We start from the raw sequence: 72,089 nt of genomic DNA on the forward strand, positions 1-72,089 counted from the left end.
GTCGATGAAAAGATTCAAAAACAGTCGACAAGACGCACAAAAACTCAGAGGTCTACGGAAAGATCTGGAAACAAAGCCACGCATCGCCATGACGTCATCAATGCGTGTGACGTGTTACGGCGTGATGACGTATAGGCAGCAAGAAGCATTCTCCGAGGCCCAGGTAGTGTGAGTACAAACGGGCCTGGAGGGGGGGACAAGGACCCTAAAGCACGGGACGGAGGCACAGTGGGAGTTCACCCTGAGAGAGCTCTGGGACAGAAAGTCGAGGTAGAGATGACTTTTTCCCAGATCGTAAAAAAAATACGTGTTTCTTATAGAAAGTTACCGACTTCTGCTTTAAATAGTAGATTCATAAAAAGTGCTCGGTAAAAACAACAAATGGACATTGTTTGGTGAAAGATGAAACACACACACACACACGCACACACGCACGCACACACACACACACACATTAAATGAACATGTATACTCATGGAGGCAAGCCCAAACAGTCAAACTCACGCATGCACACACCTGTACACAGCTGCATTTCTACCTTCACCCCAATTAGACGTACTCGCTGCATCTTTGCCTCAACATGTGGTCAGTGTGCCCGTGAATGTTCGACCTCCTCGTTATCTGAAAGTGCTTTGGGGATGTGGTCAGTTTGACAGTTTTCTCCTCAGAAACAATCTGATGTCTGCGTTTGAAGCCACCTGCCAAAAGAGATCCTCTGACAGGACGTTAAAGCGCCTTGGCTTGGACATCCTAAACTTCCCTCGGGGTGTCGGAAAGTTCACTGAACCATTCTCAGTTGTGTTTGACAAACACGTCACTGAGCCTGAGGTGAGGCTGGTGTTTGCATGCTCAGGCAAATGCTACGTGGCTACTAACCAAAGAGTCCATAAAATATACGTTTTTCAATGTATTCATGGGTAAAAAACAGAACAACGGTTGGTAAATGTTACACCAAAGCTCAATAAACTCACCTTTGTTGCAAATACTATTGGTGTAAGTGGACAGGTGTGTGTTTCATCTAATAGGTACCAAGAAATAGGCTTTCAGGCACAGATACTTGTTGGTCATGGAGCGTCATGTACTGTAGCTACACGCTATGCCCACATCTTTACTCCACTCTGCTACAACACACACGCCTCATTGCGCGTCCACAGCTCCTCCCTGGGGGGTCACAGTGGCAAGGAGGGAGGGATTTCACGCTTGACCTTCCCCTCACAGCTCTGCGAGCCCCTTCACTCCCGCCTTGATTCTCTTGACCTACTTGGTCATCCCGGAGCAAGCCACTTATAATACCTACATCTTACCCAGCATCACGCTCTCTCTCTCTCTCTCTCTCTCTCTCTCTTATACACACACACACACACACATCTGTCTCACACATCTGTCTGTTGGTTTCTCCCTCTGCAGGGATCTGTAACGTCGACCTCCCTCTGTGACTGATGAAAAAAGTTTAGAGATGAGGGTTTAATCCCTTTGTGCCAAATTTTTTTTTTTGACCGCACACTGTATTCTGGGAAATGCATTGCCCTCGCTCTCCAATCCTTTTGTTTTGTTTGTTTTTTTAATCCAAATCTCTTGGGATCTCTCGTGTTTTCACATGTGCAGGGCCGCGACGCTCACATCATCTTATATGGAGATGACTTTCGACCACTAAATGCTGAATTTCATCCCTCACAAACTCAATTTGTTAAAGTAGAAATCATGAAAAAGTGCAGCCGTGTGCTGTGCAGACTCCACTGTTCGGTCTGTCTTTGTGCCGAGCTCTGGGGATTCCCCTCCGCTTCCTTTCTCACCCTCCCTCGCCCCTCTTCACCCCCCCCAGAGGCGGTGGATGGAGCGTCTGCAGCACTCAGCGGCATCCAGAGCCCCTCTTCTCTTCCCCCCAGCGAGCACCACTTAAGGCCTCCTGTCTCACACTGCGGCCCCGCCGGTAGTTGTGAACCATTTTCTACTCAGATGAGCGCAAACAAAGACATGCATGTGCGGGAGCGGGGAAAGAGGGGAGGCGGAGGAGGAGGAGGAGGAGGGGGCTGTCGGTGTGTTTGGTAAACAGCAAGAAAGCCGAAGGGAGCGGCTACACGGGAGGAGAGGAAGAGGGGAAGGGGAAGTGGAGGAGAAGGAACACAAGGAGGAGGACAGGGGGGAATCGTACACTGAGGTATGACTGAGTCGGAAGCCGGTAAAGAGTTGAGTAAAGGAAATTGCAGGGGCTTCCATGTCACAGACCGCAGTCGGTCTCATCACAAAGGCGGGGGACGACACACCTGGCGCTAAACAAACACATATGCATACACAGATACGCAGCTGGAGCTGTACGTACATCAGTGGCACGCATGCATCCTCCTGCACAAAAACATGTAAACCATCAGATACTAGAAAGTGCGATCAGATGGGAACAACAACCAGAACGCACTCGTTCTTTCACACACACTCCGCATTCAAACAGGCATCGCTCCAGACACTACAAACAGAGAAAGTGTGCGCACCCTTTGATGACACTGTGAGCTCTTCACTGTCACCCTGAGCCGTGTCCTATTCTGAGGATATGAGGCTCGAGAACCCAAAGATGACAAAGTCCTCATATCAAAGCCCACACACTCCTAATTGACCCGGCGCTCCCCCCCTGACCCCGTTGTTTTATTTGAGCCCTAATAACTCTCCTCATTAAATCCCCTTCCTATTATTTTTCGCCCTGCACTCCCCTGTAAAAGGCCTGGGTTTCAAAGTGCTAATAAAATAAACTGAAGGGGGCCCATTTCTTTATTTGTATGTGTGTGAAGAGTGTGTGGGAGAAGGAGGCATGGAAAGGAGGGGCGAGCTGGAGGGACAGAGGTTTTAGGTTCAGAGGGGGGTAAAAGAAACAGAGGTCAATGGAAACAAAGGAGTGCGAGACCTCAGGGTCAAGCTGCCTGGTGTCCACAGTCACCAGGCTGGCGTTGTTGCAGGGCGAATGGCCCCGCTTGTATAATCGCCGGGGTACGTTTTGTCCACGAGTGTAGGATAGAATATATCATGGCGCTGCTGACAGATGAACAATAGATCACGTTTTGTGGAAGTCCGAGTGGAGCCTTTCGCAGCTCCTTTGAGTTGGCCGGTACATCTGGAAGAGCCAAGATTAACCCCGCGTTTACTGGCCTCGCGTATGGCTGACCCCTATGACCCAAACTGCTGCTTCAACAATATCGCTTATGGGTTAATATAGGAGTCAAAGACACCCTATGGATGTGGCACCAGTGAATCATCCTCTTAGAAGCGGATAGAATCGATACAAAGGGGCTTCGTGTTGTTGGAAGATTACAGCAGCTGTTGGGACGGAAAGCGAAACACGACTCAACAACAAAAGTCTACAGCCACAGCGGCTCTGTGAGGCTGTACTTTAGCATGCTAACATGCTCACAATCACAATGCTAACCATCTTACTGCAATATGTTAACATGCTAACATGCTCACAATCACAATGCTAACATGCCGATGAGTATGATATTGACCATGTTTAGCATCTTACTGCGATATGTTAACATGCTAACATTTGCTAATTAGCACTGAGCACCACCCAGCACTTTGGCTTGGTACCAAACTTTTAGACTTTTAAGAACTAACTGCCTCATCGAGAAAGAAATATTTTATAATCAAAGTTCAACATGTCACAACAGTAAGGACTGTGTTACGGATCGGCCGCGGGTATAATCTGGCCACACTTCCCCGCTAAAAGTTAAACTATCCCCAACTTTGAGTGTGGTTGCACTTCGCTGCAGACCGTGGCAAGCCGAGCTTGGAGCAGCCGCAGCACGTTTTCATAGACATTACGCAGCAGCTTGACGCAATTCTGTGCCGTTCGGCGTGTTTTTGCTGTTACTCGCAACAGCGTCAGTGAGCCAATAAGAATGCAGCGTGCTTTTACCAAGATCTAATAATGCCGGTGATTGGCCGTCTAACATTACACATCACACAGGCGTGCAGGAAAAATACCAGAGACGGGGCTCATGCGTGTGTTGTTGGATTTTCAGAGGCTTGACTCTGAGTGTGCGTTACATAGGTAAAAACAAAGACTTGTACTGTAATGTGCAATGTTGTAAATCTTTTTGTTAAAATGGATTTTAGTGAATCAGGGCCGTCGGAGGCTCAGTGGTTAGAGCAGGCGCCCCATGTGATGAGGCTGAAGATCCCCGAGGCAGCAGCCGTGGGTTCGACTCCGACCTGCAGCACTTTTTCTGCATGCCTATGACATAAAGGCTTGAAAAACTGCCAAAAATTAATCTTTAAATGAATAGATTTTAGGAAATAGGTTTTGAAAATGGAAGTGTTTGAATGATAGCCAGCCCTACTAATCACGAACTGCAGCTGAAGCTGGTGGGAATGACACTTTTTGGTATTCATTCATAAAGCAATGTTATTAGAATTCCTCCTGAGGGGAGGACGAACGTCTCAAATTTCATGTAAATCCATCCAACAGTTGTCGATACGTCGCGCTCAAGACCACAAATGCCGAACGTCACGGCGGAGCTCGAGGAAAAGTCGGGATCACCAAAGTCACCGGGATAAAACCCTCTGGGAACCATGAATGTCCAAACCAACTTTCAAAGCCATCCATCAGATAGTTAAAAATACTTCAGTCTGGATCAAAGCGGTGGATGAACGGACATTGAGCCACGCCGCTAGCATCTCAGAGCTAACACGAACATTTACCGTCTGTCATCTAACACTGAGGTTCAGCAGGTTCAGCAGGTGCAGAGCGACGCCACTGCCCACATGAGAAAACCTGGTGCTAATCAATTCTTCTTTTTTTATGATATTTGAAGCTGAGCCATAAATGTGCTCAATCTCTGTTAACTCTCCCTTTGGTTTTATGACGATAAACATGTCGAGGTGCAGGTTTACGAGTGTGGCCGGGTCCACTATTAAAGCAGCTATGTGAATATCATATGCTTCGTGACTCTGCTGCGTGTCCCTGTGTGCCGGCTGTCATTCAAATACCGCAAAATATTTCTAAACACCGGTGTTTGAATAACTTACAACCTTTTGACTAAAAACATCAGCACTGAGTGATACCCAGGGGGAGAAGCAATAACATAATACGGTGATATGATAATGGCTTCAGGCTGTGCATGAGATATAAACATGATCATGTAGGGTGTTGAGTACTCCGGGGGGGTTAAGTGAATGTAATCCTCATTCAGACACAGCGCTTAAGGAGGAGGGAAAGTCATGTGTCAGGGTTCAGCCATGAGCAACTGGGAAGAGGGAAGATTTGGGGCAATCGTCGCACACAGAGAGGACTGTTTAAAATGTCGAATGAAAGATGATAACAGGTCGAGAGAAGTTTATGGAGGAGAAAGCCGCTTAAGGCGAAGGGTAACCGGCCCAAAGTGTGCAAACTGGGTCACGGCTCGCACAGAAAAACGACGTGATTGACAGCGAGTGGAGACGGAGGGGGGTGTAATAGGAATGAGGCACAGGTTCAAAGCTAGCGAGCAGGAGTGGGAAGATCACAGAGGTTGAACAAAAAGGTTGAGAGAGGGTGCAGAGGGAGCCTCTGAGAAGGCCTTGAAAGAGCCTTATCTGTGACCCATCTGTCTTGACATGCACACTCCTCTGGTTAGTGCCCTGGAGGGGAGGGAAGGGAAGGGAAGGGGAGCCGCATGCGTGTCAGTAACTGAGTGTGCAGGGCTCAGGGCTAAGGCCTTGGCCTGTGCACTCTGGCCCCGAAAACCAGCCCGACCAGCCCTCTGCTTTAACCCCCCCCCCGGGAGAAACCTCTCATGACTTACTGCTGCGATCATGTGATTGACCGAGCTCCACAAGAGGAACAAAACAACGCATTAACCAAAAAAACAGGGCTGTCACACATCAGCGGAGTTACAGGCGCTACTTCATTTGACAATTCACTTTTCATTTTGGCCGTCAGCTGATTTGTCACACGTTCTTCCGCGGTGTCTCTCTTGTGTTCGGTCACTCAGGGAGGACGCAGGCGCACCAGACCTCATGTGACCGGGTGTGTGTTCACGGAGCCATTTTGTTATCGATCTACAAACTAACTAAATAAATCACGTCCATCAAGCTTTGAAATACCAACACACGATTGTTTCCTATTTTTCCTCCATAACCAAACCGCTACTAGTTTGACTTTCTCTTTTTCGGATCATCTGAAACACTGTCACTAATCACACAGAACTATAACATATAGAACATGCTCTACGTTTACCAAACACTCTGTCACTGCTAATCACACAGAACTATAACATATAGAACATGCTCTACGTTTACCAAACACTCTGTCACTGCTAATCACACAGAACTATAACATATAGAACATGCTCTACGTTTACCAAACACTCTGTCACTGCTAATCACACAGAACTATAACATATAGAACATGCTCTACGTTTACCAAACACTCTGTCACTAAGCACACAGAACTATAACATATAGAACATGCTCTACGTTTACCAAACACTCTGTCACTGATCACACAGAATTATAACATATAGAACATGCTCTACGTTTACCAAACACTCTGTCACTGATCACACAGAACTATAACATATAGAACATGCTCTACGTTTACCAAACACTCCGTCACTGATCACACAGAACTATAACATATAGAACATGCTCTACGTTTACCAAACACGCTGTCACTGCTAATCTCTTACTCCACTGAACTCTTCTTCCTCGCTGTCACTTCTGAACAACTCCGCCAACTCCAAAGGTGGACAATGCGCCGCTTAGCTCAAGCATTAGCAGCTAGCATTAGCAGCTAGCATCTTTTTTTTCACAACGAACATCTGCCATGACCCGCCCCCCCCGGATTGTGATTGGTTGACGTGTGTGTGTGTGTGTGTGTGTGTGTGTGTGTGTGTGTGTGTGTGTGTGTGTGTGTGTGTGTGTGTGTGTGTGTGTGTGTGTGTGTGTGTGTGTGTGTGTGTGTGACGAAGGCTGATATACGCCTAGTCTCTTACGTGACTGAGATAAATAACGGCCCGGGCTATTATTTGATATTTTACGGTAATGTGTTAATAATTTCATACAAAAGTCGCTCCAGAGTAGAAGTCGCACCCCCGCGGCCAAACTATGACAAAAACTGCGACTTATAATCCGAAAAATACAGAACTTTGACTTGATCCTACCTTATTTCTTGACATATTGACTCTCAGCAGAGTGGTTAGACTAAGGGAAAGTAAAGATACTAAATAAATATGTTGTGTTTATATACATGTGAAACCTAAAGACTGTCGATCAGATAGTGGTGTTACGTCATGCTTCACATACAGATGTTAAATCTGAATTTAGAGCCACTTTAAAACGTCATTTTGACTTTTTAGTTCATAGTAAAGGAAGTATTTTAATGCCTCAACGCGGTGCAGAGGTCTACCTGTGATCCTGTATCTTATTTCCTGACCGTTCACGATCATCGGGACATGTACGGCTGGTTTTCCTGCTTTTATACACGTCGCTAAATAAACACTTAAATAAACGGGGGTCAGTTTGCGCGGCCCCTGGTAGTTCCCACCCTTACTGTCCACAGCAAACATCCGTCGGTCCAAGTTGTTCTACATCTCATCCAACCTCCTAAGATGTTGGACTTCACTCGCATGTAGAGCGCACCTGGGAGATTTAGCGTAATGAATACCTGATGTGGTGGAGCAGTTAATGCCGCCTATAAAATAACTCCCTTCCTCCTTCCTGTGGGCCCTGGCTGTTGTTTATCAAACGAGGTAACGTCCTGTCATGTGACCCCTCCTCCCTCCCAGAAACCCACCTGTGTGGACTTTTCTCTTAATCCCTCTCCAGCTCCCCCCGTTTCTTTTTTTTTTTTGTGCTGTGCGCTTTGCATACTTAGACTACTGAGTGTAACTAATTCTCCCACACAAGGATATTGTCTTCTCCCTATCTCTGCCTTTGTCCTCCCCTTTCAAGCCGGCTATTCACTGATTTCATTAGTTGGCGGTGTGTGGTGTGTGAGAGAGAGTTGGCTAAGCTGGGGGGTGGGGGTTCCCAATTAAAAGGCCTTAATAGCCTATTACCATCACCTTAAGTTCAACTCTGTTTTTTCTTTTTTTACAACATGAAACCAGCTAAAGATGAATCACCTGACCAGCGTGGGAGCTTTTAAAATCCACTCTTTGATTAATTAACTGTATTTAGGACTTGTGATTGTGAGCCGCCGATTTTGATTTGACTACAAAAGTGAGAAATGTGCTTTTCCGGTATTACAGCGACAACGTTGTGCTACTTTTTTAAGACGGTTTCCTTAATGAGAACTCATTCCTTCCATGCAGTGACATGAGGTTTAGCATTAAAGACAATAAAGGTAACGACTGTTGTTCCTAGAGGGGGTTTAGATGAAATGTGTTTAACAGACTGCTGTTCCTGCACACATGCTGCACAGATCCTGCAGCTGACCAGGGGGCCTGAGGATGAGGCCGGTCCCCTGGGATGACCAAACCACCCTTTCTCAGACACCCATTTGTCGTCCCTCCCTCCCTCTCTCTCTCTCTCTCTCTCTCTCTCTCCCGATGGATGACCCTGCAACCAGCAGGGGTCAGCTGCGCAGAAGGAGCCCCCCCGCACCCCTGCCCCGGGTCCGGAGCCGCGGCGTAAATCAGCGGCTGTTCATCGCGGGAACCCTGCCCTGCCCGAGGTCTCAGCCCAGCCTGGCACCATCTGTCCCGGGGCTCTGACGCAGACGCAGCGCTGCCAAGGTGGGTTCCCACTGACCCGCTGCACCCTCCGGGCCACATGGGCCAGACCTGGGCCCGGAGACGGATCCATCACCACGGAGTCTCAGAGAACATCTAGTGTACATGGACTCTGGATGAGCTGATACAGTGGACGCAAAATTGAAGTAAAGGTGGACACAGAAAAGCTGGTGAATAGAAATAATGCCAATAGATTATTTATGATATTTAATTTAGAGCTAATTTAACTGAAGGGACACAATAAAGTGCTGTACTTCCATTTCATGCTACTCCACTATACTTTAAAGGGGAATATTGCAATTTTTACGCCACTATATTAATCTGACAGATAACTTTCTTAATGTTTTATGTAAAAAACATATGATACGCTTATAAAATACAATACATACGTGGTTTTTGACACAAATCAGTGTCCAGTCGTGGGTCCCCTTTCACATTTCAGATGTCTGAGCTGTTAGCAGTTACACCAGAGAGGGATTTTCTCTCTAAACGTCTCAGATTGTTTTAAATAACTTTGAATTTTACAATATTTAACCATGTCTCTATGTCTGGAGCACTGTTGCCACTGTTATGTTGATGTCTTCTTGTTTGTTTGTGTCATTAATGTCATTTATGTCGTCTATGTGTGTGTGTGTAAGCAGCCTACTCTTTTTACCTGCAACCAAATAGGGCACAATAAAAGTTACCTCACCTTATATTCCATAAAAAAGCAACAATTTAACTTCCCTCTCCTCCATGACCCGACGTCATCAACAACAGTGAAATGCTGATTACACATCGATGCATCAGTCTCTGTCAAATCGTTCCCTCCGAGGTGACTGCTGTTACTTTAGTTTCTGCTAATGCTACGTACACGCAGGGGTTTGAATGCACTTCTGCTTGTTATGGAGTATTTCTACATTGTTGCGTTGGTGCTTTTACTTAAGTGAGGACCTGAGTTCTTCTTCCACCTCTGGTAAGACTAAAATAATTAACATTTTAAGCCGACTGCATTTATAAACGTGCCATCCTATTATGGAAAGCACTTCTTAGTTTAATAATGTACACACGTGTATCAGCTTCTATACGTATTAACTTTAATTCAGCTTTTTTAACTGGATGGATTTAATTAGAAACGCATTCATGCATTCAAGTGCTACCCTGCTAATGAAACTACCCCTTTTTATGATCATTATTATTCTGATAAATCTGAGCGATAACGTCTTAATAGACCCTGGCATGGTGCAAACCGACTTCAGCTGCACAGGGAAGCAATAACAAAGGGTTATTAAAGACCACTAGAATAATGATGTACTGTGACTGGACAGAAGTACTGCTGAAGTGGAAGATCACGCGTGTGAAAAGCTCCTCACGTGGAAAACACAACGGTTCGTGTGAAAGGGCCGATGTGGCGTCTTAATCTTAAACATATTTCGTTAATAAGAGTTTTCTTAGAGATGCTAAATTAAAAACAAACTCATGATGAGGCCTTAGTTACTCTCACATTGCTGCTATCCTCGACAAAAGTAGGAAATAACCTTATACGCATTAGTTTAAATGAAGGCAAAATCACCTGTGTTAGAATACAGTTAAAGAAAAGTGCACTTGTAATTCCCCCTCTGGCCCAAACAGTCACAGTCCAATAATGAAGGTGCACTGGCCGACCTGTTTTTGTGCTGCGTAGCTGCCACGGTCAATAGGTGATGTACTACTCACACATGTAAAACAGCCCGGGACAAGTCTCTGCACTCCACCTCATCACCCTTGACGACTTGACGTCTTTCCCCTCTCCATCATAACAGCACCTGGAATTGTGACACGTAAATCTTATCGGCAGAGACAGTCTGCGGGTCCCCGGGCAGTGCGGCCCGGCTTATTGCTTTCTCCCACAGCCCCGACCTTGCTGCTCGCCCCCTTAGGCCCGGCTCTAATGGGCGAGCAGGGGTCGTAAAGTGGTTGTGTTACTGTTTTCCTTTTTCCAAACCAGTGACACCAGTTGTTCACCCTCTTCACCGGGGCCTTTTGTGAGGCCTGACAGGCTGTCAATTCCAGGCGGAGGATGATTGCAGAAGACGACACGCATTACCTTGAGGTGACACCGCATTCCACCGAAGGCTCGTCTTTATGAGCCAACAATGACTTTGAGTAGTGTTTGCAGCAAAGCAGGAAAAGTTCTCGTAGGCGCTGGTGTGTGTGTGTGTGTGTGTGTGCTCGGTGCAGTCTCATTCTTGCTTAAAAAACGGAGTCATCTCGCAGAGTAATGATAACTGGGGTAAAAGATCGTTGTTTGTTTAGACTCCCACCGGCGATTTTTGACATGCATTTGTTGCCTTATCACTGTCACGGGCTCGAGGAGGGATTTTTGGCCGTCATCGGGGTCGAGGGTAGGACAAGAAGACCTTCACGGTGACAGCTACAACCCTGGGACCAAAATAGACGCCCACCCACCCACCCACACACACACACACACATACATACATACATGTATGCATGCAAACACAGTGAAGAGTGTGTCATTCTGAAATCCCCGCAAACTACTGAACATTTTGTACTTTTGTCCTCTCGTTTGTTCGGCCAATTACAGGAAAGCTAATACAATAATTAGCCAATAAATCTAATTTAGCAGTCATTTATGATTCATAGGATAACTGTATCAATGACTTCTGTCCCCCTTCATTTAAGACACTTTGTTTGTGTCGTTTGCTTTTATGCGTTTTAACTAAAACAGCTGATATTAGATTTTGATTTTAGGATTATTGGGTGGTTCAGTGTCTCACACATTAGTGCTGGGCTGACTTTTGTTCTCTCTACATTGTTTTTTTAGTGAGACTACACAAACAATCACGGGGAGAAAAAGAAAACTGAGTGGAAAATTTGACTTTTCGGTGAATAATGAAGGCATGTTGTGTTTACCAGCCTGTTCACACAGTTTGTCATATTGTTTGTGCGCACACTGCCCTCCTGTGTTGAGCTGCCGGTACTGAAATGATGATCCAAGCACAAGAATAACATGTCAACTACACGAGTCACTGTCAAACATCACTTAATTGGTGTTTGCTGAACTAGAGCCACTACTATCTTACTAGAAAAGATCATTTTTCAATTTACATTTATTTCATAACACTGTTATATATGTTTTTATATTAGCAATGAAATCACTGAGGACTTTTACTGATATAGATAATCCTCCTATAAATACAATTTGCACATGTTCTGTCTCTGAGCACTGATCCGCTTTTATATTTTTAATGTGTTTTATTTTGATTTATCGTGTTAAGTTGTGTGTTGTTTTGGTTTTAAATGTGAAACTTGTGTGTGTTTACGCTGCTGTCTTGGCCGGGACTCTATGGAAAATAGATTTTAAATCCCAATGGGAATATTCCTACAGGTTAAATAAAGGGTATTTATTCATCCATCTTTAACCTCTTGTCCCTGTCGGGGTCGTGGGGGGCTGGAGCCGATCCCAGCTGACATCGGGCGTGAGGCGGGGTCCACCCTGGACAGGACGCCAGTCTATCACAGGACACATAGAGACAAACAGAGACAGACAACCATTCACACCTACGGGTGATTTAGAGTCATCAATGAACCGAACACCTGCACGTCTTTGGACTGTGGGAGGAAACCGGAGAACCCGGAGAAAACCCACGCAGACACGGGGACAACATGCAAACTCCACACAGAAGGGCCCCAGCAGGGATTCGAACCAGGAACCCTCTGGCAGTGAGGCGACAGTGCTAACCACCACTCCACTGTACCGCCTAATTTCATTTTTCATTACCCGTTTTTTTATAAAGGGTAATGAAAAATGAGATTAGCCTATGAAATTGCCTCTGTATTGTCCTAAATCAACTGCCCAATGTGAAGGGACGAGCTATTATAACATTTGTTTGATTGCCCAAAATGCACCTTTAAACACAATGCTGATTTAAAGTACACAGTTCATGTTTTAATGTGATAGAATAACCATAGACACGCATTTTTGTATTGAAATCTGAAGCAGAATCCTGAGTGCTATTAATAAAATGGCCTCTTCTACAGCATCCACCTGCCTTCTGCACGGTTCAGTCCAACAGCGTCACAGTCCGACCCTTCACTCCCGCCCCCCGGCCTTCAGCTTCTCCTCCACTGTGTGATCTCCCTTCGAGCCTCCCATGCACGGGGGACTCTTAGCCAGGGAGGGGTTATTTCCCCACTGCTCAGGAGTCTTTGCCTGGATAGCCAGCGCATGAACGCAGCTACTTAACTCCACCTTCAAAGCCTCGTTCACCAGACGGTGGCGCTTTATCAGCGGCAGACCCTCGAACTGGGAGCTGACGACCAGAACACGGAAGTGGGATTCAGAGCCGGGGGGCACGGCGTGCATGTGGCTTTCATTGTGGACCTCCAAGTGGTCCGGCTTGAGCGTGTCAGTCAGTTTGGTTCTGATAGACCTCTCAACGGGCCGGCTCTGGTCTGGGTCCATGTGCGGTCTGAAGTTGGCCAGAGGCCGTCTCAAGGCAAGACTGGAAGAGATGGGACGGACGCAGCGGGAGACCGTAGGCAGCATCAGAGGCTGTGGCAGGAGACCACCTAAGAAAGCCAGATGGGTATAAATGCAGATGGCGTATTTAAGTGATAGGAAAGATATTCATCGTCTTGTAGGCATCTGGATTTAATAACAAGCTCTGAGATGTATTTACACGTCACACTGGTATCAGCCTGGGACATGGTACGGGTAGATAGTCAGAGTTGAAGTATTGGGAGCAGATTCAGGAAAGGAAAAGCTGGATCAGTACATCTTTAATCTTAAATCACCTACTGTACAAATGCACTGTCTGTCCAATAACACCAAGGAGAGGAGTCAGAGATGCTGAGTAATGTCCGCCAGTATTAAAAAACAACTTCCTGTTATCTTTGAGCCTCACCTGAGTGCTAATCACACGATGTTGTGCTAAGGTCGCCTACATTTGGAAACACCCCCCGTCAGTATAATTGTAACATCACTGAATTGACCTAGAGAACAACACCTTAATGTTTAAGTGCTTATTTTATTTCAACATGCTGCTAAACTACACGCTGCGTATTGTTGTATATAGTACTAACCTATGTTTAACCACAATGTCTGTTGCACTCTGTCACATTTAGTTCATTGCTTGGTTTATTTTATGTTATTATGTTTATATTTATTGGATATATGTTAGCTTATTGTTACGCTGATCCTTACCCATCTTTGTATTGAAACTGTTACACAATAATAATAATAAATAAAGCTTCTTGAATCTTAACATATCATAGGTAGAATTTATGGCAGAGCTGTTTTAGGCATGAATTGAACAGGTAAACTTCATTAAGCTACAGCATACAATACTAAGATATTACAATTATTAACATTCATATGTATTTATCATTTGTTAATAAACATACATTAAGGAGGCACATTGAATCCTTCATCTGTGCATGGCTACTTTGCCTGTAAGGTTGTGTAAATGTTTTTATTTATTCACACATTTCTCTTTGCTTATAATGTAGCATTCATGTTTATCATACTTTTGAAAATAAAAAAACGTTGTAAGGATTATAAAAACAATGTAGCGGAGCACACCCGGATACATGCAGCCATAATTCTGACTTATAAGGCTGTAACATTGATTTGTAACAGCGTTAATGTCTTCACAGTGTCGGTTTCGCTGTTAGCTGAGGAACGTTAGCTCAACATTTAAGCTAACCGGAAGCTAACTCCCGGCTTGTTTGTTAGCATTAGCCGTTAGCTCTCGTAATAATAAAATAATAATAATAGTTTATGTAAGAACAGTAAGATGTTGTAACGGCTCCATATTAAATAATACACCCGTTTATTAACACACTAAAGTTTATCACAGAGGCGGCGCGTAAAGTGGATTCAGTGAACTACTCACCTCTGCTAAAGTCAGTTGCCTGGTACCGATACGCAACTTACCGGAAGTGCTAGAACGCACTCTGGGGGTTGTAGTTTTTTAACGCGTTGTAGTCCGGTAGCCTCAACTGCAGGATTTTAACCATTTACAGAGTTTGTTATATATTAAATATGGAATATTATCTGTTATATATTAAATATGAAATATTATCTGTTATAAATTTAATATGAAATATGTTATATATTAAATATGAAATATTATCTGTTATCTATTATACAAGGAAGCACGTTTCCTCCGGTGTGATGAAAACAAATACATGTGTGTTTCATTTTAATGAGTTAGAATCTGAAAATAAAGATTTAGTGTCTCAGTATCTTCAGGAAGTGTTATTATTTTAAAATACTGTACTAAGTCCTTATTTTGAATCATTTATTTTGAGATATTAACTCACTATAATGATACTTTCTCATTATTTTGAGACACTTATTAGGTAGGAATATTTAGTCAATATTTTGAGATACTACATCATCATAATGATACTTTCTAATTATTTTAAAATACTTTCTCATGATTTTCAGATACTAAATCATTATTTTAAGATTCTTTCTCATTACTTTGAGATACTAACTCATTAAAATGAGACCTAACTATTTTGAGATACTTTCTCATGATTTTGAAATACTAAGTCATCATTTTTAGATACTAATTCATTATAATGAGACTTTCTAATTATTTTAAGATACTAAATCATTATTTTTAAAAACTATCCCAATATTTTGAGATACTAAGTCATTGTTTTAAAATGCTTTCTCATGATTTTGAGACACTAAGTCATTATTTCTAAACACTTAAATCCCAACTCATTATAAAGACTCACAGGATCTTTATTTTCCTCACGCTGGCAGAAATGGGCTTCAGTAAAATAATGAGACTTTCTAATAATTGTGAAATACTAAATCATTATTTTAAGATTATTTCTCATTATTTTCAAATACATTCTCATTATTTTGAGATACTAAATTATTAATTTGAGATACTAAATCCTTATAAAGATACTTTCTAACTATTTTAAAATACTTTCTCATTATTAAGAAATACTTTTTTCATGATTTTGAGATACTAATTCATTATAATGAGACTTTCTAATAATTGTGAGATACTAAATCATTATTTTATGATTATTTCTCATTATTTTGAGATACTAAATCATTATAATGATACGTTCTCATTACTTAAAGGTACCAAGTCGTGATTTTGAGATACAAACTCATTATTTTTAAAAACTTTCCCAATATTTTGAGATACCGAATCATTAATTTAAGGTACTTTCTAATTATTTAGAAATACTAAATCATTATTTTTAGATACTAAATAATTAATTTGCAATACTAACTCATTATTTCTAAACACTTTCTCATTATTTTGAGACACTAAGTCATTATTTTTAAACACTTTCTCTTTATTTTCAGATGCTAACTCATTGAAAAGACTCACAGGATCTTTATTTTCCTCACGCTGGCAGAAATGGGCTTCAGTAAAATAATGAGACTTTCTAATAATTGTGAAATACTAAATCATTATTTTAAGATTTCTCATTATTTTCAAACACATTCTCATTAATTTCAGATACTTTCTAACTATTTTTAAATACTAAATCATTATTTAAAAATACTTTTGTCATTATTTTGAGATGCTTATTCATTATAATGAGACTTTTTGATAATTGTGAGATACTAAATCATTATTTTAAGATGATTTCTCATGATTTTGAGATGCTAATTCATTATAATGAGACTTTTTGATAATTGTGAGATACTAAATCATTATTTTAAGATTAATTCTTATTATTTTAAGATACTAAATCATTATTTTAAGATTTCTCATTATTTTGTGATACTGAATCATTACTTTGAGATGCTAACTCATTATTTCTAAACACTTACTTATTAGTTTGAAATACTAAATCCTTATTAAGATACTTTCTAATTATTTTTAAACACTTTCTCATTATTTTAAGATACTAAATCATTATTTTTAAACACTTTCTCATTATTTTAAGATACTAAATCATTATTTTTAAACACTTTCTCATCATTTGAGATACTTTCTAATTATTTTCATATGCTAACTCACTATAAATACGTACAGGATCTTGTTTTTCCTCACGCTGGCAGAAATGGGCTTCAGTAAAACACACAAACCAACATTTACTGACATAAAGAAATAAAGTAAAGAATGACTTTTCATACTTTTTGTTTATTTCATGGTTCTTTGTTGTCCACTGTGATTCCGGAGGGTCGGCTGCACGGCGTCGTGCAAACCCGCTCCAAAACCAACAAGGAGAAAAAATAAGAAAAGAATCTCACACACCTTTTGAACAGAAGTGATGCCGTCACATTTACGCTAACTATGACTCATAACCGCGTTTTAACATTGATGTATTTACTTATATTTCATTCTCATTTACAAAATACACAAAATCAAAGACAACACACAGCATTGTTCATTTACACTTTGTTTTTTTTAGACCTTTTTTTTATATTCATGGTTCCACGAACAGTTTCTACACTCACAGATAATCGGCTACGGTTGCTACGGCACGGCACGATGACAAAGGTGATAAAGTCTTTGTTACATTTAATTAATGGCAATGCAATCTTATTGACAGAAGCCTCGAGACTTAGGGTTGTTTCCGAGAGCACGCGATTGTTAGCTGTGTCATTATTAAGCCAACACTCAGCGTTTTAGTGGACGAGGCCAGCGTGTCGTCACGTGCTCCGGATCCACGAGAGAATAAGAGACGAATACCCCAAAACACTTATTGCTTTGTTAACTTTTTGCACTCACGATTGACTGTTGCTCGGGCAACGAGTTGATTATACAAAAAAACCCCTGTAAAATAAGCTAAGATATGCATCTACGAGAAACGTCTTTAACTGGGACGGAGCCTGGACTGAGTCACTGAGGCGGCGTTATCGCTTTAAACGGCGCTCCGTGTTGAACAAACACACCTTGACATCGCTGTTCTTAAATTTCATGGGTGATACAGGACGACACACAGGAGATAGGACCGCTGACGCTGTTATATTTGTACAGTTAATGTGCATTTATATACTAACAATGTGCTTTTTAAAGGGGGAATGTTGTTTTCTGACTTGGTGGCCATTTTGGCTCGTGACGCCGCCATTTTGTCTTGCAAAACAAAAGCGCCTGGACTTGAAAAGACTCTCAGGTGAGTCGTGAAACGTCTTCATTATCATAATAAGTCCAGTTGTTCATATTTTACACGATCGATGGCTGGAAACGTACAAAGACTCTCTGCAATACAGTTCCAGGGGGTCAAAAGGTTTGAAGAGCTATCTTATTAGTTCTATTATAAGTACTTTTATTTACATATATTCATATCTATAACGGAGAACGGACGGTGTAATGTGTAAACTCAGGCCATAGAAAATATTTGGCAATAATTGATGAGAGGTGGTGGTCATGGCACGCTCATAGGTAACGGGTCGGATGTCAAATTTGGGTCGGTGTGAGAGCGAGGGAGCGAACGTGAGGGGCAGGTCATCGACGCTCGCAGCACCTATGTTCACAACTGCACTCGCGTTCCACAATCTTGTCATTACGGTAACTTTTGGTCTTTGTGCTCGTGCTAAACGCTCGCCTCGTTCTTCGCTAAGTCTCTGGCGAGGCTGCATGCGATTGTGCATGTACGACAGCGTACATTTAGTGCATTTAACGCGTTGTCTGTTTGTTTAACCGTCTTGCGTCTACGTATGGCTGCTATCCTACAAAATGGCAGTTTGGAAGAAAGGTTTTTTTTGTTGTTGTTGTTAATCTGACGTGTTAATGATTGATTTTCTTTACCCGTGCAATTGTGAACATACCGGCCGTGCGTTCTAGATCCGGAGAATGTGGCGATGATATTTCGCCAACACTCTGTGTGCTGTCACCAACATGGGGTATATGACAATCAGCCCTTGGCAGTGAGTCATCTACGGTGAATCAAAGCTACATCTGTATAATAACCTATACCCACATTAGCAGAATGATCATTTTCAGCCGCAATTCATCCTCAATGTTCAACATGTGATGCGTCCCAAAGGAAAAATAAGAATAAAACAGAACAACTCTGTTAAACGCTGCTCTTTTCTTTGCTTTCTTTACTTTATGGGTGTCACAGTGATCCAGTAAAGCTCCGCTGTGGCTGCAGGTTTTCATTCAAACCAATCAAAAACACACCTGGTCGAACAAATCAACTGTGTGAAGACAGTTCAGGTGATGGAGTAAGTCAAGTCAGGTGTGTTCTTGCTTGGTTGGAATGAAAACCTGCAGCCACAGCGGAGCTTTACTGGATCACTGTGACACCCATAGGTGCTTTATTTTAATAATGCTAGCATCTAATCCTTCATCCGGTCTCGATCCGAGGGCAAAAGACGTGTTAATTCCAGTGTATCATCACACCAAGTCCAGTTATCTGCACAGCTCGACCCAAAACCGTTCACAAATCCGAGCGTTTGCCAAATATGAAATGGTAAAAGACATTTAACCAGCGCGTTCTAGCCTTCTGGATCCTCTGAGGCCAATCTGTGAGATGTTTGCAGAGTAAACTCAAATCAAGGGAAAGCATCTTTCAGTCATTATGCAACAAACAGCTGGAATCAACTTCCTGAAGATGTGAGTCTTTCACCCACTCTGACCACTTTTACAACTACACTGAACACTTTTATGTTCACCTCAGCTTTCTGCTAAATTTCTGCACTTTTAACGTCCGCACTGTTTTTATTATTGTCCTTGTTTTTATCCTCTTTGTCTTTCTGTAATGCATTTAAATCCATGACATGTTGCTGTGACGCGCTTTGAGTCTGCTTGTGTATGAAAAGTGCGTTACAAATAAAGTTGCCTTGCCTTAAAAAATCAATTAAAATCTCAATATTGCACGAGAGGGTTCAATATTGCACTAAGACGCACGCTCACGTTAACAGAAACATTCAGTTCACACCAATGATTAGATTATAGTTTCTCCGTCGTCCCGCGCACGCCTGCACTAAAAACCATCAAAACTAAAGGGGAAGTGGAACTTTTTTTTGTCCTCCCTCGTGATTACCTGCTCTTCTTCCACACGCACACACACACACACACACACACACGTGCATGATTGAAGGTAATAAAGGACTATTCTCACGTGTGCTTTAAGAAGAGTTTGGTGCAGTTCATCAATGGTTACGGTGTCACAGAATAAAAGCACTGTGCTGTCTTTTGCAGGAAGAATAAAATATCAGGGTGACGTAAGCCGGCGATGCGACCTTTCCCCTAACGCTGTTTAAATGTTGGACTCTCTATAGATTCATAGATTAACGTACACACTCTGTGACATGCATAACACCATCCAAAACGTATATTATAAGAGACAAACATGGAAACTGGAAGAGAAGGGGAGGTACTAAAAAGGCCTTTCTTACAAAGGGACACACGGTGTGATTGCGTGACTCTCTGGAGGGGGCGAATGATTGTGCTTTAAACGTCCACTCTAACAAACAGCTTTGTCGTTGTGATGCAATCACGACAGCACGCACTTTTCACTTCCGCGTGGGAAACGTATTTTGTTAAACTGATTTGAAGGAATGAATGAATGAATGAATGAATGATTGGAAACGATGTTCTTTAAAGGGAGAAGGGGCTCGATTGATCTTCCGACAATAACCAAAGGAAACCTGGAATGTCCTATAATCTATAAAATGGCAGTAAGTCTGTACACCGACACAAGACCTCAGGAGACGAAGGGTGTTTGTGAGAAAGCCACGGGAGCTGCGTCTTGGTTTTAACCCACGCGACGTCAAAAATGCTTCAAATCAAGGCATTAAAATATATCGCATTTTTGATTCTTTGTCCAAAAAACGGCAAATTACTCAACTTAACTGGGTAGGTGAGTTGACTTTGCTCATAAGAATGGAGGTGACTACAGAGAGCTCTGCAGCGATGACTAGTGGTCATGTCTATGAGCCTGTTTGCGCGGCTCATTATCAAGAACCCCCCGTCCCCTGACCTCCAACCCCGGGTGCATGTACGTATAAACGTGGAATCTAAGTGAACTATAACGTCATGCTCTCACTCAACATTTGAATATTAGTTTTGCCTCCAATCATCAGCTCCATGTTTATTCAGGCGTTCACTAAACCCGTCAAATCATCCCCAGCCCCAAATATTTACAGCGCGCGTGTGTGTGTCGCTCTTCTGCGTGGTGTTACGTGTACAAACTTTACTCTATCGTTATGAGGGAGGGGTCAGAGAGAAGGATTTGGAGGGATCTTGAGTTGTGCATTCACAGTGGGGTGAATGCTCTTCTGCCCCCCCTCACCCCCTCCCAGAAAGTTGCTGGTGCCGCATACTACTGCAGCACCTGACCCCGCGTCTCTGGTAGTTTGAGGGCCAGAAAGCTGCCCGCCGCCAGCGCCCCCGAAGCGAAGAGGATGGGCACGGCCTTGGTGATACCGACGAAGGAGGTAAAGATGCTTATACCCAAGACAGCCGCTAATTTGCAGAGGGCGTTGAGGAAGCCGAACGCCGTGGTCCTGAGGAAAGAGAGAGAGGAAAGAATAAGAGCACAGTCGGGTTATTGTCTGTTTCTTTAACCCTCCTGTTGCCCTCAAATTTGACTAACACCATTTATTCTTGGGGTTAATTTGACCGTAGCAGTTTAAACATCTGTAAAATGATCATAATCAATGTGTGACTCAAGTGAAGTCGGGTACTTTATGTTTTTATTTAACAGAATGAAAAATATCACTGATGTTAAACTGCATGGAGGGATTTCTGTGTGTGTGTTTTAAAGTAAGTCTGTTATTTTAATGCTAGTTTGTGTTATTTGTAACATCTGGAATGAAAGTAACGCCCGTTATCAAGGACAGCAGCATGAATTTGACCTCATATAATATTTGAATTGTAAAATAGACAATAATAATAATAATGATTAAATCATCCAGATTATCAAACTGACCCAAAGGAACACCGATGAGACAAGTACAAATATATATAATCATGAGAACTTTAGGTTTTTTATGAGTTGTCCCCATAAAATGAGGAAAACTCATAAATATAAAGCAAAAAAACACAAAAAAAGACGTCGTTATTTAGAGATGTTAAACATTAAATGGGGTCAAATTGACCCTTAGGAGAACAGGAGGGTTAAGATAACGTATTTAAAGAGCAACAGAAGATTCATCTTTAACTCTGTTTCCCAGATAAAGCCGTTTTCTGTCAGCAGTCAAAATGAGTGTCTGCGTTCACACTTCATTTATTGTAAAGGCTGCAGGGACGCTATGTAATCACAAGGTGGAGCCACATCTCCTAAAAAGGACAAACCAAAACTCTGCTCTGACTCTGGACGCAGACGGGCGACCACAACACATGCATGTCCTTGCTTTGATAACATTTATTTATTATGTTTCACAAAAACTCCTATGTTATCTCACGTTAGGTTGCATTTCGCTGAATGAATCCAAGCAGAATTTGCCGACTCAGCTTTTTAAAGGGGGGCTCTGAGGCCTACTGAGGCCATTAGATGGCAATGAGACAGCTCAGCACTTTACGTCACATGATCTCAACCTACCATCACTGTCATCCCCCCCTGTGAGCCAACCAATCATTTTAGGGCAACGCTTACGAGGTCATTTGACTTCACGGTGATGTCATGGAGATGTCAGGACACGCCTACCTTATGTCAGAAGGGTAGAGCTCGACGGTCAGCACGTCCAGCGCGTTCCAGGAGGCGATGCTGATTCCTCCAAACAGGCAGAGCAGAGCGATCATGGCCGACTCGCTGTTGCCGAAGGACAGGAAGAAACAGCTGACGCAAGAGATCACACTGGAGCCCGCTGGAGGGAGACAAAGAGGGGGGAAACGAGATTGGTGGGGGGGAAAGAGTGACGTGTGAAGAGAAGACAATCCTACGTCATCTGGAACTCACTATTAGCCTGTGATCTGGGATGTTAGACCACACAGCACATGACAGAAAAGGGGAATAAACAGGGTCCCATCAATGCTCTGTCCAGATCATTTAGCCCACGTGCAGACCCAAACAAAAACATGGGAATTTATAGTGAAATATATATTTTCGGAGGGTTTAACCCTGGATCGTTGGACCCAGAGCCCTGGGGGTTGTAAGGTAGAAGAGTTTGTGTTTCTCAACGTCTATAACGCTCAATTTTCCACTGATGTAAACTCAACTCCCACTCTTTCTCCACTAATCTTCTTTGACTACACACGGTGCTGAGTAACGCGGCCTTGCGCTCATATTACCTAGCATCCTGAGCCGTCCGATCTTGTCCATGAGCAGCGCGGAGACAATGTTGCCCGGCAACACGGCCAAGGTGCCCAGGAAACTGACGAAGTAGACCATGTAGGCATTGTTCTCGTCGCTGACGTCACTGAGCAGGCAGCCTTCTTTGTTGTGCAGGAACGTACTGTTCATTAGCTTACAGTTGACCAGCCTGTACTTGAAGAGGTCTGGGGAGAGGGGGGGGGGGTAGAGGAGGGCGAGAGAGGAGAGAGAAAGGGAGCGGAGGTGAGGGGGGTCATTAGTAAACTTTCTGACAGGATGGTGGAGAAAAGATGGCAACAGTGATGATAAAATGTTGTTAATGTTGGATTTTTGTAACTGTAATCCTGCAGAAATGAAAGTTAGATTAAAAACATGAAATCGCGGGTACAAGCGTCTGAAATGTGTTTCCTCAGGAGGGGGGCTGGAGTCTCCCTTAGAGAGAGGGGGAGAAGTTCAGCATCCGTGAGGAACTCGGAGTAGAGCCGCTGCTCCTTTGCGTTGAAAGGAGCCAGTTGAGGTGGTTCAGGATCATCTGGTAAGGATGAACCCTGGGCGCCTCCCTAGGGAGGTGTTCCAGGCACGTCCAGCTGGGAGGAGGCCTCGGGGAAGACCCAGGACCAGGTGGAGAGATTAGATCTCCACACTGGCCTGGGAACGCCTCAGGATCCCCCAGTTAGAGCTGGTTAATGTGGCCCGGGAAAGGGATGTTTGGGGTCCCCTGCTAAAGCTGCTGCCCCCGAGACCCGACCCCGGATAAGAGGCTGAAGATGAGATGAGATGAGATTTATTTATAATTGAGAGTACTAGAGAGAGCCGAACCACTGAGAGTAAATCTGAGATAAACTCTGTTGATTCAGTTGATTGGTGCTAAAATCAGTTAATATTCAACTGTGGAAATGTAGCTGCAATTTCTGCCGAGAGCCTGTCAAACAAAGCTTGAATCCTCTTTTGTGCTCTGAGATAAAAACACACACAGCTGCAATTCAATACCAAAAAAGGTGCAGTTCTGGCTTGTGCCGTATAAAGAACGGGCTGCGGCGGCTCCAGTATCCTGCTCTAATTTCCTTTGCTGAGTTTCATTACTCAGACAGCGCAGGCCGCCAGCACGGCTGTCAGCATGCTGGTACAGCAACCTGGGCTCACTGTAACGTCTGATGTGGAGGGACACACTCGTCCTGGGGGGAGTGATGGAGCACAGGTTCTGACGGGTTAATCACGGGTGAAATGCAGCGATAAAGTCTCAGACCAGACATCGTCTATAGTTGGTAGACCCTGGAAATAACAGCCACATGTTTTTCGGTTGTTCATTAATTATTCATTCATCTTCAGCCTCTTGTCCCTGTCGGGGTTGTGGGGGGCTGGAGCCGATCCCAGCTGACATCGGGCGTGAGGCGGGGTCCACCCTGGACAGGACGCCAGTCTATCACAGGACACATAGAGACGACCAGAGACAGACAACCATTCACACCTACGGGTGATTTAGAGTCATCAATGAACCGAACACCTGCACGTCTTTGGACTGTGGGAGGAAACCGGAGAACCCGGAGAGAACCCACGCAGACACGGGGAGAACATGCAAACTCCAGCTGGGTTTCGAACCCTCTCGCTGTGAGGCAGCAGTGCTAACCACCACACCACCGTGTTTTGTGTTATTTTTAGATGCCAGTGAGGGGCAGTTTTGCACTCATCCCTCTTTGTTTCATACATCACGTCATTACACCTTTAAAATCAAAGTTGTGTTCGATCCAGCGCTGTGAAGCCGATAAATATGTAATAGTTACACCAGATGACAGAACACCACATGTAGGTCATACAGTTTAGAGTCAGGCTGAATCAGCACCATGGACACTGTCCACCAGGGGCGTGAACTGAAATCCCACAGTTTTACATGTGCACTTTCTACTGTAAATATGATGAAAGGCCACCTACATGGGCATCTCTGCAGACAGTTTGCAGGATGAAACGTATTTCAAAGGCCAGGAAAGAACCAATACCCTGCACAGTAGCGCTGTTTGCACCTCCCAGATCATCTCCCACTGAGAGAGAGAGAGATCGTTTTGAGAAGTCCATTTTTTAATCACTGTGATTTCAACACTTTCGCATAAAACGACACTAGGAGCAAACTGATCAAAGGCTCATTTTTGTGAATTCTCAATGGTAAGTTTGTATGTATTTTAATCTCTATTGTGACAAAAAATGACAGTAAAAATGTTACTTTTCATGTCTTTATGTTGTTGTTGTTGTTGTGGAAGCAATTAGTTTAGACAGTGACAAAACAACAGAAATGTAATAAAATAAAACAGTAAATAGTGAAATAAACAAACCTGTTGGCAGAAAAAGAACTTAAAAATTAAATCATATGATGCATTTAAAATGTCAACAGATTCCTTTAAAGGTATTTAATGATATAAAAAGTATTTTCCAGTGTAAAATCAAAGCTCAATCTTCTTGGATGTATTTTAATCTCTATTATGAAAATTTACAGTGAAAAGGTTTGACTTTGTCTTTTTGTTGCTGTTGTTTTTGTTGTTGTGGGTTTTTTGACGGTTACCAAACAACAGAAATGTAGGTAATAAAACATAAAGTAGTAAAATAAACAATGAAATCATTAGATGCATTTAAAAGGTCTCAACAGATTCCTTTAAAGGTATTTAATGATACAAAAAATATTTTCCAGTGTAAAATCAAAGCTCAATACAATCGTCTTGTATGTATTTTAATCTCTATTATGAAAATTTACAGTGAAAATGTTTGACTTTTTCACGTCTTGTTGTTATTGTTGTGGAAGCAATTTGTTTGTTTGACAGTGACAAAACAACAGAAATATAATAAATAAAATAGTAAATAGTGAAATAAACAAATCTGTCGGCAGAAAAAGAACTTAAAAATGAAATCATATAATGCATTTTAAATATCTCAACACATTTCTTGCAGCCCCACAGGTATTTAATGATATAAAAAGTATTTTCCAGTTTAAAATCAAAGCTCAATATAATCTCATTGTATGTATTTTAATCTCTATTATGAGAATTATATTGACAGCGAAAAGGTTTGACTTTTTGATGTGTTGTTGTTGTAAAAGCAATTTGTTTGTTTGACAGTGACAAAACAACAGAAATGTAATAAAATAAAACAGAAAGTAGTAAAATAAACAATGAAATCATTTGATGTATTTAAAATGTCTCAACAGATTCCTTTAAAGGTATTTAATGATATAAAAAGTATTTTTCAGTGTAGATTTAAAGCTCAAAATAATCGTCTTGTATGTATTTTAATCTCTATTATGAAAATTTACAGCAAAAAGGTTTGACTTTGTCTTTTTGTTGCTGTTGTTTTTGTTGTTGTGGGTTTTTTGACGGTTATAAAACAACAGAAATGTAATAAAATAAAACAGAAAGTAGTAAAATAAACAATGAAATCATTAGATGTATTTAAAACGTCTCAACAGATTCCTTCAAAGGTATTTAATGATATAAAAAGTATTTTCCAGTGTAGAATTAAAGCTCAATATAATCGTCTTGTATGTATTTTAATCTCTATTATGAGAATTTACAGTGAAAAGGTTTGACTTTTTCATGTCTTGTTGTTGTGGAAGCAATGAGTTTGTTTGACAGTGACAAAACAACAGAAATGTAATAAATAAAATAGTAAATAGTGAAATAAACAAATCTGTCGGCAGGGAAAGAACTTAAAAATGAAATCATTTGATGCGTTTTAAATATCTCAACACATTTCTTGCAGCCTATAGGTATTTAATGATAGAAAAAATATTTTCCAGTGTAAAATCAAAGCTCAATATAATCTCATTGTATGCATTTTAATCTCTATTATGAAAATTATATTGACAGCGAAAAGGTTTGACTTTTTGATGTGTTGTTGTTGTAAAAGCAATTTGTTTGTTTGACTGTCACAAAACAACAGAAATGTAATAAAATAAAACAGAAAGTAGTAAAATAAACAAATCTGTCGGCAGGGAAAGAACAATGAAATCAAATATAATGCATTTAAAATGTCTCAACCGATTCCTTCAAAGGTATTTAATGATATAAAAAATATTTTTCAGTGTAGAATCAAAGCTCAATATAATCGTCTTGTATGTATTTTAATCTCTATTATGACAATTTACAGTGAAAAGGTTTGACTTTGTCTTTTTGTTGCTGTTGTTTTTGTTGTTGTGGGTTTTTTGACGGTTATAAAACAACAGAAATGTAATAAAATAAAACAGAAAGTAGTAAAATAAACAGTGAAATCATTAGATGCATTTAAAATGTCTCAACAGATTCCTTCAAAGGTATTTAATGATATAAAAAGTATTTTCCAGTGAAGAATTAAAGCTCCATATAATCTTCTTGTATGTATTTTAATCTCTATTATGAGAATTTACAGCGAAAAGGTTTGACTTTGTCGATGTGTTGTTGTTGACGATTACCAAACAACAGAAATGAAGGTAATAAAACAGAAAGTAGTAAAATAAACAATGAAATCATACGATGCATTTAAAATGTCTCAACAGATTCCTTTAAACCCCACAGGTGTTTTATTATATTAAAAATATTTTCCAATGTAAAATCAAAGCTCAAAATAATCGTCTTGTATGTATTTTAATCTCTATTATGAAAATTTACAGCGAAAAGGTTTGACTTTGTCTTTTTGTTGTTGTTGTAAAAGCAATTTGTTTGTTTGACTGTCACAAAACAACAGAAATGTAATAAAATAAAACAGAAAGTAGTCAAAATAAACAAATCTGTCGGCAGGGAAAGAACAATGAAATCATTAGATGCATTTAAAAGGTCTCAACCAATTCCTTTAAAGGTATTTAATGATATAAAACATATTTTCCAATGTAGAATCAAAGCTCAATACAATCTTCCAAGAGTCAGTGTACGGCAGCACAGGTGATGATGAACACACCTTTTCCAATTAACGACATATTGCAATAATACTAAACTAAACTATAAGCTGATAAGTTGTGAAGAAGAAGCATTCAGACAGACCAACAACTGCATTCATCAGCGATGCCACACTGTGATAATGAAAGTACACTGTGGCAGCTATCAGACGGTGACGCTCTCCCACAGATATGAAGCATTAGCAGCAAACGCGTGTTTAATACCCGGTCACAGCAGGAACTCCTGTCTGCGGCCGATAGCAGCTGTGAGGGATTGCTCGTCATGTTTTCAAGACTGCAAACAACGAACAAAGCGAGCGGAAGGTCCTGTGTGTGTGTGTGTGTGCGTGTGTGTGTGTGTGTGTGTGTGTGTGGACACAGCTGCTGGACCTATAGTGTCTCTTTTCTAAAGTGTACAAAGATACGTCGGTGACATCTTTTGTTGTCATTTCGGTGGAGGAAAAATCAATGGTATAGTTTTGAGAAGAGTGACGCGTCTGCAATCACAAAGCCGGGTTGGATTCAGCCGGGGTTGCTAGGAGATGTTGCCGCTCGGCAACGCTGCATTTGGTGTAGCGCCAGTCACCCCGCGGAGAGAGAGAAGCAACATAATTGAGCCATTTTGACAAGCAGTGAAAGCTGGTTTCTGCAGCTCTCAGCAGAAGGAGAAATACCGTGTCGGCTCAAACACAATATTGCAAGATACAAAAAGATGGTCAGGACTTTTGTTTTGGTAACACTGGTAACTTACCCAGACAGGTGCAACACACGGACATTGTCTTAATGGAAGAAAAGACCATCCATCGTGGTATTAGAGGAGAACAATGGCAGCAAACACAAAGGAGTGAAACCGTGCCCACAGCTCTGCTTAAAAGAGCGTTTGTTTGTTTTGAAAGCATTAAAAATAGGATGGAGAGAATAAGGACAAAGAGAGAGGGAACGACAGGAGCACAGTGACAGCGTTGGCTCGTTTACCAGCAGGAGTCTAGTGGAGGTGCAATGCCCAGTTTACGCCGCATTTAGGTGTCAGAAGTAGAGTTAATTCACTATTTTAAGGGGTTTATACGTTTTACAAACTGGTGTAAGTTGTAAAAACAGGCAATATACATCAACCCTCGGCCAGGCTTCTGTCTTCCTCTGTTTGTTCTCATCTCATCTCATCTTCAGCCTCTTATCCGGGGTCAGGTCGCGGGCGCAGCAGCTTTAGCAGGGGACCCCAAACTTCCCTTTCCCGGGCCACATTAACCAGCTCTAACTGGGGGATCCTGAGGCGTTCCCAGGCCAGTGTGGAGATCTAATCTCTCCACCTGGTCCTGGGTCTTCCCCGAGGCCTCCTCCCAGCTGGACGTGCCTGGAACACCTCCCTAGGGAGGCGCCCAGGGTTCATCCTTACCAGATGATCCTGAACCACCTCAACTGGCTCCTTTCAACGCAAAGCTGTTTTCTTATTGGTTTCTTTTTCTGCACTACTCCTCGTCCCCACAGCACACTCATCCATGCATCACAGACACTACTCATGTCTGTCTTTTTTGTTTTTTGATACATATTAAATTGTGTTTAACGCTCAAACCTGTGTGTGTCTCATCTGGCTGAAAGACACATTTCCTCTTGGGGACAATCAGAAAGTTTACGTTCTACAGGAATTTACATATTCTTGTTTCATTTGATTGATGAAATTAGCATTTTTAAGTTGCAACTCGTCCTTGTTTGAGCTATGTCGTAACAATAGAAACAGACATTTAACTGTTGCTGAGGTCATTTAACCAGTTTAAAAGAAAACATGGCGCTCAGCCGTGCACGGACTGTAGAAATAGATCTGTTGCTATGCTCATTATAATTACCTTGTTACCTATTGGTGTTCACAGTATCAGTGTGTGTGTAAAGGTGTGTGTGTGTATCCTACCTGTGTTGTAGAAGAGGGTGGCGATGAAGGTGCAGTTCTTGAAGAAAGTGTTGCTGGAGGTGATGTCCTCAAAGTAACACTCCTCAAACAGCGAGTCCTCAAACACCATAGACCTCATTCTCAGGTTCATAAACCTGCGAGCCATTGCACATAGAGACGATTGAGTCAAGACACGGAGGCAAAAAGACGAGGAGGAGGTGAAGCGTGGGAGAGGGGAGGGGAGGGAGACGAAAGGAAGATGCAAAATGACCGTTTGAATTTTAACAACTCAAATCAAAAGCAGAGTTCAGGTTGAAAAGGCAACGTCAAAGGAAACGGCTGCACAGCTTTCATCCGTTAAAAGCAGAACTCTGGTCCTCTGTTCACTACACCGCAGTGTTTACACGTTATGAATAAATGTATCCGCCAAGTATTGGAGATAAAACATACAATAAAGGCACCTGACACCATGTAACCACAGACCAACACTGAGGATGGGGATGCGGCCGACTCACTTGTCGTTGAAGTACTTCCCCTGGCGGTGGATCTGGTTCTCCAGGGTGAAGTTAAAGGTGACGTGTTCCACTTTCTCCTTGGAGAAAACTTTAGTGCGCGAGGAATAGTCCTGCTTCTGCAAGTACTTGATCATGTCGGGGAACCACACTGTCAGACCGTAGTAGCTGGATGAGGAAGAGGAGGAGGAGAGAGGGGAAGTGAGAGCGATGCCGTCACAACAGTATCAGACCCACAGAGAAAAGATGACGCCTCTATCGTTAACGTGTGCATGAATATCCTGTTAGCACACCAGGAATTCAAGGTAACTCTGCACTCTGGATTACAATGTCAGATGAAGCCAGCATGTGAATGTGTGTAACGTATTTCAATCTTTTGTGCTTCTGCTTCTCTGTTGACTTGTTTTCTTCTGACCTATAAACAGAGTCATCCTTGTGTATCAGCAGTATTGACACGACCTCGCCGTGTGATTTGGGGGCATGTGATAATGTTGGACAAACATTAACACAGTACAGCTGAGATTAACTCTAGCCAGCAGCAAATACATGTTACTGACTCTGTAGTGTGTACTGTAAGTCTGAGTAAGAGCCGGAAAAACCTGCCGTACTGCACCATTCTGTAACCTCCTCTTACCTGAAGGACATAGAGAACCACACGGCCATCATCATGTAGGTGGTGCGGCGGTACTCAGGGGAGAAAATGGTCTGGAAGTTACTCCACACCTGAAGGAACAAACACACATGTCATTCATCCATCATTCATCTTCATGTCCCTGGGCTGGAGCCGATCCCAGCTGACATCTTGCGTGAGGCGAGGTCCACCCTTGACAGGACGCCAGTCTATCACAGGGCACATAGAGACGAACAGAGACAGACAACCATTCACACCTACGGGTGATTTAGAGTCATCAATGAACCGAACACCTGCACGTCTTTGGACTGTGGGAGGAAACCGGAGAACCCGGAGAAAACCCACGCAGACACGGGGACAACATGCTAACTCCACACAGAAGGGCCCCAGCCGGGATTCAAACCAGGAACCACCTCGCTGTGAGGCGACAGTGCTAACCACCCCACCACTGTGTCAGTAAAATAAAAAAACAAACGGTCACCTGATGGAAGAGTGTGGTGAGCTTTATCTTCCATTTCTGATGCCAGGCGGCGCCGTCGCCCAGGTTCACCAGGTCGTCCATCTGCTTTACTGTTTTGATGGTGGTCACCTGGAAGCACAGTCATTCAATATTTAGACTTCATTAATGAGTGATGATCGCTGAATGTGTACAAAAATATGTTTCTGCATCTGTTATCAACCCTAAACTCGTGAATTGTGCCATTTTTCATCCCCCTTTTATTTGGAAACCTTTGCTTTTTTTGAAATATCCCAGATGCTCGGTAGAATTAACATTCTTTCCAGACTATTATTCATCCGTATCATTTAAAATTAATGCATCTATCTCAGCAAATCTGTGCAGCAGATGGCAAACGAGCTCTCCCATGAAGGCACACAACCCCTGAGACCATGAAAAGGCTCCATGCTCACTTTCTAATCCCATAATGAGAAGCACCTGATCCGTCTCAGCATTAACACTGAGATGTATTAAACAGGGCCCGTTAAGATACGTAACTTTACTTGTTAATGTAGTAAGAAAAGCCTATAAAGTCTTTTTGGCACCATATTTATTCTAGTACTACTCCTACTAATTAAAAGCAAATTTAAAATATACAAATGTATTCATCAGCATGATGAAACTACGCAAAATGTAGCTCAGTCCATAGGTGACTCGGCTGGGAACCGGAGGTTTGCTGGTTTGAGTCCCTGTAAAAGGAGTGTGGACTGGTGGCTGGAGAGGTGCCAGTTCATCTCCTGGGCACTGCATACATTACAATAGCTATTGTTATAGTAACTGTTACTCGCTGGCTGCTTGCATCTCTGGAAGTGTGTCAGTCTCTCTGTCTTTTGTCCGTCTTTTCTCTCTCTCTCTCTCCTTCTCTTCCTCTCTCCGGTGCAGACAGATGTGCGTCCTCCACAGAGCTGGGTCTGTCTGACGTTCCTGTCTGTTATAGGGAAGGTTTTCAACGCCACCGTACTCTACGGGGGAATTGCTGGGTCTATGCCTACTCTGTAAAGTGTCCTGAGATAACTTTTGCTATGATTTGGCACTATAAATAAAATTGAATTGAATTGAATTGAATCGAATTGCTGAGGGGCTGTTGCGCAAGGCACCGAACCCCCAACTGGCAGCCCCCTCGCTCTGACATCTCTCCATTAATTGCATGTATATAGATACTGTTTGTGCATGTGTGTGTGTGTATTTCAGGCCTGTGTGTGTGTAACGTGAATAATAATAATCAAGATTGTAATTATAAGATAACTGTGGGATTAATAAAGTAATTCTTCTTCTTAAGCAATACCAGTAGTTTAAAGAAAATCTGTTCTAACGTCATTAATATGCAAATGGATGCAGCACAGAAGTGCAGTGTTGTCTCCTGCAGACACACGTGTGCACGGTGCGTCTCACATTCAGACAAACGCGTAAAACATGAGATCTCCGAGCGTGACTCACGGAGAAGACCCTCTCTGGGTAACCCTTGGCCCTCATGTTGGTGTCGTGGACCTGCTTCAGGATCATCCACGCCTCGTCGTGTTTCCCGTTCTGCAGGAGAGGAAGCAACAAGCAGGTGTACATCACAGTCAGTACTCGTGTTGTAATGTAGAAACCCTTTAAATTAAACGGCTGCAGGGGGGATAACAGTCACACTTTAATGTCCTCCACCCTTTGTTTCCCCGATGCGTTCTCCCTATGGAGTCACACAGGTGCCATACGAGGTAGGGTCTATACTGTTAACTCCTGTAATGGCTCAATTGGTCTGAGCTTTAAGCGGAAATGTTTCGTTTTTTTACGTTTTTATCTGGAATTCATCCAAATCCTGGTCCCCCAGTTACACGTAGCACGCCATCACACATCAAGCATGTGTCTGGTCTGTATATCATACATGTAAATGCTCGCAGTCTGCCTCCTAACCTGAAAATGGATTTACGGAAAATTTGGGTTGAGTCGACCGGTGCAGGTGTAATTGTCATTTCTGAGACCTGGATCTCTGTGCTGTGTCTCCTGTGTTGTGTCTCCTGTGTTGTGTCTCATGTGTTGTGTCTCCTGTGTTGTCTCTCCTGTGTGCTGTGTCTCCTGTGTTGTGTCTCCTGTGCTGTGTCTCCTGTGTTGTGTCTCCTGTGCTGTGTCTCCTGTGTTGTGTCTCCTGTGTTGTGTCTCCTGTGTTGTGTCTCCTGTGTGCTGTGTCTCCTGTGTTGTGTCTCCTGTGCTGTGTCTCCTGTGTTGTGTCTCCTGTGCTGTGTCTCCTGTGTTGTGTCTCCTGTGTTGTGTCTCCTGTGTTGTCTCTCCTGTGCTGTGTCTCCTGTGTTGTGTCTCCTGTGCTGTGTCTCCTGTGTTGTGTCTCCTGTGTTGTGTCTCCTGTGTTGTGTCTCCTGTGTTGTGTCTCCTGCGTTGTCTCTCCTGCGTTGTCTCTCCTGCGTTGTGTCTCCTGTGTTGTGTCTCTCCTGTGTTGTGTCTCTCCTGTGTTGTGTCTCTCCTGTGTTGTGTCTCCTGTGTTGTGTCTCCTGTGTTGTGTCTACTGTGTTGTGGCTCTCATGTGTTGTGTCTCCTGTGTTGTGTCTCCTGTGTTGTGTCTCCTGTGTTGTGTCTCCTGTGCTGTGTCTCCTGTGTTGTCTCTCCTGTGTTGTGTCTCCTGTGTTGTCTCTCCTGTGTTGTCTCTCCTGTGTTGTGTCTCCTGTGTTGTGTGTCTCCTGTGTTGTGTGTCTCCTGTGTTGTCTCTCCTGTGTTGTGTCTCCTGTGTTGTGTCTCCTGTGCTGTGTCTCCTGTGCTGTGTCTCCTGTGCTGTGTCTCCTGTGTTGTGTCTCCTGTGTTGTCTCTCCTGTGTTGTGTCTCCTGTGTTGTGTCTCCTGTGTTGTGTCTCCTGTGTTGTCTCTCCTGTGTTGTGTCTCCTGTGTTGTCTCTCCTGTGTTGTGTCTCCTGTGTTGTGTCTCCTGTGTCGTGTCTCCTGTGCCGTGTCTCCTGTGTTGTGTCTCCTGTGTTGTCTCTCCTGTGTTGTGTCTCCTGTGTCGTGTCTCCTGTGTCGTGTCTCCTGTGCTGTGTCTCATGTGTTGTGTCTCCTGTGTTGTGTCTCCTGTGTTGTGTCTCCTGTGTTGTCTCTCCTGTGTTGTCTCTCCTGTGTTGTGTCTCCTGTGTTGTGTCTCCTGTGTTGTGTTTCCTGTGTTGTGTCTCCCTGTGTTGTCTCTCCTGTGTTGTGTCTCCTGTGTTGTGTCTCCTGTGTTGTGTCTCCTGTGCTGTCTCTCCTGTGTTGTCTCTCCTGTGTTGTGTCTCCTGTGTCGTCTCTCCTGTGTCGTGTCTCCTGTGTTGTGTCTCCTGTGTTGTGTCTCATGTGTTGTCTCTCCTGTGTTGTCTCTCCTGTGTTGTGTCTCCTGTGTTGTGTCTCCTGTGTTGTCTCTCCTGTGTTGTCTCTCCTGTGTTGTGTCTCCTGTGTTGTCTCTCCTGTGTTGTCTCTCCTGTGTTGTGTCTCCTGTGTTGTCTCTCCTGTGTTGTGTCTCCTGTGCTGTGTCTCCTGTGTTGTCTCTCCTGTGTTGTGTCCCATGTGTTGTGTCTCCTGTGTTGTGTCTCCTGTGTTGTGTCTCTCCTGTGTTGTGTCTCCTGTGTTGTCTCTCCTGTGTTGTGTCTCCTGTGTTGTCTCTCCTGTGTTGTGTCTCCTGTGTCGTGTCTCCTGTGTTGTGTCTCCTGTGTTGTGTCTCCTGTGTTGTGTCTCCTGTGTTGTGTCTTCTGTGTTGCGTCTCTGTGTTGTGTCTCCTGTGTTGTCTCTCCTGTGTCGTGTCTCCTGTGTCGTGTCTCCTGTGTCGTGTCTCCTGTGTTGTCTCTCCTGTGTTGTCTCTCCTGTGTCGTGTCTCCTGTGTCGTGTCTCCTGTGTTGTGTCTCCTGTGTTGTCTCTCCTGTGTTGTGTCTCCTGTGTTGTGTCTCCTGTGTTGTCTCTCCTGTGTTGTGTCTCTCCTGTGTTGTCTCTCCTGTGTTGTGTCTCCTGTGTTGTGTCTCTCCTGTGTTGTGTCTCTCCTGTGTTGTGTCTCCTGTGTTGTCTCTCCTGTGTTGTGTCTCCTGTGTTGTGTCTCCTGTGTTGTGTCTCCTGTGTTGTGTCTCCTGTGTTGTCTCTCCTGTGTTGTGTCTCCTGTGTTGTTTCTCCTGTGTTGTGTCTCCTGTGTTGTGTGTCTCCTGTGTTGTGTCTCCTGTGTTGTCTCTCCTGTGTTGTCTCTCCTGTGTTGTCTCTCCTGTGTTGTCTCTCCTGTGTTGTGTGTCATGTGTTGTGTCTCCTGTGTTGTGTCTCTCATGTGTTGTGTCTCCTGTGTTGTCTCTCCTGTGTTGTCTCTCCTGTGTTGTCTCTCCTGTGTTGTGTGTCATGTGTTGTCTCTCCTGTGTTGTCTCTCCTGTGTTGTCTCTCCTGTGTTGTGTCTCCTGTGTTGTGTCTCCTGTATGTTCAGTTAGTCTAGACAGATTTTTCCCTTTTTGGACAAACCTGAGGATTTTATGTAGAAATGTTTGCTTCGTTGCACATATTGTACATGTTGTGTTGAACTGTCATGGCTGTAAATATGAAGTTAGGGTTAGCTTAACCTGGAAACAGGCTAAGAGCAAACACGGCTCTGAACAAAAGCCTCCCGGCACCTCTACAGTTCGCTAATTAACACGTTATATCTTGTTTATTCAATCTGCACTAAAACCGAAGTGTGTGAATTACCCGCTGTGGTGGTGCGGGGAGTTATGACCTGGAGTCTCGACTGGTTGCCTGGTAACCTCGCAGTTTAAATGAACCATAAAGTGATTTTTTTACACTTCAATTAAACTATGGATTGAACAAATCAGACACTGTCATTAGTCAAATCTATAAATGTGGGTAGGTGGGTTTTGTAACCTTTGGACAGAGCCGGGCTGTTTCCATCCGTTCAAATGTTAAAAATGTGCCTGTTCATTTATCAATTTGCAGTTTTTTCCATGTCCATCTCCAGTGTTTCCTTTATCTCTGCGACCAGCTGCAGCTTCATTTACTTAAAGGATTCACTGATGCCTTCGGGTGTATCAAAGGAAGTGTGGGCGTGCGTTTGTGACAGCGGGGGACTTGAAACATCAAAGTTGGATGGAAATGAAAAACCGTGTAGACACGAGTGTGAAAATAACTACTGGAGTATGCGACAATAACTCATTTGCTGTGGCTGCGGCAGCTAAAAGTGGCTTAGTGGCACATAAACTACTACTGAGCTACTGTAAGACGAGGATGCACTCCTGACATCCACATGCTGTATACTACTATCAATCATTTTACACCTTACATATATGAACCATCTCCAAACTCTTGTGCTTTATCTCCAACGTTCCTGTTCTTGTATTCAAAATGTAGTCAGCAGAACGTATGGTACCTGCTGTTTCGCCTGCTGCAGGATGTAAATATGTATTTATTCAAAGTATTCTGAAAAGTGTGTAAACAGCACTTTGTCTGCAGCTCAGCATCTTCCCCTTTGTTCAAGGGCTGTTAATGCATTCGAGAAATCAAAATGTATTCAAATGATATCTCCATAAGGTCAGGGTGCGGCGGGTGTCGACAGGCTGACCTCCAGGAAGAAGCGCGGGCTCTCGGGCATGGTGGTGAGGGCAGAGATGGCCGCCACAGAGGGGAAGGCGCACACCAGCACGAAGACACGCCAGCTGTGGAACTGGTAGGCAGAGCCCATCTGGAAACTCCAGCCTTAATGAGAAGAAAGAGAGAAAAGGGGGGTCAGAAGCAGCTGCGAGTCCTGCGCATGAAGCTTTCTCTATGGATACTGTGATGCTCCGGCCGCATGCATTTCTTTAAAAGTGCAGTAATTGAAAACATGCATTGCAGTGATTCGTCATCTGACATCCATTTTGGTTCGCAGAGTTGCTCTTACACCACTTTTTTACTTTTGTGAATGTACTTAGTGATTTCCCATCTCATCTCATCTCATCTTCAGCCTCTTATCCGGGGTCAGGTCACGGGGGCAGCAGCTTTAGCAGGGGACCCTAAACTTCCCTTTCCCGGGCCACATTAACCAGCTCTAACTGGGGGATCCTGAGGCGTTCCCAGGCCAGTGTGGAGATCTAATCTCTCCACCTGGTCCTGGGTCTTCCCCGAGGCCTCCTCCCAGCTGGACGTGCCTGGAACACCTCCCTAGGGAGGCGCCCAGGGTTCATCCTTACCAGATGATCCTGAACCACCTCAACTGGCTCCTTTCAACACAAAGGAGCAGCGGCTCTACTCCGAGTTCCTCACGGATGCTGAACTTCTCCCCCTCTCTCTAAGGGAGACTCCAGACCCCCTCCTGAGGAAACACATTTCACACGCTTGTACCTGCGACCTGGTTCTTTGGGTCCTGACCCAGCTTTCATGACCACAGGTGAGGGTAGGAACCGAGACTGACCGGTAGATCCAGAGTTTGTGACGGAAAAGAAAATGTTTGAAATGACAGTTTGTTTTGAGAACTGACCCGTTAACTGACAGGCATACGTAATGCCTTTGATAATGAGTTCCTGACTGAGTGATCTGTTTGTTTTCCTCACCATAGTGTGGGATGATGGCCCAGGCCATGGCGGAGGCGTAGATACCGCCGATCATCCAGAACATGCAGAGCCAGCTCAGATGCTCTCCTCGCTTCTCCTGAGCCAGGAACTCGGAGTAATAGGAAAACACGATGGGGATGGAGCCGCCGATACTGTGGAGTAAAGACAGAGGCAGACGTTAGAAAGGGAAGGACAATTAAGCAGGAGAGCGAGAAAAGAGGACCGCACGAAGGAGAAGCAAATGGTCAGATAAGAGAGGGGAGATGACGACAACGGTGATTAAATAAATGTGGTGAATAGGAGAAAACATTAAATGAGGTAATGTGAAGAAAAGAAAAACAATGCAACAAAGGGAGGGACGGGTGAACAGCAGAAAGGAAAACATCATGAATCAAAAGATGAGTTTCTAAGAAAAAGCAGCAGGAGAAACAATGGAGCAGATCGGGAGAGTGGGTCGTCCTCGATTTGAGAGATTGGCGGTTCGATCCCCACCTCCCCCGGTCCACATGTCGAAGTTTCCTTGGGCAAGACACTGAACCCCGAAATTGCTCCCTGTGCTGTGCATGGGTGTGTGAATGTGGTGTGAATGGTTAGATTGGATTAGATGGTCTGTAGATGTCCACCGCCATCAGTGTGAACGGGTGAATGTGACAAACACTGTGAAAGCGCCTTGAGTAGTCAGAAGACTAGAAAGGTGCTATACAAGTCCATTTACCATCAATGACGCCCCGGCTGACTGCCATCCATACCATCCACCATCTTTATGGCCCCAAAACCATTTACAATCTTATGAAGCTGTGCAGCCAGAGACCGTTAACGACTTGATCTGGAAAAACATGTCAAGTTCACCGCACTGCAAATGGCAGCAATGTCCATAACGAATAGGCCACCGTGCACATTTCACCGGAATAACAGAGACGTACACATTCACAGTCGGATTCTGTTTAACTGTGGAAGGCCGGGTCAGAAGAGCTATTTCTATTTAATATCACTTATAAATATCACACATGCAGTAGGTGAACAAAGCATGTTGTTAACTCTCACATTTCACTGCCATTGTACCATAAATTCTCCCCGTATGTGAAGAACTAGAAGACGTGTGGCTCTGCAGAACAGAACCTAAACACAGCAGAGCTTTTAGCTAAATGCTAAGGTCAGCTAACCCGACCAACCGCATGGTTTGTTTGTGTGATATGTGCCATTGTAACCACAGAGAATGAGCCACGCACAGCAAAGTATACTAGACTTAAATAATGCACTTAACAGAAAACAACGTCATTTATTCGCATTTGCATACGTGACAAAACCTAAACAGCATGAACTAAAGACGCTAATAAGAACCTGCTCTAAAACATCTATGCTCTGGTAAAAGTCGTACTCAGAGCAAAGGCCGCCATTTGCTGAAGCCACCATCATAAAACAGCACAGCCTTAAGAAACCACAGAGCAAGCAAGTCATTCATTATTAATTTCAAATAAGGAGTGTGACAGTAAATGCCTTTACACCCGACTTCAATCACAAACACTAAGTTCAGGCTCATTGTGTGGAGGTTGTTGACCAAAGTGAATGCTACTTCCTTAAGTAAAGTCTGAAGGAAATAGGAACATCTAAAAGCACATTGCTTGTAAAATAGCTTCTGAAATGCCCAAGTATCTGGGCGTCTGTGGCTCGGTTGGTAGAGCGAGTCGGCCAATGTCCGAAGGGTTGGCGATTCGATCCCCGCCCTGCCCTACTTGTGTCATGGTCGTTGTGTCCTTGGGCAAGACGCTTCACCCACCTTGCCTCGTGTGAATGTGTGTGACTGCTGTATGTTTGAAGAGGTGGTCCGAGGCGCTGATTGGCTGCCACACCTCCGTCAGTCTGCCCCAGGGCAGCTGGGACTACTAAGTAGTTTACCACCACCATGTGTGTCTGTGTGAATGAATGGGACCTGGTCTCTGTAAAGCACCCTGAGCACTGAGAAAGACGCTTTATAAATCTAAGCCATAATAATAATAATAACATATCTGAAGGTGGGCTTCCTTTAACAGCAGCATGAGGGGTAGTGTTTCTATCATGAGGCACATGTGTGTATAACAACGAGTGACTGTAGAGCTACGTAAAACCTGAGTACATGAAATACATTTTAAAAAGATCACAAAATATATATATATATATATATATATATATATATATATATATATGTGCCACAGTGGTCGTGACTGTCTCCTTCACTTGAGCTCTGCCAGTGTGACTCATCTGTCTTCTTACCCCACACCAGAGGCCAGGCGGCAGAAGAGGAAGGAGACGTAGCCCTGGACGAAGGACGAGAAGAAGGCAAACACGCTGTTGATGGAGAGGGAGATGAGGAGGGTCTGCCGTCGCCCAATCCGATCAGCCAGGCCGCCCCACACGAAGGCGCCGACCATCATCCCCAGGTACACGATCAGACCTGGAGGGATCAGGGGAAAGAGGGAAACATGGCGATGGAAGAAGGAGGGAAGGGTTGGTGGAGTAATGGCAGGGGGAGTGTGATGGGAGAGATAATGAGAGAAAGGGCATGAGAGGTTATTTTTCATCAGTAAGCTCATTGATATCAATTCCAGCCCTCACTTCCACTCTCATTAGATCTGCAACGTCCTGTAAATTAGCTCATTTGGCTGCCTTATTGCACTGCTGAAGTATTTGCATAAACCATGAAACAGAAAGAAAGAGAACGTCATAATCATCTGAACCATATACTACCACAGCAGAGGGTCGGGTTATTGTTCTAATAATAATGATAATCATCTCATCTCATCTCATCTTCAGCCTCTTATCCGGGGTCGGGTCGCGGGGGCAGCAGCTTTAGCAGGGGACCCCAAACTTCCCTTTCCCGGGCCACATTAACCAGCTCTAACTGGGGGATCCTGAGGCGTTCCCAGGCCAGTGTGGAGATCTAATCTCTCCACCTGGTCCTGGGTCTTCCCCGAGGCCTCCTCCCAGCTGGACGTGCCTGGAACACCTCCCTAGGGAGGCGCCCAGGGTTCATCCTTACCAGATGATCCTGAACCACCTCAACTGGCTCCTTTCAACGCAAAGGAGCAGCGGCTCTACTCCGAGTTCCTCACGGAGGCTGAACTTCTCCCCCTCTCTCTAAGGGAGACTCCAGACCCCCTCCTGAGGAAACACATTTTGGCCACTTGTACCCGCGACCTGGTTCTTTGGGTCATGACCCAGCTTTCAAACAACCTTTTTCTGTTTAGCACTTTTAAAACAAAGTTATACAACAAAGCTAGAATTACTGCCATGCGGGTGTTAACATGACTCACATTCACCATGGACTTATCCAAGTCAGCGCCTCTCTCTCCCTCTCTCTCTCTCTCTCTCTGTAATGTCTTTCTGAGAAATGATGCTCACACACACACACTAACACACACACCATGCTTGCTTGTAATTGCTGCCTTATTGACATCCTGTCAACAGCCTCCACGCTCCCTGTGCCTACATTGACACAAGTTATCGGTGCGAAGAATACGGAGGAAAGGGTCGGTGTTCAGCGCCTGGCCTTGACATCTGCGTTTAAATCTCATTCTCAGTTTTTGTCTGCAAAAAAAGGAACTTGTTAAATGGGCAAATTAAACCCAGTGTGTCCAGCATGTATCTCAACTGAACCTTACAGCTTTGTCAAATGCTCCAATCTGATTGGACAACCAACACACTTGCTTTTCACCGCTAATCATCCTGCACCAGATTTAAAATGTTGATTTTTAGGTCAGTTTAACTCGTCTGCCAATAAGAAGACACCATCTCATTACAGGCACACAAACGGCTCATCAATTGACAAAACGATCTCCACTCAAGGTCTACTTGTTCCTGAGCTTTCAACCATATTTCAATTGATTTGAGTTGTTGTTGTTTTAAAGATCCTGAATTAACTGTGAAGCCAACATGGACGAGACAAGTCTACAACATGTACGGTTCCACGACAACGATGCCGTAACGCTACCACAAGACAAGCAAACTCAAACATTTACAAGCATCAGCGATGTAACTTTCAGAATGAACGCTTTTGTTCCTAGAAATAGCCTAAAACAGCTAGCTGTTAGCACTTGTTAGCAACTATGTTACAGCAGGTGTGTTGCTCAGGGGCAAGTGTCAAGTGTGAAGTCTTTTGGGAGAGCAGTTCTCGAGAAACCAGCGATATCGGAGGCCAAGAACGGGTCCGTTTCGAACACACACATTCTGAATAGGCAATAACTGAGTTGGATTAAGTCCTCACATACTGGGCTGGATGAAGACCGGCGCAGTTTAGTCAGAAAGCTCCGGAACAAGAGAGTAAGTGGACCTGGTGTCAGGATCCCTGTTTCTGCCAGCCTCTTCTTTTCCTTTTGTGCTTGTGTTTGTCTCCCTCTGTCTGTTGTCCCCTGCATGTGTCTCCCTCTGCCTGTGGCTCCCTGCATGTGTCTCCCTCTGTCCGTTGTTCCCTGCACGTGTCTCCTCTGTCTGTGGCTCCCTGCATGCGTCTCCCTCTGTCTGTTGTTCCCTGCATTTGTCTCCTCTGTCTGTGGTTCCCTGGATGTGTCTCCCTCTGTCTGTGGTCCCCTGCATGTGTCTCCCTCTGTCTGTTGTTCCCTGCATTTGTCTCCTCTGTCTGTGGTTCCCTGCATGTGTCTCCCTCTGTCTGTTGTTCCCTGCATGTGTCTCCCTCTGTCTGTTGTTCCCTGCATGTGTCTCCTCTGTCTGTTGTTCCCTGCATGTGTCTCCCTCTGTCTGTTGTTCCCTGCATGTGTCTCCCTCTGCCTGTTGTTCCCTGCATGTGTCTCCTCTGTCTGTTGTCCCCTGCGTGTGTCTCCCTCTGTCTGTTGTTCCCTGCATGTGTCTCCTCTGTCTGTTGTTCCCTGCATGTGTCTCCCTCTGTCTGTTGTTCCCTGCATGTGTCTCCCTCTGCCTGTTGTTCCCTGCATGTGTCTCCTCTGTCTGTTGTCCCCTGCATGTGTCTCCCTCTGTCTGTTGTTCCCTGCATGTGTCTCCCTCTGCCTGTTGTTCCCTGCATGTGTCTCCTCTGTCTGTTGTCCCCTGCGTGTGTCTCCCTCTGTCTGTTGTCCCCTGCATGTGTCTCCTCTGTCTGTTGTTCCCTGCATGTCTCCCTCTGTCTGTTGTCCCCTGCATGTGTCTCCCTCCGTCTGTTGTTCCCTGCATTTGTCTCCCTCCGTCTGTTGTTCCCTGCATGTCTCCCTCTGTCTGTTGTCCCCTGCATGTGTCTCCCTCTGCCTGTTGTTCCCTGCATGTGTCTCCCTCCGTCTGTTGTTCCCTGCATGTGTCTCCCTCTGTCTGTTGTTCCCTGCATGTCTCCCTCTGTCTGTTGTCCCCTGCATGTGTCTCCCTCTGTCTGTTGTTCCCTGCATGCGTCTCCCTCTGTCTGTGGTCCCCTGCATGCGTCTCCCCTCTCGGTGTGTGTCTGTCTGTCGCTGGTAGGCGTGGTCCCACCCATCTGTATCCAGACACATTCGGCGCTAGACCGTTGTCCTCATTCACGCGGTAACTTCTCGTCGGTTGGCTCCCGTACTTTGTTGGTTTGATCCTCCGCGTATCTGTTTGTTTGTTAACGATTGTTTCTTTGTTCTCCTTTTGTTATAGTCTCCCATGATCCTGTAACGGTCGACCCTCGACCGTCTCGTCACGTTTTGTTCGGCCCCTTTTCCCCTGTGCTTGAATTCTCTTGTTTTCTGTGTTATTAAATATTCGTTTAAACCGTTCTGTGTGTCCTTGTCTGCATTTGGGTCCGATTCATCGCGTCATTCCCCGCACCGTTCATGACACCTGGGGTTGAAAATGTTAGAAACTGACGGCTTACTATTCAGAACTGCGATCACCGCGTTCCCTCCCTTCCCTTTTATATGGCGACTCATCCGGAGTCGGTTGAAATGGTGGTTGTTTTACGACAGTGCACAGAATTATGCCTTATTCTGCCGTCACAGCTTATTGTAATGACCACGATGTTGTTCACTGTTCACTTCACAGCACCAACAATCAAGGAGACCAGCAGCGACGGGTTGTTTCTCCGCCCGATGGGAATCACAACAGCTGACACGCAATCCGCCGGCTTTATTACCTGAACGGTGTGAATGATCCAGACGGATAAGCCATCATGAGTTTGTTTATTTAAGCATGAAAACATTAGAGGACACCTACATGGGCTTTAAACTGATCTGTCAGCTCAGCTCATCCATCACACAGTCTAACAAGATACCTGCTGGGATGATGAAGTTGCAATTACAATCCTGAGGGAGAAAAAGCTGAGTTTAGCTCTGAGGGTGTGTGTTCTTGACTGCCCTGATTATAGAAAGAGGGGTTTCCTTTTGTTTTGGATGAAAAGGCCTTTGATGGCATTAAAACAGTGTCCTCTGTCTGTGTGTTTCTGTGCAAACACTGCAGTGACGGTGACTTTCGTTCCCTTGTTTGATTGATTGCAGAGGATTCTTTGTGTACACATGCTGCCAGGTTTCCATGAAGCAAGCAAGCCCCGTATCCGCATGTGTGTGTTTCTGTGAGTTTTTGTCAAAATTCCCATGTTCTCATGTACTGTAAGAGTGTGTGTGTGTGTGTGTGTGTGTGTGTGTGTGTGTGTGTGTGTGTGTGTGTGTGTGTGTGTGTGTGTCTGCATGTGTTTCACCCTGGCAGGGCAGAGAGACAGCTGACAATGCGGCAACAACGAGCCAGTGACGATGACTGGGCTCAATAGGCATCGCAGCAATGCAGCAGCATGGAGGTGGATGGACAGACAGACAGACCCGGTGGCCAGGATGAGCCCTACAGTGAGGTTATACGCTCAAGTGTGACGACTGGGACTCTGACTGCGGTGCTGACCTACCAGCCTTTTCAGCACTCACTCTAACTGGATCACTATCTCTTCCTCTCCATCGCCCTCTGTCGTCACATTCAGCCGGCTCAGGTCTCTCCATCTGTGAGGCTTGTTAGCAGCTGTATGTGGCTCAGGGATAAATCATGTCCTCATTTATCTCATTTATCTCAGGGGCAAAATAATTGATCGGGAGTCGTGGCAGAAAATGACATACACCTCTGGGCGTATGCTAGTTGGTAACCGGTGCCGACCATGGATGGATTACTGAGCGGGCCTGCCAGGCACAGGCCTAGGAGCCCATAAAGTCAGAGGCCCATAAAATGCTGCTGGAAAATACACAAAATGATCACGAAGAGATGCTGAATGACCACAAGTATACACAAAATAACTACAAAGAGTCAAAAAATTACTAAAAGGGTGCAAAACGACCACAAAGACTGCTAAATAACACAAAAACGACACGTTAAAATGGTTAAAAATACACAAAATGATCACGAAGAGATGCTGAATGACCACAAGAATACACAAAATAACTACAAAGAGTCAAAAAATTACTATAAGGGTGCAAAACGACCACAAAGACTGCTAAATAACACAAAAACGACACGTTAAAATGGTTAAAAATACACAAAATGATCACGAAGAGATGCTGAATGACCACAAGTTTACACAAAATGACTACAAAGAGTAAAAAAATGACTATAGAGATGCAAAACGACCACAAAGACTGCTAAATAACACAAAAACGACACGTTAAAATGGTTAAAAATACACAAAATGATCACGAAGAGATGCTGAATGACCACAAGAATACACAAAATAACTACAAAGAGTCAAAAAATTACTATAAGGGTGCAAAACGACCACAAAGACTGCTAAATAACACAAAAACGACACGTTAAAATGGTTAAAAATAGATATAAAATGACCACAGAGAGAAACAAAATGACGACATAAAAACGTAAAATGATTAAAAATAGATGCAAAACAATCACAGAGATACACAACAACTACAAAGACACACAAAACCACTAAGAATATAGACCTAAAAATGCAGACTCTTTGAATTCAGGTGTCTTGTTCCTACGTAGACACACACAGGGCCTCCTACGTGTGTTTCCCAGGGGCCCATTGTCTTATATTTGTCAAGAGTTGGTTCTGTCAGTCCCTCCTCTCTCCCTCTTGTGTGAGTTTGTCTCCCTCCGGGTAGGTCCAGGTAGGCGTGTCCTTACCCAGCTGCAGCCTGTTACGCTGATCACCTGATGGAGTATAAAGACCCAGAGCTGACAGGCATGCAGCGCCGGACCGTTGTCCGTTATCCTTCCCTTGGTAAACTCTTCGTCGGATTGGCTCCTGTTTCTCGTTCGTTCTAGTTTTTGCGCTCCTCGTTGATTGTTTGTGGTAATCATTGTTGTTCCCAAAGTTTTCCTCGTTCCTGTTTCCTGACCGTTCGTCGTTTCCTCGTTCCTGTTTTCCACGTTCCTGTTTCCTGATCGTCCGTCGTTTCCCCGTTTTTGTTGACCGTCCGTCGTTTCCTCGTTCCTGTTTCCTGACCGTCCGTCGTTTCCTCCTTCCTGTTTCCTGACCGTCCGTCGTTTCCTCCTTCCTACTTCCTGACCGTCCGTCGTTTCCTCGTCCCTGTTTCCTGACCTTCCGTCGTTTCCTCCTTCCTGATCCCTGACCGTCCGTCGTTTCCTCGTTCTTGTTTCCTGACCCTTCGTCGTTTCCTCCTTCCTGTTTCCTGACCGTCCGTCGTTTCCTCGTTCTTGTTTCCTGACCGTCCGTCGTTTCCTCCTTCCTGTTTCCTGACCGTCCGTCGTTTCCTCCTTCCTGTTTCCTGACCGTCCGTCGTTTCCTCCTTCCTGTTTCCTGACCGTCTGTAGTTCTCCTCCTTCCTGATCCCTGACCGTCCGTCGTTTCCTCGTTCTTGTTTCCTGACCGTCCGTCGTTTCCGCGTTGCTGTTTCCTGACCGCCCGTCGTTTCCGCGTTCCTGTTTTCCACGTTCCTGTTTCCTGACCGTCCGTCGTTTCCTCGTTCCTGTTTCCTAACCATTCGTCGTTTCCTCCTTCCTGTTTCCTGACCGTCCGTCGTTTCCTCCTTCCTGATCCCTGACCGTCCGTCGTTTCCTCGTTCTTGTTTCCTGACCGTCCGTCGTTTCCTCCTTCCTGTTTCCTGACCGTCCGTCGTTTCCTCCTTCCTGTTTCCTGACCGTCCGTCGTTTCCTCCTTCCTGTTTCCTGACCGTCTGTAGTTCTCCTCCTTCCTGATCCCTGACCGTCCGTCGTTTCCGCGTTGCTGTTTCCTGACCGCCCGTCGTTTCCGCGTTCCTGTTTTCCACGTTCCTGTTTCCTGACCGTCCGTCGTTTCCTCATTCCTGTTTCCTGACTGTCCGTAGTTTTCCTCGTTCCTGTTTCCCTCTATCGTCTCGTCTTCAGTGTTTCCGTTTCCCCTGTATTGTTCCCGTTTTCTCGTGTTTATTAAATACTTGTTTGTACTTTTACCCCGTGTCCGTGTCTGCATTCCAGTCTCCCAGTGTTATTTCCCCGCACCATTCATGACAATAATACGTCCACGGTGCCGACTGGATTTTTGGTTGCGGCTCAGGAGGAGTGGTTCAAGATGGGCGGTTTGATGTCCAGCTCCTCCAGTCAGCAGTGTCGACCATTTACCAACAGAAGAGAGGGGAGCCAGAGAAGAGTCACTCTGCCCTCATTATAACCTTGCTCTCGTGGACTGAGGAGTTGTCAAGCAGAGCCTCTGCGGCCCGTGATGTGCGGAGTCCTCTTGCCAGCGACACAAATATCATAAAGTACCTTCTCGTAAGACAACAGAGACTGACCAGAGGTTGTTATTTATTCATCAGGACTTAAGTGCAAAGCTTGACCGTAAGAAATACCTCGCATCATCGATACATGACGGCGCGGCACTTTGTGACGGTTTGGTCACTAAACAACAACAATTAGTGCAAACTACAGAGCCATTAAGTGATGAAAGTCTGAGTTTAGGTTTTAATTGTAGCAGCTTTCAAAATAAAAGAGTGCAGATTCATTTTTCACAGATACACACACACACACACACACAAGGCGTTTGACCGTAATAATCCACTGTAAAAAGGGTATAAAGCAGCTTCTGAGTCTTGTTTGTACCAATTTACCTGAGCTAAAGGCAGTGAGAGCATGTAACAAAGTACAAATACTTCGTTACTGTACTTTTCAGCTAATTTGTACTTTTAGAAGTATTTATTTTTGTGACAACTTTTTACTTTTACTCAGTACATTTTGAACACGATTATACTTTACTTTCTACTCCTTAGGTTTCCCAAAAATGCCGGTTACTCTTGAAAACAAACAAAAACATTTCTTGTTGTTGGCGCTGTGACGTTGGTACGCCAGCCTGTAGCCTGCGTTTGCTACAGGCTGACGTCGGCCATCTTGAGAGAGGCACGACAGAGACACGCCAGCCTGTAGCCTGCGTTTGCTACAGACTGACGTCGGCCATCTTGAGAGAGGCACGACAGAGACAGGTCAGCCTGTAGCCTGCGTTTGCTACAGGCTGACGTCGGCCATCTTGAGAGAGGCACGGCAGAGACACGGCTGTCTGTCCGTCAGTAAATCAGATTGATGATGTTCAGACCCAGGAGGGCTCAGCTTTGTTCCCAGAGCTTTAAAAACCTTCTTCTCTTGAAGTTGAACAAACAATTTTGGTACATTAGTTTCCCCTGCCTTCACATTAGACTCGCATAGAGGGACGGGGTGATGACGATGGGGGTCTAGCATGTGTGATAGTAGTAGTGTTGTTGCCTGATGTGTTATTCAAAAGGTTGATTACCAGCTGGACCTACGAGTATAATTTGTAACACCACAGTTTAGAAGCCAACCCTGGTCCAAAGTGTGATGTGTGAACCTGACGTGTACGATACAGACGCCTACAGTCGACCGTGGTAAAGTACAGTAGGATACATCTTGTGTTTGTTCAAACAATGACACTGATTAAATGGATCCCATATAAATGATCGTGTGGTTATTAGCTTTGCAGTGGATCGTGCAATAGAAATTTCAGAGCCCGTACTTTTGACTTTTACTTGAATGAATGCTTGGATCAGTGCTTTTACTTTGACTTAAGTTGTTTTTCATACACAGGTGGTTTTACTTCTACTCAAGTAAAGAATTTGTGTACTTTTGCCGTCTCTGGCTAAAGGTAAAGTCACTTAAGATGCTATAATCAGTATTTTCTTAGCCCTTAACAAAGAATAACGCAGCTATTTAGTGAACAGGTCACTTGTAGTGAAGAACCCAAACAGAATCACCTCCTCCCTCCCCTAACACCTGGTTCTTCTCATCTTCATTGAGCTTTTTAGCCTCTTTCAGCTCCTTGTCTTGGTTCACTCTCATCCGTAGCGAGGGACTGTCAATCAAAAAAAGCTTATTTACAAATAAACACATCTTCCTTAATTTCTACATGTGTAAATGAGTAACTGTTTGCTACGAGTCGAGCTGCACTGGAACGCTTTGTTCCTAGAAATATGGTGCGGCGCGGTTTCACTTGCATTTGCATTTTGTCTCCGCGTTTGTTTCCTACTGGTTTGTGTTTAAGCCCCGGAGGCTTTCATCACCCTTCAGTGTCCACATTGGTTTCACGTTTATTTACTTTGACTTCCTCGTGCACCGGACAGAAGAAGGTGTGGGGGCTTTTGCTTTGTACAGAGCTGAAACAAAATGAGAGGTATTCAAAAAAAGAGAGAGATGAGGAGGATGGAGAGTGAAAGGACGAGAGAGAGGAGAAGCAGAAGTCCTTAGACAGCTGAGCACCTCGTCGCTCTGGAGAGGAAGTGGGGGGAGGGGAAGATGGAGAGCGAGGAAGCGAGAGCGAGAGAAAAAAGAAACAATGGAGGAGGGGAGGACGGTGGCCAGTCTGCCCTGTGACAGAGCTCCCAAAGGCTCCAGGGTAGCGTGTGTGTGTGTGTGTGTGTGTGGTGGTGTGTGTGTGCACATGGAAAGAAGAAGTGTGTGTCAGTGTACATGAAGGGAGAGAGGGGGCAGGGCAGAGGGGGTGGGGGGGCACTATAAATAGCCGGTTTTCCCTTTCTGCCAGGGTGCACAGGGTGTTTTGAATGAGCCGGGGGGCCGAGGCTCTTCAGCAGAGGAGAGCGCAGTCAGTCGTCACACTCGCTGCTAACCACTGAAAGCTGAAAAACATGATGGGATGGTTTTACAGCAGCGCCCACACACTGTGGACGCGGGTTTCCATGCCATGCAAACACACGTTCAAAGGGTGGAAATAAGTAAAATCGCACTGACTGCATGGCACATGGAAATGACACCCTAATTCATCTTTAAAGCACCGTTTGTGCTCATTTAAGAAAAATAGAGGTGGCTCTTGTTTGTGTGGTATTTACATTCATCTATCATAGGGGTGCATATCCGTGCAGTGTCCGGCTGCACCCATTATCATTCTGCTATGAGAGGAGATAAATCAGGCTTTTTTGTATTCCTTTAAACCAATTACACAATGGTTTTGGGCAAACAGGATGCAGCGACAGCGCCCCCAGCAAGTAATGTCCAAAGGGAACTTGTTCCGGTGTAGTGATGTGACGTTCGCAAAGGAAACGGTTCTTTGGAACAGCTCTTTGGTACGAGCGAAGGGAACCGATTCGTACTTTCACTGGCGACTCCGGAGCCACAGTGCCGTGTTCAGGCTCGTACGGGTGCCGCGGGCTCCCGTGGCTGTGACAGTGAAAACAACAGCACAAAAGAACGATGAGCCGCTGTTTTGAACGGCTCTCTTAAAGGCTCACGTAAAGGAACGGTGCCATGAGACCCGGCACGCAGCAGAGAGCCGTAGCTCTCATCACTATATTGGCTGAACATTTGCACATGGGACGGCGAGCCCTGGCATTAAAATGGCTACACCCTCACGAATGGTGCCTTAGCAGGCCTGTCTTAATGCACGATCCAAATCTTCAGCATGGAGGTTGCTAGTTTATAGTCTGTGGTTGTTGTTTCCTGTCGCAAAGGGGATTTTGAGAAGAGATAGCGGGGGGGGGGGGGGGGAATACCATGTGAAATATGCAGCCAATGACAGCGACTACCCACCTGACTCCTCAGATGGTGCTTCACAGAACCACCTCAGAAGGCCTCATTAGAAGCTGATTTGGAAAGTGCAGGTGTTTTCACAACATGCCTGGCAGGTGATTGGAAAAGCCATCTGTCCATCAAACGCTTGCCAAAGTCAACCAGGAGAAGAAGGAAACATCTTTCCCATCAAGAGAAGCCTTCATCCGGTGAGTCAGACTACATACGGTGTAGGTTTGTATTCTATAAACAGGCTTTAAAATGGTCGGTTACTCTGAGCCAATCGCCTAAAAAGCTCATAAAAAGAAACAAAAAATATGTTTTCGTCCAAACAAATCCCAATTCAGGAGGGGGGCTGGAGTCTCCCTTAGAGAGAGGGGGAGAAGTTCAGCATCCGTGAGGAACTCGGAGTAGAGCCGCTGCTCCTTTGCGTTGAAAGGAGCCAGTTGAGGTGGTTCAGGATCATCTGGTAAGGATGAACCCTGGGCGCCTCCCTAGGGAGGTGTTCCAGGCACGTCCAGCTGGGAGGAGGCCTCGGGGAAGACCCAGGACCAGGTGGAGAGATTAGATCTCCACACTGGCCTGGGAACGCCTCAGGATCCCCCAGTTAGAGCTGGTTAATGTGGCCCGGGAAAGGGAAGTTTGGGGTCCCCTGCTGGAGCTGCTGCCCCCGAGACCCGACCCCGGATAAGAGGCTGAAGATGAGATGAGATGAAATTTTATTCTGGTGAAATTTCAAACATAATATTTGTAAGTCTGAGCTCTTTGTTTGTCAATTCTATCAAAACATTATTTGCAACAGAAGGAAAGGAACGGAAACCATCTGTCACCTTATAGCTTGCTGATATCCAATGAGTCATTCTTTCTGACATTCAGTTCTATCAAACAAAGTAAAGCTTCCTCTGCCAGCGTCTCCCACAGGCACCAACACATCGCAGCCCTGAGCCAGGTAAGACTTCTCTCCCCTCTTCTCTTCATCTTGATCTCAGCTCTGGATTCTACGTTCATTAAAAAAAAGGCCACGGAGATATTATGATACACAAAGGTTTCCTTTCGCCTCAGGAGCAGCTGTGCAATAGCTTTGTCAAAGAAACAGGCTAATTGTGTCTAGAATGCACCAAGCAAAGACTGCGATCTCCACAAGAGCGTCGAAGAGAAGTGTGGCTGGAAATATCAAACTATTACATCCCAGATATTACAAATGTCCTTCCAGAGCTGCTGCACAACGAACCTGACTTTCTTCCTCCCATTATGGCAAACCAACGCTGCGACCACTGCAGCTGCACCCGCTGCAGCTGCAACTGCTGCAGCTGCACCCGCTGCAGCTTTAACAAGGACAACTCAATGACAACCCCTCTGTGCTTCCTGCTGCCTGTGAACGTGTCTCCTCTTGCTCGTTCTGCAAAAAACGCTGCACCACACCGGCATCACTGCTGTCATTGCAAAGCCTCACTCTGGTTCTTCTTCTTTTTATTAACTCAGTGGAAGTGTTGGTGGAAACACACAATGAATATGGGATCTGTGATGAGTAAGTACAAGGTGCCAGGAGAGAGAATAACTTTTTGTGTATGGAGGTTTTTTGTAGTGTAGCAGTGATATGTTTGAATCCTTCTCTCTGGGTGCATCTGAATGCTTTCGTCTGTAAGGGAGTTTATATTCTGCAGGTGATTACCCCTCTCTTTCACACACACACACACAATACAGCACACACACACACACACACACACACACACGATACATGATTCCACAGTGCGTCAGGTTAAAGTGGCTGGCACCGGGACGGCAGAGAAAACTCTATTTGAAGCGTGTGGGGAAGAAGAGGGTGAGGTTGGGGGGTTGGGGGTTGGGAGAGAGGACACTAGGAATCATTGGATGCAGAGAGGCATGAGCAAAGGCTCTCCAGCATGAGTCAGGCGTGTTGCGTAACAGGGAGAGGGGAGGGAATAGAGGGCCGGTCGTGTCTCCCTGCTGGCAGAACACTAACCCAGTCAGGAAGAGGGGAAGGAGGGAGAGACGTTATGTTGGAAGTAACTGAGTATATCAGAGTATTTCCATTTTATTATACTTGCTTGAAGGGAAAACATACATTTCTGCAACACTGTCATCTGGCAGCAGCAATAACATATCAAAAATCATATTTCTTGCACTGCTGCAGCCTTTGCTGTCATCGCTGCCATAAACACACACACATGACGAGACACACGTGCACCTACACAGTCAAATTGTTGAGGTTGTATGAGCAGACACACACACACACACACACACACACACACACACACACACACAAACAGGCTGGTCACTGAACATGTCAGCACTGCATCCGTACCGTGTGCTGCACATTGGACTACCGGGACAATCACACAACACAATAACCAATTAAGAGGCACGGCTGCATGCCAAGTGCAGCTGTGCCTGCTCGCGTGTGTGTGCTAACACTATAGAGAACACTGCACGGTAATAATAGGAGTATAGCCTCGTAGGTACAAAGGTCAGACAGGAGAACTCGAATGAAAGCAGACAAAACCACCCACCTAACTCCCCCACTGGTGCAGTACAGCAGCTAGCTTATACAACAGACCACACTGTACCTGATCAGCAAAATCTAAACCTAAGTGTTAACTCTTCTGTCTGAGTTGATCTGGCAGAGGATGACAAGCTAGCATAAGTGTTTAACAATATTCTGCCAGCCGTAACTAGTGCCAGATCCATGATGCTCATTTTCCAAAAGCGTGGACGCTCGATACACAGACATCCCCATCTGCAGGGAGACAGCGCTCATCGACGTGGCAGCGGAACGGTTTCACAGTCACAACCCTGGGAGTGAGCTGAACGTGATGTCACAAGAGCACGTCTGATTCATGAAGATTAAATAATGCAACCGAACATTTGAGTCCACGTTTCTGTCACTAACATTTTTACTTCTAGGTTTGTTACGTTTTGCATATCAGGGGATTTCAGACTGGAAATGTCTACTTCAGTGAGTATATTGTTCTTTTTTCTTTCAACAACCCATCAAATAATGGGTCTGCATACTACAAAATAGCCACATTCATTGTTCATGTCGGCATGTACGCACCAGCATGAGTGTTGTCTGTAGGGGGCCGCAGATATGGAACAGGACTGATGATGGCCTTAAGGTGCTGCCCTTTACCTCCAACTTCAAAAGACAACTAAAAAATCACCACCTATCGAGCTCTATCTAATATAGAACCGTTTCCTCATGGACAACTGGGATGTGTGCGTATGATTGTATGTGCATGTCCTGTATTAATCATGTACGTTCTGGTGCTTTTGCGTGCATTTACACATCATTTTAGCTTACAGGTGGTGACTGTGTATATTTGTGACTGTACCACGACCTTTCCATGAACCACGGGGTCCCTGTCTATAAGCTTTACTAGCTTCCATTGGGAGACCCATTCACTCTATACTCTATATTGTATTATGTTTGAAGTGGCATTTGTGAATAAAAAATGCAATATGGTAATAACGCTTGACATCATTCTTGTTCACGACCAAACTCCCTGAAAGCTGTAGAGGAATATCTGTGATGTCCAAACATTTATATTTCATCGTCCTTCCATCTCCTGACAGGTTCGATCAAATTTCACACTGTTTAAGTTCTTTAGGGAAACTAAACAGTACGTATGAGCTTCTTAGCCCCAGGAGACCCCTGACCCTGGTTCAGGGTGCCCTTGCTGGGCAGCCAATGACAGATGGCGAGGTTGGTTTGGACTCTGATTGGACATTTGCCCCGAGGATAGGAAACGATCACGAGGGCTTTGTCTGCGTTTCTGTACGCTGTGAAGTGGGCACAGCGACAAACATGCGGATGCAAACAAGAGGAAGACAAACAGAGTCCATAACCACATCACCTTCACCACCTGACACATAACACACACACACACACACACACACACACACACACACACACACACACACACACACACACACACACACACACACACACACACACACACACACACACACACACACACACACACACACACACACACACACACACACACACACACACACACACACACACACACACACACACACACACACACACACACACACACACACACACACACACACACACACACACACACACACACACACACACACACACACACACACACTGGCCTCCTAGAAAAGAGGAGCTGAACTGAAGCAGAGAGCTGAGAGGTCGATTAAAATGCTACTGCTGTTCAGAGGCTGCACGGGCAGTTGAATGTTAAATAGCTGTAGCTCCTCAGCCAACGAGGCTGTGGAAAAGCAATTACTGGGGGATAAACTGCAAAGGTAACTGCTAAGATAAGGCAGAGATAAAATGTGAAGCAGTGGCATGAACTCCCAAAGGGGGCACTGAGACGGAAATAAACAGAGGACGGACACAGAAGAGAGTAGATTAATTGAAAAACAGAAGTTCAGTGAACAGAAACACAATAATATGCTGTTACTGCTGTTACTCATGTGTGTAATCCCTCCTTCCATGTACTTTAAATGTAACATATCTCAAAAATCTTACCCAGCATGCCCTTGTTTGGCTCCGATAGACACATGTCCTTCTCTGCACTGGGCAGCACGAAGCCGACCACGAAGATCTCCACGCCATCCGCCATCAACGCCAGCCCCAGGACAAAGTAGAGCGTCCACTGGAACTTCCCGTGGCCACACTCCTGCAGGATGGTCTCGTACTGCTGGGCCAGCTCCTCCTGGTCTTTCCTCCTCTCGCCCTCGTAGGCCGACAGATCCCTGAACTGCTGCGCCTGGGCGGCCGCCACCCCGTCCATGCTGCCGGCCTTGCCCGAGTCAGCCCTCGGGATGCCCTGGTACTCCCCTTCATAGATCTCATCGTCCTCGTCGTGTCCTTCAGTGGAGTCGCTGTGACCTTCATCGTCATTGGCCCGGCTGTCGTTCCGGTAATATCCGCCGTCGTTGCTCGGCACGCCACCGTAGTCTTCGTCATCATCTTCCTCCTCGAAGCGTTTATAGGAGCGCTTGGTGTACTCGTCGGCCATTTTGTCCACGCCGCGCCCCATCTTCTTGCCGACCTGTTTCTTGGCCACTTTGGCGATGTCCTTGGCGCCGCGGACAAAGTCTGAGCGGCCGTCTCTGTAACGCCCGTCGTCGTCCATCTTGGATGCGGAGGTGGTGGTCAGTTACTGCTAAGAATGGGAGCTATCAGGAGCGGTCCAAGCACATGAGTGTGCAATAGGGGATTTCTGTTAGTGGATGAATTCAGCACCGCGGACAGCTCCCTGCTCCACTGCACTGCTGCTGTTGGACTCTGGCCAGCGTGCGCGCGGATACCAAATCCTGTGGAAGGGCAAAAAAAAGGGTTTGTGTTAGCAGGATTGATCACACGGGCAGTGTAGAGCAACATCCACTGTAAGCACATTTTTAAACCATCCAGATCAGAGCCAGCGTATACTGAAGGACCATTGGCATTCACTTTGCATTGGCATTTGCGGTCCCGGACACATTGTCTCGCTCAGCACTAATGGCTTAAAGCAAAAAGGACTTGACAGCTTTAAGGTGCTGACATCCGAGGCACGGCGCTCAGTGATCTATATTGACTGAGTAGCAGTTATCTCATCGCTGTCTCCTCGGCTCAGCACCAGTCACAGTGTGGCATTGACATAGTGGCGCACCGCAGAGCCAACATATAACGGATCCATGCAGTGACACAGACATCTGTTCTAACAAGCAGGGCTCCAATGTGGTGCAGAATAATAGGTCAATGCATATAGAAGGTGCTGTGAGGGGTAGATTGAAGCTCCCGCTGAGGACACTCGTGATTGCAATCTATGAACTCACACTATTGTTGTTAAAACCACACATTTACTAGGAGGTCATATTATTTCACGGTGGTCTGGGCGAATGTCAAGAGCCAGATTTGTCTCGGCGCCTTTTATTTCATCGTCCTCCGCTCCCGCTCTCTCACACCCACTCGTTCATCACTACATTGAATTTCCTGTCTCCATTATCCCTTGTCTTCATCATGTTGAGAGGAGAAAGATACAGAACTGTTACAAAAAAAGAGGCATTATGAATCTATCAGCAGGCCACTGTGCTCTTTTCCATGACACTTACGTCAGCGTGATGCTGGCTCTATTTACTCACCGACGTCGACAAACAAAAGGCTACAATAAAAACTAATGAGACAAACAAACTCAGCATGCGTGTCTGACATTTGGCACGTTATGTAATGTTCAAATGGTAGTTTTAATACACACAGCATCTACAGATGAATAAATCAGTTTCAATGTGTAAACCCTTTGTAGCTACAGCCAGCAGCTGGTTAGCTTCACTTAGCATAAAAGCTAGGGAAACAGGCACCCTGGGGACGGGTGTTTGCCAGGATATTTCTTGGCTAATCTTCCCGTCTCCTGGCTCCAGCTTCGACACGCAGATATGAGTGTGTTATCAATCTTTTGGGAGCTTAACTCCAGTGTGCACACACAGTACACATCAAATGCATTATGTAAAGAACTTTGAATTACCTATTTATGATGATACTGATAAACTTTTGCTAGTATTGAAAATGAGATTAGATCTCCACACTGGCCTGGGAACGCCTCAGGACCCCCCAGTTAGAGCTGGTTAATGTGGCCCTGGAAGTTTGGGGTCCCCTGCTAAAGCTGCTGCCCCTGTGACCTGACCCCGGATAAGAGGCTGAAGATGAGATGAGATGAGATAGTATTGAAAATATCTCAGTGTGTACGTTGTATTATTTAACATGAGGTCAAAGCTTTAAGTCACAAACATTAGGTTTGACTAGCATCACAATGATAACCTGGTCAGTTCACAGCTGCGCGGTTTAGGGACAAATCAAACGCACACCCAGTTATCAAAAAGGCAAAAGGACGGACTGAAAAACACCTGCACACATGTGTCCATCAACATCAGCAGCAGCTACACACAGGCTGTGTTTTATCTGTGAAGTGGACCTGTGAGTGATGCACGGTGCGTCCAGGACACAGATACAGAACAGCCCCAAACTTTGGCACATGTTCGCAAGCCGTGTGCACAGCTGTTCTGTTCAATGATGATCGTTGACATGTACGCCAACATGAAGCGAGGGGCGTTCAGAGACCAAACACTGCGTTTTGGAGTCGATTTAACAGTTAACTTTTTTGGCATTTGCTGACTGGCCATTGGGACACAAACTTCCCAGGGAACTGGTGACCTTGGGTGTCAAGTTCAGGCACCCTCCCACGGGCGGAAAAGTGCGATTTTCGGCCCCACAACAAAATCGCAATCAGGTCGTACACGACTCCCTGTCCCTGAGGTGCCTTTTTTCATAGAAATTCATTTTCATACAAAAAGCATTTGTTGTATTTGATCAAATACAGAATAAGTAAACGACATCATTAGTCTTACCGAGCGTTCAACTGCACCAAAGTAAGTAAACACCAAACGGCACACCCTGGTGTACTGAAGCCCTAACCTCTGCTGGACGCGTCTGACGTCTCTAAGACGAGAGATTGTTTTCAGCTCGTCCGACACAATAACACATCTTCAGCATGTACGAGCTCAGGAGACTAAACAGAGAGGAAGTTCCCTCTAGACAGCGAGTCTCTGGGGATGGACTGCAGCTGCAGCCGACGCTGAAGTCATTCTAGCAGCTTCCAACAGTCTCTTTAAAGAGAGCAGCAGCGGCAGCAGCAGCTCAGCATGGGGGAGAGAAAACACTCAGGCTGAAGGAGCCGGCAGCAACAACACAACCACAAACACTCAACGTGCTGCAGAATGGTGGAACAACACCGTCGGCCTCTGTCTCATTTGTTATTCTAAACACCTAATTTTACATTTCCTTTTATATGTCTTGTTTACACTGAAGGCAGAAAAGGGCAACAACGCTCTTTTCCTTCCTTTAAGACGTCACGATTTAGCGGTTAATACTTCAGATAACTTGTATAACAAACTCAGAACCACTGCAAACTGCAGACGGGGATAGACGTCACATAAAACTGCTCATTTCACAGATTTGAGAGTAAAATGGGAGGCGATGCAGAGTCTACCGCCCGCAGTATCATCATATGAAGGGTGAAGACGGTGTTGCAGGACCAATGCAGGCTGACATGCTGTTTTTATGAGTCATTCTCCTTAACAACCACCCCCCCCCCTCTTATGTCCCGCCCTAACATCCTTTTGCAGGGGAAAACACATGACATCAGATCTCAGCTTACTTTTACTGCAAATGCGTGGCTCATATGTGTTTACACTAAGATTTTGCGAGGTGTGATGGCTGCTACAGAACACCTACTTTACCACCGACATAAAGTGCATTCAACAAGATGGTAAATGGACTTGTACTTATAAAGCGACTTTCTAGTCTTCTGACTACTCAAGGCGCTTTCACAGTGTTTGTTTCAGGGTTCAGTGTCTTGCCCAAGGACACTTCGACATGTGGACCGGGGGAGGTGGGGATTGGACCGCCAATCTCTCGAATGGAGGACGACCCACTCTTCCTCTGAGCCACAGTCGATAACGCAACTCTATCATATTGTGTGTGTTTATGTTATCTTGGCATGGTATCAACACGTCCTCAGTGCTCTGTATTTATTGTTCTCTCCTTTTCTAGGAAGTGATCAAACTGCACTGACGGTGTAACGATCAATGAATCAATGAGCCATGTAATTAATATTAGGTGTCGGTGTTAAATTACCCCGGATAAGTGCAGACAAACCGCAAACACTGATGGCACTACTACTCTCTTCATTCCTGTTCATTAAAATGTCGTTTACCTATTTGTACGACAATATTTGAGTGTGATGATTTGATTATAGCAAGAAAACGAGAGCAGGTGTTAGCAGAGGAAAAAAGGGAGGGTAGCAGACAGCGGGAGGGCGGGAATCTCTGAAAGCTTCCTGTGTAGCCTCGAGGGTGTCGAACAGACCGACGACTGCCGGGCCAACATCACACGACCCAAAAGTCTGCTGGGACGACTGAGTTTCCAGGAACGTGCTCGATGAAACACTCGAGAAGGAGGGGAACGTTTGTGCTTCTGTGACTGTAGATTCACTCTGCTTGTCAGGATTTGGACTCACTAATATAATAAATACACAGAATTATAATTATAATCATTTGTAGCGCGATGATAACACCCTAGAAGTCAACCGTTTAAAGCTGTAAAAGAAAGGGTCCATGTTAAAGGGTTCGTTCATTCATTCATTCTTCATCTTCAACCGTTTGACCCTGTCGGGGTCGTGGGGGTGCTGGAGCCGATCCCAGCTGACATCGGGCGTGAGGCGGGGTCCACCCTGGACAGGACGCCAGTCTATCACAGGACACATAGAGACGAACAGAGACAGACAACCATTCACACCTACGGGTGATTTAGAGTCATCAATGAACCGAACACCTGCACGTCTTTGGACTGTGGGAGGAAACCGGAGAACCCGGAGAAAACCCACGCAGACACGGGGACAACATGCAAACGCCACACGACTGTGCACAGACTGGTTATGTCACGACTGTTGAGGAGAGAGCAACGGAGACGAGTGAGTAACGCAGCTACCACAGTGTCAAGCAAGTCAGCGGGTCTCCAGCCCCGGTGTTCCTCCATCTTTTAATCTCTTCCTCTCTTGCGCTCACTCAGGATACGAACTCCCATGTGGTGGGAAGACGACGCGAGACCCGCATTTGATAAACGTGTTCGGTTTGTGCCGTCACGCTGTCCACACCTCACTGAAATCCGAACCCAATGCGAGATAGGTCACCTCTGCTAGGTCAGGCTGAGTGGATCCCAATGGGAGCGAGATCAGATATCGGACTGACAGACTTTGACGTCATGGCGTGATCGGATGCATTGAAAAGACAAGTGTACTCAAGCCCAAACACTGAAAGATCTTAGAAACAAAAGTCTTTACTAGCTCTGAGCTACATGCTACATGCTAACTCACAAAACCAATGCTAAGAAGGTAACGATGTTTACCATGTTAGGCTTCTTAGATTAGCATGCTTGAATGCAAACATGGGTTCATTCATTCATCTTCAACCTATTGTCCCTGTCGGTGTCACAGGGGGGGGGGGGGCTGGAGCCGATCCCAGCTGACATCGGGCGTGAGGCGGGGTCCACCCTGGACAGGACGCCAGTCTATCACAGGACACATAGAGACGAACAGAGACAGACAACCATTCACACCTACGGGCGATTTAGAGTCATCAATGAACCGAACACCTGCACGTCTTTGGACTGTGGGAGGAAACCGGAGAACCCGGAGAAAACCCACGCAGACACGGGGACAACATGCAAACTCCACACAGAAGGGCCCCAGCCGGGATGCGAACTTGGAACCTTATTGCCGCGAGGCGACAGTGCTAACCACTACACCACCTATTCATTCATTTTCCAGGTGTTAAAAACAACATATGATAAGTTATTACAATTAATCCTGAGAGGAAAATGTTGGAACAAATTTTCTAGCAACTGGTTCAATAGTTGTTGGAGGTCTTTCACTCAAATACACAAAGGACAGTTGAAGGGATCGCCACAGTGAGTTGGCTTCATTCTCTTTGGGAACATGACTATATGATATGATATGATAACATTCAGAGAGTTGTTGAGGTATTTCAGTCTGGACCAAAACGTTTCAGGGCTTAATCAGTACAACAGGCATCAGCGGGGAGGGCAGGCTTTACAGGGTGCTGAACTGCACCAGTGACAAACATTTGGGGGCAAAAATAGAAACACTTCAGGCTGAACTACACGAAAAAGCAATCAGGGCCAAATCGATTACTTGTGTGACCGCCTTTGGGTCAGGGCTTGTTCAATTCTCTGGTAATAAATTATATATTTCTTTGGGTTTCCAGCCTCAAAACTTCCCCCAGGCCGGCAACAGCAACTGGATGGATATGGACAGAAATGTGGGTTTCATGCCAAGCTCAAATCCATCCATCCATTTTGTATAGTCTGCTCTGATTGGTCAGCATCTCTGCGTCTATATATAAGGAGCTCTTTTCCAAAACGCTATAAATCCATTTTAATAGTTTTCAGTAAAATGACATTTTTTACCTTTAGACCCACACATTTGGTTAATATTCATTTTATCTTGTCAAAATGGTTTTTATGGCTCAGTCTGAACGTGTTGAACGGACGGACGACACAAAAAACTCTCCCGCTTCAGAGCGCCGCCATGTTGGATCGCATTGAACGCTCACTGAGTTCTGATTGGTTGAGAGTTTTCATCAGTTTATAGTCGTTTTTTTCAAGTTTTTGGTCGTTTTTTTTCACTTTTTGTGGTGTTTTTCATTTATTTTTAGTCGTTTTTTTCACTGTCACTCAGTCTGAACGTGTTGAACGGACGGACGATACAAAAAACTCTCCCGCTTCAGATCGCCGCCATGTTGGATCGCATAGAATGCTCGCTGAATTCTGATTGGTCGAGAGGACGTATCGCATTTAGGCTAAAAATAGGTTTGGCGCTGGTCGCGGTTTGGAAAGGAACTGCATCTTGAGACCATTTTAAACAAGGAAATAAAGAGATTTGGCAGAAACACTGATGAAGCAGTGAAAAGGTTCTGTAAACAGCAAAGTGACAAACTCATTTTTTAAATTTGGCTTTTATCTCGTTTTGGAAAAGAGCTCTTCATATAGATAGATAGATATATTAGTACCTCTTACAATCATTTTATCCTCCAAACGACCATATTGGTAATGAGTCCTCAAAAATCTGTATTGGTCTCACATCGGTCAGGTCCTCCTACCCGTATCTGCTCATCCATCTCTCTGTCGCTCATCTTAAGAAAAAGAAAGTGCGGCTCCTTTGTTTCCACTGTGTCTCACTGTGACGGTCAGCATCACATCTACAGCATGTTGTGAAAGACAGTTGGTGCTTCGTCACCAGCCTGGATCTCGTCCCGTCATTTGCTCTCTTTTAGTTTTCACTCGCATGTTTGTGAGAACAACCAATTCATCGTGTCCGGGCCGAGGAGATTCAACCATGTGCTGTTATTTACGGACACTGTGGGATAAAGGGTGCGTGAGCATATTAAGCAACCGCTTTGTATCAGTTGCTCACGTTTGACTCACATGATCAGCTGCTGGTGAGTCCGTCTGTGGCCCGGTCCGTCATAGAGCGCTTAAAAACAAGGCGTGTTGCAGCACAGAGGCAGATTTAGACCCTTTTCAAGGATTCACAGGGCTGCAACCAATGATTCTTGTAATATTTTTGTCAATTCATTCATTCATTCATCTTCAACCGCTTATCCCGGGGTCGGAGTCGCGGGGGGTTGGAGCCGATCCCAGCTGACATCGGGCGTGAGGCGGGGTCCACCCTGGACAGGACGCCAGTCTATCACAGGACACATAGAGACGAACAGAGACAGACAACCATTCACACCTACGGGTGATTTAGAGTCATCAATGAACCGAACACCTGCACGTCTTTGGACTGTGGGAGGAAACCGGAGAACCCGGAGAAAACCCACGCAGACACGGGGAGAACATGCAAACTCCACACAGAAGGGCCCCAGCCGGGATTCAAACCAGGAACCTTCTAGCTGTGAGGCGACAGTGCTAACGACTACACCAATTATTTTGTGTAAAATTGTGAAAAATGTCTATTATAATTCCCCACAGACCAACATGACATCTTCAAAAGTCCAAAATCCAAAGATATTCAGTTCCAATCATCAAAGCAAAGCCTCTAACTTCACGTCTGTATGAAAGTGAAGAGTAAACTGTCCTCTGACACACGGTGGACACACTGTGGATATGTGCTTCTCCATTAGAGTCCAAATACCTAACTTCACTTCCCCTAATCTACGTCTTAGAAGTCAATTTGGGAAGTGATCGCTTCATTAAGAGTATATTTCAGGCTGTGTGAAGACTGTGCTCTCTCGCTCCTCTCAGCTCCACCCTGCAGCAGAAAATTGGATTTCATGGTTAAAAGACAAACTGCCAGGAGGGCCGCATGTGATAAACCCACACGGCGGGCTTTAAAACCACCGTCCCTCCAGAAAGGTACAGGCAGCACCGACAGCAGACGCCATGTCCCCGATGTTACGCTGCCTACCGACTGTTGTTCAGTGAACCAGCAGCAGTGCAGACAGAATGAATTAAACATAAGATCTGTGCAGGAGAACAGTAAATGACCTTGTTTACAGTTTACAGAAATATGGAAAAGAGACGGAGAATCCATCCAAGGAACGGTGCGTTTGAATACGTTAAAGCGCCCGTCCACAACAATAGGAATACTCCAGAAGGATAGACAGACAGACAGACAGACAGACAGACAGACAGACAGACAGACAGACAGACAGACAGACAGACAGACAGACAGACAGACAGACAGACAGACAGACAGACAGACAGACAGACAGACAGACAGACAGACAGACAGACAGACAGACAGACAGACAGACAGACAGACAGACAGACAGACAGACAGACAGACAGACAGATAGATAGATAGATAGATAGATAGATAGATAGATAAACTTTATTTATCCCCAAGGGGAAATGAGGTCATCGTAGCAGCGGTACAAAACAATCAGAAGTACTAAAATAAGATAAAATATAAAATATGAACAACAATAAAATAAAAGTACAGTATCGCAGATAAACACTATATTACTATATACTATGTGGATTTTAATGTGCAAGAGAGGGAGAAAGGTGCATTTCAGTGATTGGTCACTTTGAATGATGTGAGTGTGTTTCCTGAGTGTTGTTGTGCAGCGTCGTAGAGTCTGACGGCAGCAGGTAGGAACTGTTTCCTGTGCCGTTCTTTAGGCAGCGAGGTCGAATGAGTCTGCTGCTGAAGCTGCTCTGAAGCTCGTCCAGGGTTTCATGGAGGGGATGGGAGACATCGTCCATGATCACCAGCAGTTTTGCATCCTGTGCTCCACCACCTCCTCCAGGGTGACGAGCTTAGAGCCGACGACAGACCCTGCCTTCTTTATGAGTTTGTTCAGTGTGTTCGCATGTTTGCATGTTTGAACGACATCAGCCAGGAAAACAATCTGGGTTACGTTCTGCTGAGCTGTCCTCAATACACTGTCAGTGAGAGTGAGTCTTTGTGACGGGCAGTGTGACGTCAGGGGAAACGCTGTGAACGCAGCGGTGCAGTGTGTGTACACCGACTAAATGTTACACGTTATAAAAGTTCTCCTCAAGACCCAAGTCCTGTTCCAGTTTTGCTCTGCACCACCTTGTTCAATTTTCGCCTGAAATATACTCAATCCTCTACTTCTACTCTTTGAGGAGGAAGCTGATTGGCGGATCCTCCTTCGTCACCATGGTCACAACCTTTGTACCAGGGGACTCTCGAGGCCCATCTGAATGCAATGAGGCAGCCCATCACCATCCCATTAGCCTTTCACAAGACGGAGGTACTGAGATGAGAGTGGGCGTTGGTGGTCTCTGCTCCTATGAATAACAAATACCTCACTGGTGTGCATATGTAGGGTTCCTGTGCAGCATTACCGCAGTGACAATATCACCATGAGTACAGTATACATACACATACATGCTGGTGTCTGTGCATGCAACTGGATGCATGCAACACTGAAGGCTAAATGCTAGACTAGATATAAAGAGTTATTGGGAAACAAAGCACTTCTCCAAACGGTCCTGGCGTCTGTAATGAAGTGGGAATTGATAATAAATTAACAGTCGAGCAGGGGCCGAGCAAAAACCCCGGCTGCTGTTTGCCGTTGATGAAAGACTTAATTATGTAATCCCATTTTCCTTTTTAGTGAGCAGAGAAGACGCCAGAGGGACGGCAAGCCTCACACACACACACACACACACACAGGACCACACACACTAACACGTGAACCATACGTACAGAGTGTCGCAGGCTGAAAGCATGCTGACAAAAGACGGCAGCGGAAAACATCAGGGGAGCTGAATGAAACATGACATCTTGGAGCATGCAGTCCACCAAATGCCCCAAATAATCGTCTGGGGATGGAAACTGAGGAAACACTGAAACACTGAGGTTTAGTTCGTCTGGACATGAAGGCCTGGATGCTAAAGGGAATCAGCAGTGACCGCATTTAAGGGTGCCGTATTGAATATTCCTTTATTCACAATAGATCTAGGGGGTCGCTCGTAGTGACACACTAACAGAGATTTATCCCCTTCAGCTCCGCGGATCTCTCTCGGGTCTTTCGGCTCATTGTTTTTATTTCACAGCCGACAACTTTACCGGTTATGTTCATTCGCACCATTTTCACCAGTGTGGTTTCCAGCCTCGAGGGCAGCCATTTTCAGACTGACAGTGGGACATTTAGAGCCCCAGATTTCCCTCTGGAGCAGGTGTGGGGAGCAAATTAGGATATTACATTTGACATGCAGTCAGAAGTAAAACTCTGAAGGGAGAACTATTGTTACGGTGTCTGCTGAAGGTGTAAGGAGGCACTTCTGCTGATGTCAATGAGTCGTCGTTTCTTTAGGAAGACTGTGCTTCAATATGGTCAAAAGATAAGCCGCTGATGTGTCACATGACACCCCGTCCCAAAGGTGGGATTTTGAGATATCTGCCTCTGAAACTTCTGTAGGCAGTTTATATTTGTGCGTTGTTGTGGGGAAAAAATCCATAAGAGATTAGATCTCCACACTGGTCTGGGAACGCCTCAGGATCCCCCAGTTAGAGCTGGTTAATGTGGCCCGGGAAAGGGAAGTTTGGGGTCCCCTGCTAAAGCTGCTGCCCCCGCGACCCGACCCCGGATAAGAGGCTGAAGATGAGATGAGATCTTTCATCATATTGTAATTCTAGTGTTCTGAGAGAAAACAAGACTCTGCACGAGGACCCAACCGATATAACCTGACGCCATCAGATGTCTTGTTTCGCAAGATTCTCATTGTCTCAGCAGATCCATCTGGGAACTCTCAGATCTTTTGGGGAGGGGCGAAAATCCTGTTCGCTGATTGGATAAACCATCTGTCTGTCACCAGCATACGGGCCAAATCAACCAATCAGATCACTGAAGCGTGTGACGTACTAACAGCGTCATACGCTTCGAGTCCCTGTGGACCAATGTGTGAGCCACTACAGAGACCGTAATGATACAGTCATGGGACGGCAGAAGCTCAGTCCATAGGTAGCATGGCTGGGAACCGGAGGGTCGAGTCCCTGTGTGGACCATGAATAGAGCGTGGACTGGTGGCTGGAGAGGTGCCAGTTCATCTCCTGGGCACGGCCGAGGTGCTGTTGAGCAAGACACCGAACCTCCAACTACTTTGGGAGCCGATCCATTGGCAGCCCCCTCGCTCTGACATCTCTCCATTAACTGCATGTATATAGGTCCTGTTTGTACATGTGTGTATTTCCTGTGTGTGTAACATGATTAATAATAATAACAGAGTGAAAAAATTTTAATTTCCCCTTGCGGGATTAATAAAATAATAATTCTTCTTCTTCTTCTTGAAATTGGGTTTTTTTTTCATCTGTCACTATTGATAAAGGTTAATAAGTTATTATCATTTCATCTCTAATAGCAACAGCAAAGAAATTGCAAGAGTTAAAGTAACAAAGAGGGGAAAGTTGTGATTGTGAATAATGTAACAGTGAATCAATGGTGTTTTATAGTGAACGCTTCATTGATCTACAACCCGGTGTCACTGTTCAGTCGAGCAGCGTGTTGGGAATATTATGTTGCATTTGTGAACAGTCTTTTCAACTGTTCCCCTTTCAGAGGAGCACCAGAGATCTCCAGCTGCCACTGCAGGAGTTATAACTATATTAGTCCCCCTCTGACACGGCAGTTCTTTCAACACCAGCGCGTAACCGCCATTCATAACTCTCGCTGATAGCCTTGAGTGTTTGGACAATTACTCTTTACTGCACTGATAAAAATCAAACATTAAGAGCATCTGCTGAACTGCTGAAAATGGATTTCCCCTTCACATCGGGCCTTGGCCCTCGATGATAGGAGCGGGGCGTTTCATTTGGTGGAAATACGAGCTCTGTTTAGCAGCGGACAGCTTTTGGCAGGGAAGAAGACGAGCGTTCGCAGACTCCGAGAAGACGGATGAGGATGAGGGAACCAGTGAAGGGTTCATATAAAGCAACGCGGCCGCCGACCGTAAACCACAACCGCACTGAAATGTTCTCTGAATGAACGAGCTTTCGTGAAATCCCATCACACTCACAGCTCCGTTTAGAGAACAAGAGGCGACGGTTATCTTTTCTTTCTCTTCCCCCGAAGAAAGAAGTACAAGACCCATCACGTCACATCATCATTATGTGTTTGCAGTACCTCTGCGTCTTAGATCTACCTGCTGCACACTTTAGTTTCACCTCATTACAGCTGGTGAAGAAATGTGCAGTCTCATCTCATCTCATCTCATCTTCAGCCTCTTATCCAGGGTCGGGTCGCGGGGGCAGCAGCTTTAGCAGGGGACCCCAAACTTCCCTTTCCCGGGCCACATTAACCAGCTCTAACTGGGGGATCCTGAGGCGTTCCCAGGCCAGTGTGGAGATCTAATCTCTCCACCTGGTCCTGGGTCTTCCCCGAGGCCTCCTCCCAGCTGGACGTGCCTGGAACACCTCCCTAGGGAGGCGCCCAGGGTTCATCCTTACCAGATGATCCTGAACCACCTCAACTGGCTCCTTTCAACGCAAAGGAGCAGCGACTCTACTCCGAGTTCCTCACGGATGCTGAACTTCTCCCCCTCTCTCTAAGGGAGACTCCAGCCCCCCTCCTGAGGAAACACATTTCGGCCGCTTGTACCCGCGACCTGGTTCTTTGGGTCCTGACCCAGCTTTCATGACCACAGGTGAGGGTAGGAACCAAGATTGACCGGTAGATCCAGAACGGTGCGGTAGAGCGACTGTTGAAATGTGCAGTGTGCAGCAATAAACGAGGTGTTAAACTACCAGAGGTCCAGGTAAAAGAGGTGTAAAAGAGCCAAGACACAAAGCTCAATCAAACACAGTCAAAGAGAGCGAGTATTGGACTTCAATTCACAGCAGAAAAACAGCACACTATAATATGTCAACGTATTACGCTGCCCCTGAAAAGCCCAAAATCAATGATTTAATTATAAATAGACACAAACTTTAACCTTGCCTGGAAACCAGCAGACTCCAGGTTCAATTCAACAGGCCGATCCGACTTTTAGTCATCCTGGCCCTGCCCCGACCAATCACAACCGTTCATCTCCTGTGGGGCGGGTTTAAGGCGATGACTGACAGCGTCGCCGTCCAGTCTGCAGGTCCGTTCAGCGCAGTTGTTCAGGCTCACGAAACGGTCAGTCACACTCGACAGCGCCGATCAAAAATGACCCAATATTCTGTTACGGTGTCGTCTGTCTCTCACCTAAAATGTTGCGTTTGTGACCCTGTCGCCACCGTTTTCCTCTAAACAGGCATCTCCACTGTGATCCTGGGATTGTAGGTTTATCTAACTGAGTCCAGGAGCATTTTGAGCTGCACCTTTTAACGAGACATCCAGCATCACATCAAGACAAACAGGGAGAACATTAGAGCTTATTCATATTCACCTACAGGGTTTGTGTGTCTGCTTTGGGACATGAATACAAAATCAGAGGCTGTTGTTTTGCTTGAGTAAAAAGCACCTTCAGGTATTCTTGCAAGAACACACTTGAGCAGGTGGAATAGTGATGTTGAAAAGTCTTTTTCAGCAGAGCAACAGAAAGCAAACACACCCGCTGCAACACCAGCAGCAAACACCTCCAGCAGGAAACAGTGGGAACCATAAAACCTCCTCTGTGTCGCGCTGAGGAACCGAAAACACACACGCAGAGATCCAACAATGTCACGAATTTGAGGTCAATGTGCATAAAATGAGGCACGATAAGTATTGCATTTGATGGCCCATGCAGTTATCTTATTATTAATGATTTGTTTACTGTAATTCACTTAAAATAAACAGCGATAATGAGAGCAGGAGTTTCTGCTGCACGCGTCTGAAAGGTGAAACAGCGTGTGCCTCCTTCCTGTTTCTGGAGCGCTCGGCGCCCGAGGTTCATTATTTCACACGTGAGTTTCTCACATTTGTTTTAAAAGTTGCATCCAATTAACAGCCCCTCGCTCGGCTGCCGGGGTGAGTCAGTCCCGTCTCCAGATATAACTCCAGCTGTCATCACCACGCAGATTAACACACCTTCACACAGAGACTGCCTCACTCTCCGTAAGGCCTGAAACTATTATTTCATTATTTCCAATATCGATTAATCGTTTGGGAGATAGAAAACCAGATAACAACTCCAAGATGAGGCCTTCAGGTGTCCTTTTCAGGCATAAAACAGCTATTTTACAGATATCTTTACGAATAATAAGTTATCAAAACAGTTTTTTATTTGTATTTCCTTGATTGATCGTGTCGGCTCTGATCAGTAAAGTTCAGCTGTGTGGCTGAAGTTCATTGAACGTTTTCCTGATATTAAAAGGTCCCTTGTAATAAGTGAGATCTCCAGGACTTTGTTAATATTAAAGCAGGTCGAGGTGCTTTATAACCACTGTGACAGTATCAAAATGATCAAACCACAGAGAAATGCACACAGCCCGTATTAGGATGCTAAGTCTTTAAACGAGTCACATCTATATTATATATTTATATAAAGTACAATATTTATATGAAGAGCTCTTTTCCAAAACGAGATAAAAGCCAAATTAAACAGAAAAGCCAAATTTACAGAACCTTTTCACTGCTTCATCAGTGTTTCTGCTGAATCTCTTTATTTCCTTGTTTAAAATGGTCTCAAGATGCAGTTCCTTTCCAAACCGCGACGAGCACCAAACCTATTTTTAGCCTAACTGCGATACGTCCTCTCGACCAATCAGAATTCAGTGAGCGTTCTATGCGATCCAACATGGCGGCGCTCTGAAGCGGGAGAGTTTTTTGTTTCGTCCGTCCGTTCAACACGTTCAGACTGAGCCATAAAAACCATTTTGACAAGATAAACTGAATATTAACCAAATGTGTGGGTCTGGGTAAAAAAATGTCATTTTCCTGAAAACTATTAAAATGGATTTATAGCGTTTTGGAAAAGAGCTCCTCATATATAGACGCAGAAATGCTGACCAATCAGAGCAGACTATACGAAATGAGTATAAACCAAGCCCCCACCACAGCGGCTTCGTGGGTGATCCAACAACTGCAGTTCTCCGAGTGTCCAGTTTCTCATTGAGCCCCATGTTAAACAGGCCGTTTTCACAGCATCATTAAACCTGTTTAAGGACAAAAGAACGTTCTAGTCTGTGTGTTTAGGTCATATCTCCATGACAACACTGAGGGGGGGGGGGGGGGGTGTTGTACCAGGCTAGTTTTTATTTTATTGGAGGTTAAAGTTTATGAATAATCAGGGGCGTGGCCTCTTGAGTGACACCTAGCGTCTGGCCCTCACTTCTCCTCAGAGGCTAGTTGTCAGGATTAGCATCATTAGCATGCTGACTCCGTCATCTCGACCTGGACTCATTTGTGTGGTGGTGTTTCCATAAGTGGTTTGGTCTTCGATCGACTGAACCAACAGATGGTTTAGGAACACACCGTGTTAGCGTTAGCTCTGTTGTGCTAATTAAATAGCCGCACTTGCACCATGACCTGCAGTATGGCCTAATACGATGGCACATACACTAGATGCTAATCTGGAATCAGGATTAGGGCCATGAGGGTCGGTGTTGTACAGTCTATGGGCATGTCACTGTGTTGAATATCAGTTTAAATCATAGATCATAAACTCTGGCTGCCTGCACTCGACCCACGGAGCCGGTGTAATCTCCGTTAGAGACACAGGAAACAAAAAAAGGACGACTCCTCAATCTCAACATAGACTTCCACTCCTGTTTATCTAGTAACGTGTTCTGTTAGCGTAGCTCCCGGTCAGTTATACTGGTAATGTTGCTAATTCTGTAAACTTCAGCCAGATGGACGCATCTCCCCTCCCCCCAACGTCACATACATGCCCTTTTTTGGTAAGAGGAAATGAGGCGGAGTCAAAGTCTGACAAGATGGCGACTCCCAGAGGTGAGGACGACTGGATCAGGTTGAGAAAGGGCCTCGATGGAGAGGCTACGTCCATTTTTATACAGTCTATGGTATAAACCTGAAAATGAGCATAACAAGTCCCCTTTAAAATCTATCATTATATGTTAAATATAAGTAAAATCACAATGCATCAAATTGAAGTTCAAAGTAATGAGGTGGTCGACTTTTATGCTTAAAATCAAAGTTAAACACGACGATAAATCAATTAGAATTACAGTTTACTTGGAAATCACTTGAAAATCATCTATAATATAGGTTTTGTTATATTGCTGCGGTCTTTTCTCCTCTTTTGTTCACACGTTTACTCACTGAATCAAAGACTTGCTGCTCATTTTGACGGCACAGATGCTGCAGTTCACAAGTGTAACAGATATGAGCGTTGCATGTGCGTGTGTGTGTGTGTGTGCGTGTGTGTGCATGTGCGTGTGTTAGAGAGAGCTT

At 45.0% G+C, this 72,089-nt stretch overlaps 2 protein-coding genes across 2 annotated transcripts; both read right to left on the minus strand.

Moving 5' to 3' along the window:
* Positions 1–12,638: 12,638 nt before the first annotated feature.
* On the minus strand, positions 12,639–14,610 carry bola1 (bolA family member 1). The gene is made up of 2 exons (XM_083918096.1): positions 14,576–14,610; positions 12,639–13,250 (listed from the first exon to the last, which is right to left on the minus strand). The coding sequence occupies exon 2, from the start codon at positions 13,225–13,227 to the stop codon at positions 12,772–12,774; it is 456 nt and encodes a 151-aa protein (XP_083774222.1). The 5' UTR covers positions 13,228–13,250; positions 14,576–14,610; the 3' UTR covers positions 12,639–12,771.
* A 6,332-nt stretch (positions 14,611–20,942) lies between these two features.
* Positions 20,943–55,816, minus strand: sv2a (synaptic vesicle glycoprotein 2A; the record flags this gene model as incomplete). The annotated part of the gene is made up of 12 exons (XM_083917640.1): positions 20,943–21,126; positions 22,269–22,428; positions 22,853–23,059; positions 29,666–29,799; positions 30,160–30,324; positions 30,791–30,879; positions 31,269–31,376; positions 32,721–32,810; positions 36,815–36,948; positions 37,782–37,933; positions 40,032–40,212; positions 55,207–55,816. 12 exons carry the CDS (start codon positions 55,814–55,816, stop codon positions 20,943–20,945), a joined length of 2,214 nt encoding a protein of 737 aa, XP_083773766.1.
* Positions 55,817–72,089: the final 16,273 nt, after the last annotated feature.

Source organism: Echiichthys vipera (genome assembly GCF_963691815.1).
Source record: "Echiichthys vipera genome assembly, chromosome: 8".
In the NCBI taxonomy this organism is placed as follows: Eukaryota; Metazoa; Chordata; class Actinopteri; order Perciformes; family Trachinidae; genus Echiichthys; species Echiichthys vipera.

Bases quoted from the DNA above. Each gene is read 5' to 3' on its own strand.
- bola1 (XM_083918096.1), bottom strand. From the start codon at position 13,227: ATGCTGCCTACGGTCTCCCGCTGCGTCCGTCCCATCTCTTCCAGTCTT.